The sequence below is a fragment of the Sceloporus occidentalis genome, unplaced genomic scaffold (assembly GCF_023333645.1).
Source record: "Sceloporus occidentalis isolate IW3139 unplaced genomic scaffold, rSceOcc1.0.p SCAF_15, whole genome shotgun sequence".
Taxonomy (NCBI): Eukaryota; Metazoa; Chordata; class Lepidosauria; order Squamata; family Phrynosomatidae; genus Sceloporus; species Sceloporus occidentalis.
The window spans coordinates 16,459,076-16,530,586 of record NW_028316995.1 but is presented as its reverse complement, the minus strand read 5'-3'; the positions used below and the strand labels follow the sequence as shown (position 1 = coordinate 16,530,586).

At 40.7% G+C, this 71,511-nt stretch overlaps 5 protein-coding genes across 11 annotated transcripts in view; 2 read left to right on the top strand and 3 right to left on the bottom strand.

The window, feature by feature from the left end:
• Positions 1-12,612: 12,612 nt before the first annotated feature.
• On the bottom strand, positions 12,613-21,014 carry LOC149303326 (protein transport protein Sec23A-like). Of its 3 annotated transcripts, none has more exons than XM_089481470.1 (19): positions 20,794-21,014; positions 20,179-20,236; positions 19,936-20,044; positions 19,312-19,493; positions 18,937-19,022; positions 18,668-18,812; positions 18,162-18,320; positions 17,235-17,350; positions 17,017-17,140; positions 16,751-16,831; positions 16,270-16,359; positions 15,998-16,104; positions 15,762-15,915; positions 14,882-14,959; positions 14,366-14,527; positions 14,174-14,260; positions 13,651-13,806; positions 13,464-13,529; positions 12,613-12,702 (listed from the first exon to the last, which is right to left on the bottom strand). In XM_089481470.1, exons 1-19 carry the CDS (start codon positions 21,012-21,014, stop codon positions 12,613-12,615), a joined length of 2,271 nt encoding a protein of 756 aa, XP_089337596.1. The 3 variants fall into 3 exon arrangements, with proteins under 3 accessions (XP_089337596.1, XP_089337594.1, XP_089337595.1); XM_089481468.1 differs by having other exon boundaries at positions 14,366-14,582; positions 14,874-14,959; positions 19,312-19,548; positions 19,958-20,044; XM_089481469.1 differs by having other exon boundaries at positions 19,312-19,548; positions 19,958-20,044.
• A 2,102-nt stretch (positions 21,015-23,116) lies between these two features.
• RBBP9 (RB binding protein 9, serine hydrolase) lies at positions 23,117-29,818 on the top strand. Its single transcript, XM_089481438.1, has 5 exons — positions 23,117-23,318; positions 24,683-24,796; positions 25,167-25,272; positions 29,111-29,196; positions 29,592-29,818. The coding sequence occupies exons 1-5, from the start codon at positions 23,117-23,119 to the stop codon at positions 29,816-29,818; spliced, it is 735 nt and encodes a 244-aa protein (XP_089337564.1).
• Positions 29,819-30,720: 902 nt separating this feature from the next.
• LOC149303324 (DNA-directed RNA polymerase III subunit RPC6-like) lies at positions 30,721-39,876 on the bottom strand. Of its 2 annotated transcripts, XM_089481550.1 has the most exons (9): positions 39,821-39,876; positions 35,182-35,299; positions 34,078-34,145; positions 33,468-33,535; positions 33,258-33,370; positions 32,635-32,778; positions 31,657-31,764; positions 31,178-31,369; positions 30,721-30,798 (listed from the first exon to the last, which is right to left on the bottom strand). In XM_089481550.1, exons 1-9 carry the CDS (start codon positions 39,874-39,876, stop codon positions 30,721-30,723), a joined length of 945 nt encoding a protein of 314 aa, XP_089337676.1. The 2 variants fall into 2 exon arrangements, with proteins under 2 accessions (XP_089337676.1, XP_089337677.1); XM_089481551.1 differs by lacking the exon at positions 32,635-32,778.
• A 6,364-nt stretch (positions 39,877-46,240) lies between these two features.
• Positions 46,241-66,038, top strand: DZANK1 (double zinc ribbon and ankyrin repeat domains 1). The gene is made up of 20 exons (XM_089481437.1): positions 46,241-46,349; positions 46,430-46,583; positions 47,347-47,464; positions 48,085-48,181; positions 48,868-48,992; positions 49,629-49,714; positions 49,953-50,070; positions 50,434-50,547; positions 51,106-51,198; positions 51,423-51,545; positions 51,633-51,800; positions 52,425-52,644; positions 53,038-53,141; positions 59,862-59,936; positions 60,529-60,628; positions 63,269-63,366; positions 63,815-63,895; positions 64,180-64,307; positions 64,715-64,789; positions 65,873-66,038. Exons 1-20 carry the CDS (start codon positions 46,241-46,243, stop codon positions 66,036-66,038), a joined length of 2,352 nt encoding a protein of 783 aa, XP_089337563.1.
• Positions 66,039-71,479: 5,441 nt separating this feature from the next.
• LOC149303322 (cysteine-rich protein 2-binding protein-like) overlaps positions 71,480-71,511 on the bottom strand; it is a 7,705-nt gene continuing 7,673 nt past the window's right edge. For all 4 annotated transcript variants that reach the window (XM_089481583.1, XM_089481584.1, XM_089481586.1 and 1 more), the window contains exon 10: positions 71,480-71,511. This exon is cut by the window's right edge and continues 142 nt beyond it. In XM_089481583.1, the coding sequence (XP_089337709.1) occupies positions 71,480-71,511 (32 nt within the window).

Below are 71,511 nucleotides of genomic sequence, written 5' to 3'. Positions count from 1 at the left end.
AAATAAAGAACTGTATTAGACGTCTTTTCAATAAATATAACACAAAAGGTTGATCGTTGAGGAAAGCCACCAAACTCTGTTTGGAATCAGCCTAAGATACTAAATATAAAGTAGTAGAAGGTGGAAAAGAATCAGAAAACCTCAGACAAGGTTCCTCACTAAAATGTCAGATTCCTTGTTCAGTTTAAGCCCAAGGGCTGAAGTGGCCTCCAAGCCTTCTGAGGAATTACGCGGTTGCAGGTGGCCACACACAATATTACATCACCCACGTTAATAGCCATTCGTGTGTGGTTTGTAGGATGGTCCTCTGAGCAGGTAGCTTGTTTAATTTATTGGGCTTTTTTCATTTTTGGGTGCTTTTACTTTTGATGTGCACTCCGGTTCTCCATTTTTTTCATGATTCAGGAAAAATCTGTGGTAGTGTGTACTAGGATGGCACTTACTTGACATAGACATACATCGGTGGGATGTTTTCAAGGTAAACATCTGCCCTCAACGGTTGGGGTGGAGTAGACAGTGTTGACGGCACAAAGAAAGACATGGTGGCATTTTTATCCGATGGGTTAAGCAATGGAACATATATCCGCACAGGGACGGCCATCTTAATTGTTATGCCTTAAAGAGAAACAGAGCTGGTTAAAAAAACTGGTTATGTTTTCTGCTATACAATCATTTTTTATACATAACCCAATTTTAAAGGCTTCATCATTTATTCTAAAGGTCCCTTTTACTTAACCTAGACACTTTTAAAGTATTCCTTCATATTAGATCACCCACACCTGCTTGGAATAGTACATTTATATTTACGTTCTTCTTTTCCCATCTGACCCATCTACATATTCTGAGATATTCTGTGAGTCAAAATGAAGAGTTTGGCCCTAGAAAGGAAAGTTTTGCATTTCTTCCAAATAAATGTCTGCGTTGTGACTTAGATTTTTACACCCTAGAACTATGTCAGTTAAAACCATCCTGTTTGATGCGGAAGAATGCCTTATGGTACATAAAATTCACTTTAAGTAAAAATGACTATTATTAGAAAAGGTCTGATACCGAACCTTCTGAGTTCTGTCCATTGATATAATCAAACAATCGTCGGAAACTTTTATAGATTCCAAGGCCAAAGAAATCCAGCTCTAGTTGAGTTGTCACCCATCTGGATTGTTCATATAACCGTTTTTCAAAAGTCTAAAGAATTGCACAAAGACATTGTGTTTAGGATTAGAGGTAAAGCAAGGTCAAGCAAGGTCAAATGTGTCATCTCCGGGGGCTGTATCAAAGTTGTGGTCAGTGTACAGTGATCTGCCCTAAATGTTAATGGGAATACGTCTATAACGAATGCACCCTGCGGTGTTCCATCAATTTTAATCTAATCTTGGATTCATTTTTATTGCATACAGTATTATAGATATGTTTATGCGTATAGACTTTGGAGGTTATAGAATATCTTTACATTTCCTTTTGCAATAATTAGCACCCTTTGAAATTCTTTATGGAAGTTTATGGACGCTCAATAGATATTATGTATGTGGTAATTCTTAACTGAACAAGTAGAACATAAGTTAATCAGTAAAAGGAGTGCCCTAGTCTAAGAGGTTTAATTTGCAAGTTCCCATATTTAAGTGAAGATGAGTGTATGGAAAATGTAAATGCCTCTTCTCTAACTTGTTTCATTTTGATGTAGGTTGTGTGCTTCAGCGGGACAGTCTAGCATCCTATTTAGCCCCGCCAATAAAAAAAACATATAGAGTATATGTTTTTTTTATTGGCGGGGCTAAATGTGATGCTAGACTGTCCCGCTGAAGCACACAACCTACATGGGGGGCGTAACTAGAAACCACAGGGCCAACTTCACAAGCAACATGTCCCACAGTGCCATCTTAGCCCCCAAACAGTTGTGAGTGCTACATTGCCCCCAAAACAGCTTCTCTGTGCCATCTTCACCCCAAAACAGCATGTCCCCAAACAGTCTGCTGTGCCATCTTTGACCCTGAAACACCTATACATCCATGCTAACAAACACTTACACATTCATGCTCACATACGCATTCATGTTAATACACAATTATACATACATTCTCATTCTAACATACATTCTAACATGCATTCACAATACTCCATCCTAACTCTGCCACACACTAGCTTGCTCGCTCCCTCACCCTACCTGCACCCGTTTACCTCAGCTTTCTCTTTGGCGCTTGCCCGCTTGTTTTTACAGTGGATTCTGCTGAATCCCTCCATATGTTTGCAAGGGGAGCAAATGGTAATCCAAAGGGGACACAGCTACCATATGCATTAAAGTGTGGAGTGTCAATTTAATCAATGCTTTATATGTTGTGCCTAGTCCACAAACCGTATATGTATGGCATTATTCTAGGGCGTACATCTACGACAGATGGCTTCCTGCATCAACCAAGGGAATAATTCTATTCTATTCTAGTGTCTATAACGATAGGAACATTTTGCACACTTTCTAAACTGACACTAGGCAATAATGTCTATTTTTTCCGCTGCATATACTGATTATCAATTCAAATATTTGTCAAACAATTGCACAACTACCAGCTATCTATAAGCCAGGGCTCAAAGGTCAAAGAAAAGCGTGATTGTGCTTAATCACATCATAGATCAGAGCACTCTGTAGCCCTTGGTGTTTAAGCATTTAAAATGAGTTTACATGTATAATTAGTACAGATCATTTGTTATATAGCGCAAATTTGATAACTATTAAACCCCACTCACTGGCATATATTGTGGTTTTTACTCCAGTCTAAGGTTCTAAGATGAAGAGCCAGATTCTTGGATTCATAGTCATAAAGTGAAGCCAGTAACTGCAACTATTTAGTGATTAAATCCTTTTATAAAAAAAAAAAGAAGAAACAGGGACTAAGGCCTGATGAAGCTGATATAGATTGTGATATGCATCCTATAACAAATGGGGTATCTGTAAGGGAGTTCACAATACAGCGTGTCCTGCATGAAGCACATGGTGGGCTCTGTATAATGCAATGTTACAGGGACAGTTTAGTGCCCCACCAATGATAAATGCATAACAAAATTATATAAAAGCATTATTTACCTGTAAAAACCAACAATAAAAAATGGTGAATACACTGAAGCTCTAGAGCTAAAGCATACTTTGGCTACTTGAAGCAGCCAATCATTAGCAGGAAAGCACTCCAATAGCAGTGATTGTACATATGCACGTGTAAGGGTTTTTTTAGAACCCCAGAATGTCATGCGCCAGAAATTGCTAGAGCATCCCACGATAAAATGCAATCCTGGAAGGCAAGAACCCTATCTCCTAATTATCTAAACGCAGCGATCAGTACGTAATGTTACTTTCTAAAAAAAATAAAGTTAAAAAGAGGTCTTGCGTTTAACAGTAAATACGCGGTTTTAATGGATGTCTCAAGCGTGCTGTTAAATGTGCAATGTGTCTCTGGGACCCGGTGAGATATCTGCCGGTCAGCAACAGAAATCTTTTCTTTCACTGAAAGGGGACAGTACGTGGCTCCTGGTGTCCACTTTGCCGCATGTATCACACATGTATTGACACTCAATATCAAATGAACTATGCATTATCCAGGGCCAGCTTCTTTTTACAGGGGTTGACCCTTCATAATGCACAACTAATTTAGTGAAATGAAACTGCAACTAACCTTCAAACTGTGGCTTCAAACATATCCGCCCTTCCTATTACTGGACATAAGCGGGCGAGGACAACATTTAGGAACAGTAAAAGAAATACAAATGAAACCAGTATCTTATATTTGCTATTTCTAAGGAATGTTACAGAAATATTGAAGGCTACTTGTTATTTTCGGGAGAGAGGTACGTGTTCACCCCAGGTATTTGGACTGTATACATTACATATACGGTAAAGCTCAGATTTAGAATTCATCAGACTGGACTTCATACATTGGGTTCAAATTATTATACGCACATACATACATCATCATCATCTGGTTGTTATTCAATCCCATTCATTTATCCCATAGTGATATCTGTTTTTTGTTGTGGAATTGCATTGTTGTTTATAGAGCAAAGTAGCAACTTTTTAACAGTGTTTTAAGTGAAATATATTTAGATCGTGGATTGTAACGTCATCATGTAACTTCAAAGATTACATATTGCTACACCGATTGATAAAATGTATTAAAAAAAACTTCTATGCCCCCAAATCTTACCTCATACTGCTTCACCATTTTATACTTGGGACATTCATAATGTCGACAAAACGCAGGCGTTGCGTACGCCTCAGACGCGTCTTCCTCAGCAGTCACCGCGCTGCTGCACAGGCAGACAAAACCCAGCAGCAGCAGAGCCCCGGCGCCCATCATCACTGTCAGGGTAAAGCAAGCCCACTGGAAGAAATGGGCACTGGGTTTGTTGTTACATACAGACTGGCGGGGAGTGGCAGACGGGTGTTAACCTATCACGTGCCGGAGTCGGTGGCGAGGAACTGCAACACTTAATACCACTAAGCAGACCTTCCACTGTTAAGGGTTAAGTTGCATGGATGTCTCCTGACTCGCGTCTTCTCCTCCCCTTTATATTGTGCTGACTGAGAGTTTTCTCTACTTCACATGGCAATAGAATAACTTGCACTTTCACCCACAATCAAGCATTGCGTTACTGTATTCTGGGGCTGCGGCTGGGTCTGCTGTCTGCTGAAGGACTACCCCCTCTGGACAGTCTAAAGGAGGAGGACTAGTCTTATTTTATCCCTCTCCTAAAACCCCTTATTAACCCCCACAACCACCCCAGTCGCATCACCACCCCATTTCCCCAGGTCTGTTTCCAATGTGTCAAACCATACTTTGATATGGAAATATACTCCTCTATTACTGGAATCTTGTCGTTAACAACTACAAATTTGGAGTTCGTACTTTATGTAAAATACCCTTCTGCGGGATTTACTAATTTATGTAAAAATGTAAATGATTAATCAAAAAAATTCATTACAACAAAAACAAAAAAAACCCCACTGTATTTGGGATCTCAAATTAGGAAGTACCTGTTCTGATAACTAAAATAGGGTATATAACAGATTTAATGTTATATTGTTTGAGCAGCGTGTAGAAGGAGGAGTGAGAATGCCTGTTTATTTTGTATCATACATAACATAAAAATAGATTTTTGCTATTTATTAAACTTTTTAGGTTTTAGGTGTTTTTGCTGCGATCAATATTGATCTAATTATTTTTTTTCTAATGTATAAAATCGGTAAGCTGATATTTAAGAGGTAGATTGTACACTGTGTGGAACAATAATCCTTGTTACTGCCTGAAAATGTGTTTTTTGTTTCGTTTTTGGCCCATTCATTTTTGGACAATGAATTACACTCCCGCCCATTTGGTTCAGATGATAATTCTGGAGCATTTTTAATTCAATCTCACTCTCACTGCCTTTTGGCAGAAGTTCATGCCAGGTTATATCCACGGAGATGCGGATGAAGATAGAAGATAAAAAAGACACAATCAAAGAGAGAAAATGCCGAAGTAGAAGCAGAAGGGAAAGTGTTCGGCGGGGAAGTTAGGGAAACATTTGGAAAGTATGAGAGAGAGAGTGGATAGGAATGAGAGTGTGAGAGAATGAAATTGTGAGAGTCTGTGAGTGAAAAGGCTCATGAGTTTTGGATGAAAATTCTGAGCATTTTGCTTTATTTTGTCCTATTCATGGAGGCCCAGGTATGGTAATGGTGAGCAAAGAAGGCTAAAAAGAGCGTCCTCTCACTATGCTTAAAGTAGCTGAATGATAAGCAATTACAGCTATGATGGAATTGGATACATGGAAGGAATAGAATTCACGTTTGACCATTTGAAAGTATACTTTTACCTTTTAGGTGAATGATTCTCAACGTTTATTTTTTATTTTATTCTATTTTTTTTATTTTTTTTTAACTAAATGACTTTTGTAAGCAGAAATGATTACATTGAATGTTTCATGGAGAAATCGGGAGTTTCTAGGTGCCCACGTGGCTTTGTCTAGGGGTACACACTTACATTTAGAATGAACAGAAGTATAGTAACAAGGACGTAACTGGAATGTCGCAAAGTAGATGGGGGGCATTTATAGCTAGAATGACCTCATATGTTTACAAAGATCAAAAGACTAGTGTTTTTCCTACATTTTTATCTAATTGTCACACTAACACCCCCTTTGATGGAGGCTTTGAAAGACCATTACCATTTGCTAGTTGTGTGAGTCTTATAGTATTGTTTAAGTGGTCATCACTTGTATGCCTTGTGAGCATGATATATCTTATTAAATCAATAGGCCAGACGGTCCTTAGCAAGGTCAGTTCACTTTAACCCCTTCTACACCTATGATGTATGTAATGCTGTTTTACATGAAGATTTTGTAGTGCTCCCTGAGATGTCTTACATTGTCTATGTGCTACATCCACACATGCCTGCCATGCTAAATTTGCAGTCAAACATTTAAATATATACTGTATATTTCTTTACTATAGATATATATGCAGGCGGTGCATGGTAATACATCCCTTATAGATTACTACATGAAGCACGGGATTTTACGGGGATTACTCCCCTACCTCTGAATAAGCTCTATAGCCTGCCATCCCACAATTACATGTTAAGTAGGTTGCACTTGGTTGACAGATGGCTGTCTGGACATTATGCTCAGGCTCTGTGAACCGAGATGGGACCGATTATTGATCTGTCTGCGATTTGCTGAGCAAACAGATGTGCCGTAAAATGAACAGACAAGGCAGGGGGCTTCTGCCTATCTATAAACAAGAGATTTATGAGATTTTCCGTTATGTATAAACAAGATTTCAGCTAGAGAACCCTATGTAATCTTCACAAAGATCCAAGAGAATGTACCGAATTTCTTCTTTAATTAATACATTTTTTTTTCCAATATAGTGGAGCGGGTAGTGGTGATCCAGTAATGACTGGTCTGGTACAATCATGGGAGTATCCAGAGCATCCAAGGCCACGCACATGTTCTATCTTTCTGCTCCTTAACTTGCTATTAAGATTGTTCAGTATTTAAAACAGATGAAAAGTTTGTCTGAAACACAATCAGCATTATGTCTTTTAAAAGAGCAGCTGCAACCGATTTTTTTGAGTGTTTTTTGCTTCAATTACCCAGATCTGAGCATTGGTTCCATGGGATCGCTTAGCTCCAAGGAGCGTCTTGATGATAGCACTTTTACACTTTTTTTTTCCATTACAAAAGTAATATATTAGTAAATGAAGTAAATAGTTTAATGCATAAGCAAACAATGACAACGGACTTTGTATATAGACTGAGACGTCACAATCGCTAGATTCTAAAACAAACTTGACAGGGTTCAAATATCTCCTGGGTCGCCTTGAGTTAAAGATTTGGGACAACAGAAGCCATTTTTTTTACATGCATTTGCACACAATGGCCACTGATATTTCTATAATGATGAGGATTTTAGGCATAGCCCACACAATGCTTGGATCCAATTCTGTGCTATTTTAACAGGTTTTCTATGCATGCCCTTTGGTGAAAGTGTAATATTTGGGTTGATATATTACTGGACAACTGAGTTGAGTATCTATAGGTGGTGTAGTGGGATTCTCTCTTACTGCTAATGGAGTTTTTGTGTAGTTAGAATGTACACAGGAATTCTGTAATACATGGAACAATGTATCTTCAAACATAAGGCTTAAGACCAAGAAACCAATTCCTGCAGAGACCAACCAGCAGCATCTCTATATAGTGACATTAAACTCCAATCTCTGTGATCAGCGTGCACAAGTTGGACATCAAGGTTTTCATTGTGGCTCGATAAATGATCTGTGTTCTAGCACCGGATCTATTGTCAGCATCCAGTGACACCTGTCTGATCCCTGCTTACGTGCACATCTCAGGTACTGCCACATCCCTCTGCATAACAATAAAAACACAGTATTACCAAAATACACCAACAACGTTAGCATAAGTGCAGAAACTGCCTTTTTTTACCCCAGAATAAACATGGCATAAAACCCAGTTTACCTATGTCTATACCCAGCAACTGTAGATGGACTTTCCCCAGCATGGGCTTTGTGCACAATCTATGTATAACCATGTTTACTTGATAAATGAATTATTTTGGGGGGGGGGGGGTTTCATAAAAACATATTTCGTTTTCATTACTTATATCAAACTTACTAAACTTATTTGGTCAGGTATATATGACTAAAAATATGCATCATCATGTGATGTGTTGCACGGTTTGCCGGTGAAATATTGGCGGAAGAGACATGGGTTTCTTTATTTTATTTTTTTTGCATTGGAACCCATGAAATATTGTGATGTATGGTTTAAACGAGGCACTTATGATTTGCTTAACTTGTCCTGAAAAAAACAAAACATGGTTTTACCTACCTAAAATGTAATCTGTTAATAAGCCGGTTACCAAAATCTACCTATAACAAACTATGGCAATTAGAAGGTAATCCAAGAAGGTAAAATGAGTTTATAACCTCATTAAACAAGTAATACAAATTATCGAGACTCTTTAATAGAGATTTATGCTTTACAAAAACGATCAAACGTCTTTATTATCATTGGAAAAGTAAGGCACTACACAACACATACATTTGCGTCATTACTGAGAACAAAGATTGACAAATAAAATAATTACATTATATGTGGTGTCTTATTGATTGAAGGCTGCAATCAAACCCTTTTTCATTATAAACATGTCTAATTTACGTCACATGCTTTATTAAGCAATGTTAGCGCACCCTTTAAGATATATACATATATTTTATTTAGGACCCAAAATAAACAATGACGTGTCCTCTAGCTGCTGAGTTGGGAGGACATCACAGCCAATGAAGCATTGAATAGTGAATTACGAAATATTTCCATATATGTCCCCTTGAACATATTTATTTTTCGACACGACTCTGTTCTGTTATCGGGCCCGGTGTCGTTCCAGATATTCCCGTCGCAAAATTGTAAACCCTTGTTGAATATGGCACAAAGTCTTTCTTGTACTCAACACTGTTTGAAACTTTAAAGCCAGTTTTCTTCTTCTTTTCTCCCATGTCGTCAAATGAAGAATCTATTAACTCCTTGTCCATTTGTGCTTCTGAAAAGAAAAAAAGGAAAATCAAAATGGTTTAACGTTGAATTTTAATAGCTCAGAAGTTTGTATTTTCATAATAATTGGTAAATTAATTAGTTCATGAATAATAATATAATATATATATATATATATATATATATATATATATATATAACTAAAACACTAACACATGTTAACAAGTATGGTTCAAAAGGAGAAGAGGACCTGGTCTTGGGAGCTTACAATCTATTAAAATAAATGTATAACGAAGGTACAAACCCTCACTTTAGTTTACCCAACTTTCATAATGAGAGAAAAAAAATTCTGGAATTGAACATTAATGCTTTAAAGTTTTTTCAATGTATTTAAAACTTTCAGCTTTTCGGTAATATCAATATATATATATATATATATATATATATATATTATAGTTTTTTTATATTTATATAAAAGCTTCAAACTCCTACTTTATTGACAAAATAGAACCACTGATAAAAGAAAATAACATTTAAAAGTATATATTATATATATATATATATATATATATATATATATATATATATATATATATATATAATTTTTTCCTGTCGGAGATAATTTCAGTATTGGAAATAATCCATTAAAACATATGTTGTCAAATCAATTAACAATCAGATTGCATTTGAATATAAGCAACACACCAGTGATATATAATACATTGTTACAATATATCATAATACATAGCTCCAGATCAGGCTCCCAGATCACATTTGCCTTGTGCTGCACAAGGGTTTTAGGTCCTCCATCCGCTTGGTGGCGCTGCCAAACCTGTCAATGAACTTGGTCACTTACTGGGCTTCTTCAGAGACATGCGTTTTACGTTTTTTTCTGCTAAACTTAAATAGTCTTTTATCATTACAATAAATAGTAAGTATAAGACGGCAATGTATTTTACAGACAGGCAATCACCTGGCACAACCATCTTAACATCTTCGTTTCTCTTCGTAGTGTAATAATAAAATCCGTAACTGCCAACCATAGTCCACACGCCGACCGCGTACACCGCGGCTAGGCGTTTATTCCATAAAACAAAATCCTTCGGTTTCATTATCTCGCTATCCGGGGAGATTACAGAGATGGTCTCCTAAATGAACAAAACGGCGCTCGATTGATAGTGTCTGCGAACGCTGCCAAGGACAAGCTTAAGGGATTGGCTCTTAACTTCGTCCAATGCAGCCGTCTGTATAAATCACATGACTAAATATTCATTGTGTCATCTAAAGCGCCGTGGTTGTGTAACCCGCCTTATCATTATTTTGTGTTAAGATTTGGTGCTAATGTAAGAATGAGACGAGTTGCAGGATCTTGTCTTATTATTAGCCGTGGGTTTAAGAAAGAAGAACCCTGTCCCCAATTCCTGTCATGGTGTCCATATGTGACAGGGATAAACTGATAAAATTGTGCCTGTGCAATCTGAGATTTCTAATCAAACAATAGACCATAAAGTTAACCTAAACACTGTCCTACAACCCCCCTTTCTGCATACAAAAACCCATAACATAAGAAAATGCTTCTTATAAAAGAAAATAATGCACATTTGCTGTATGTCCGTGTTTTCTATGAGCTCAATGTTACCAACATATGTATAAAAACTAGAAAAAATGTGTTTAGGACTCTTAACTAGCCTATGTTTATTCCCAATGCCTTAATCCTTACGTAAGTAGTTATAGATTGGTTAGATAGCAATTCCCGGGAAAGTTAAGCTTCGTAAGCACACCCGCTACAACGTAAAGGACCCTCTTTACCCTTTTGGAATGTTCAGTGTCACCGATTGTAACTCAATGTTCTGCTTGCTAGGTCATTCCCATAGGGGATCAGTTGGAAATTGCAATAGGGACACTCGTACTCCTCGAGGGCAACTGAAAAGCAGCGGCAAACAAACCGGTTTTGTCAAACTTCTGGATTAGGAGCATCTAGGATTGTACATAAAAATAAGACAGGCTAGAAAACAGACCTAACTTTGTTTATTGCAAGCCCCAAAGTCATGAAACATTCCTCCCGTCTCATTTTCTGCACAAACGTCCTCATTTTCAGGCTCTGTCTTACTTTGTGGACAGTAGGATGGGGTCCAATCATCTCCCCTCCCTGGCTCGCGGAGCTGTCAAAGTGTATTGTGGTGTTACAGCTCCGACATGGCCTCATCTTGGTGTAGTCAAGCTGTGCACTGTGACGTTTTATTCCAACATTTATCTTTGCTACCTTGCGAAGGATTAATTGGGGCCCCTGGCCCTGCCTGTAACCTCACCCCCACCCACCCATGTGTACCGTTTGGACACTTAAAATGTTGGGAGGGTATGGTGAAAGAATGTAAGGGTCTCGTTGACCCCATTTAATACCAAGCTATTTTTGGTGTTCCGAACAGATTGGTTGGAGACTACCTTAGATAAGAAATCCAGAACGGGGAAGTTTTTTTTTGTTTTTTTAATACCTGGTCCCCTTACATGAATCAATTAGATCCCCACCTAAAACCTGCCCGCTTTGCCACTTTCCAGCAGACGGGCTGGTTCTGTAAGCGAGCCCTTGCAGATGAGTGCCCACTCCAACTTTAGTGCTCCTCCTCCACCGCTTCCTCCTACGAAACACTTTACCAAATCCATAATTACACACCTGGCAATGACCTCACATTTGCTTTCATTTTGTTTACTTGTTTTCTGTTTATTTGAAGGAAAATATAGAAAACGGTGGTTGAGGTTCGCAATGACTGTTACTCATACTGCTTTGTACGTTTGTTTTGTGACGTACTTCTATGCTGTTATAACTCATTATTGATCTGTTCTGTGCCGACATCGCCTGCTTTTGTCATTTACCGATTTGATATTTCTCATGTGCCTGTTTTATTTGCGAACCAATAGAGAATTAAAAAAAAAAAAAACAAACAAACAAACAAAAAAAAAAACGCATGGATGTAGTTATTTGGGCTAATGAAGGAACACCCAAACCTGCATTGTTTCAGGACTTTATAAGAAGGAAGGTGGGGTACACATGCCCTACGGGATACCACATAGCGACCCTGCCTACATAACATTAATAAAAATAGTACACGCTTCAGTTTCACGCTTCCGGCTGGCATTTTTATTACAATAAAAAACAGAACCGTCAGTGGATCTCTCTGAATGATCCCCTGCTGGAGTATACTTTAATCCGGTCCCATTCACATTATTATGGCTCCAGCTCTTAATATTGCATTTCCCCTACTTAACAAGACACAATGGATGTTTTAGTAGAGGATTTTACTATGAATTTTGGGTGAATCCTTTACATTGACCATGGAAAATACAGGACTAACAAAGCATTGTGAATATATACATTCATTGTTAATTTCCATACACTATAATCATATCTGTAAAACAAAAATAATAAATTAGAACCTAAGAGATGTTACACAGAATAATGTGACTTCATATCTCTTATTTAGCTTTAAACTAAAATCTTGATTCATTCTTTTTAACTACATCAGGGAATGTCTTCTAAAACTCTTTTTTAAGACTCAGTTGTCAGCAGCTGAAATGCTTTTAGGATGCGGTAGAAACTGCCAGCTTTTTCAAATGATCCATGAAAACTTGTAAGCTGACATCGTCGGTAAGGATGGGAGCTCCAGCCTCCTAGAGAGTAAAGCATGTTACAATTAATTCAACTCAGCATCAGTTACATTAAGGTTTCAGATTTTTGGTTCAATGTATATAAACAGTAATAAAAAGTGCATAACACAGCTTAAGTTTTTAAGCAGATGGACAGTTGCCGCTGTCCAGGAGAACCAACGTCATAACGTTGGATACAAAGCAGGTTCCTATCATGGAACATACTTAGAGTGGTTGTATGTATAGGGTAAACGTATGTTACAAAGTATGTTTTATGTTACATAGAACAAGAGTTTAGGTAAACATTTCTCCAGCACAATCGATTAAAATATCCTCAGTCAGTCCCTGTTCTCCAACGGTTTCAAAAGGGCAGTCACAAACCAGAAGGTCAATACTAACAATAAAGCCAGCAGTATAGCAAACGCATTTTTCAGCATTTGTTGTTTTACTTTACTGTAAAAGTCTGACAGCACCACTGCTTCTAATTCGCGCATGCTCAATCTCAAAACATTTTCCCCCAACATCATTGTTCAGGATTGAACCATGTCATAAACCGTTCATTCCACAGTACGATTGGCTACTAACGTGTCAAGCGAAAAGTGCAAAGGAGAACCAAGCTCTATGCAATGAAACACTTTGCAGAGTATTGTGAGACTGAAAGGGACTTCTATACTTAACAAGAACAAGATATTAAACATTGACAAAAAAAGGTCACAATCCCTTTCAAAAAAATAAACATTTTAGGAAATCATAGCCTGTAAGGGTGTAGTAATGATTTAACGTACCTGTCCCCAGTTGTACAAGTTGTTGTGCGTCTGTGATGGATTTACTTTAGACAGAAGGAATCGAGCCTACAAAATTGCGAGAGAATCACAGAAAGGTTTGGGGGTTTTGTTTTTTTTTGCTTTCAAATGTTTGATATGCAAAAGGACATAGATCAGGTTTCTATATTTTAGTATTTCCATTACTCACCTGGCTGCTTCCATGCTCTGTATTAATATAACGCGGCATTGGGAATCTGCTTTGTAAGATTTCCTGGGCATCATCTAAAGGCGCCTGCAGAAGATGCTTGAAGTTTTCATACTCGGGCATGTCCTGGTAGCCTGCGGTACGCCACTGTGCAATAGTCTGCAAATAGAACAAAAAAAATTGTATTCTTCAATATAATATTTACACAATTATTCTATTGCTCGGACTTGGTTTCAAGCTTCATTTTTTATGGTTCTAAGGTGTAGGACTACTAGTATGACAGCCTATTAGACACTATCATAATAGAACTACAACTATAGCAAAATAAATACATGGATGACTAAATATCCTGTTAACCCCTTCATGTTGAGCTTGTTTTGTGGGCACAACAAACTACGTTTCCTGTCCTCAAGGGGTTATCAATGCATTATGCTGAGCCAGCTTGTAGAGGGAATTCTGTGCATTTGGCTCTTAAGTGCCATATTTCAGCTCATACGATGTACCTGTCCAAATATAACCCACTTACTTCTCCGAGGTAGATGACAATCTGGAAAAAGGTGTCCATCAGGAGAATCCTGTCAGGTAAAATGCTACTGCTGTCTAGTAGGACAGGCTAAAGAAAAATATATCAGTGATTAATGAAGGCAGGCATTTCAGAAAAGGCACAGTGCCAAGTTCTATTTTTACAAATGACTTATTTCTAATTCGGTTTCCATACCTCTGGGGGCCCGTAGAATGAGTACGAGTAGAGAATAGGCTGGATCATGATGAGAGATTGGGTCAAATCCTGTCTAGCAAAGTGATGACGATAGTAAGAGGACTCATCAGGGCTGTTATTAAACACTTGCAGGAATGGAGATCTTCTTAAATGGAACATGAACTGTGCATATTCAGGAGACAATACAAAAACATTAGTCAAGGACATACCTATAATGCTATTATTTACAATAGTTTAACTGTGCACCAAGAAAACAGAGTGACAGGTGCGTGCTACACCCTCTTAACTTTGCTTAGAAAAAAGAAAAGCACCCCTAAATATGCTTTCTACGCAAAATAATTTTATTATTTTCTTTAAACAAGGCCACGTCAGAGCCCTAAACTATTTTTGAATGCTGGCTTGAAGTCTTGTGCCCTATGGCATACAAGATTACGTTCTGACGAAGGTTACACATTCTTTCACGTAAGCGTTCGTTTCTAAGTTATGCTATAAACATCCATCACAGCACCATCTTACCTGAGGATACAGAGAGAAAGAGTCTGAAAGCCGGAAGGAAGTTGGGTCATCTTTGTTGTACTGGCCAAACTTCTGGCACTGCGTAAAAGAAAGTTAAATTAATAACAATGCAAACATAGACAACATGGTAGATTAGCCTTTCATATGAATAACAGGATACCTGGTTCAATAATACATTATACAATAGGTTTGTCAATAATAGTTTATACAGTGTGTTTAACAAACACCAAAGTCAGTATATTGAAAACACACACACACACACACATATATATATATATATATATATATATATATATATATATATATATATATACACACACACGCACACATATATATATATTATATATATATATTGTAGAATGAGATGCCCTTTTACGAGCCCTTACTTCTTAATACTCCTAACAGTTTCCATGGACTCTGGGCTACAAAATATCACGTGAATTATTTAGTAGAGAATGGGTTATGGTATATATTATACTGGTTGGCACATATATCAGATTAAGAAAGGGATGAATACATTCAACATATAACACATCAGATAAAAGCTTTTCAGCCCTATTTGTTGATAGTTACATTAATTGTAATATTCGGCTACACCCTTATGAGTCAAGGCAAAAAAAATGGAAATTAACTTTCCACATTATTTGCTTTTAATCGTAAGTAAACCAATACTCTTCAAACAGCTTTATTCAGGTAATGCGTTTGCAATATAATACATACCAGTTTAAGGGGCTAGTAATACTTCAGAGGGTTTGTAAAAAGGTATGCAAAACAAGCATTTCCAATTCTTTTGCTATAATTGTCATAAGTCCCAACTGGATACATCAAGTTATGATACTCATGCATTGCAGTAATATCCTAATAACAGCGTTCTACTTACAAGTCTGATGAGTTGCCTGTCCAACCATCTGAGTACATCAGGTCCCTCCTCAGTCTCCACTCTGTAAACTCCCAGACGAGCCATTAGTACAGCAGCAGCTTCCTGGTCAAAGGCTGCTTCAATGTGCTGAAGCTGGGTCTGTGCGTCTGCCCAACTAATAACAGAAATCATTTTAGGCAATTCTATAAAGCTTTCCTAGAATCCCCCTTGTATGTCACGTTAACATAAGTACATACTTCCTGGCGATGGTGGTCACTCTGATCCGTTTCTGAGTGCTGGAGTGCTGGTACTGGGTCACAAACTGAACAGCTCCCCGGCCACCCTGAGGAATGGGGGCATTGTGCTTAAAAGGAAAAAACAAAATGATTATACAAAGAATAAGCCAAGTCAACTTTAACTTAATCAATAACTGTAATAATTGGTATCTCCAGAACCACTTCATCTAAACCTGTGTGCAAAATACTTTACTATAAACCACGCTCCCCTCTAAGAGAGTAAAATGTCTTACCTGGTTAACCACTTCAAAATAAAAGGCCAAGGTTGTGCTAGGATCCAGGCTGCATATTTTCCACTGGCATGTCCCACCAACACCCAATTCCTGAAGAGAGAAGAAGGTGTTGTATTACATGGCTGCTATTTTAACGCCATTATATTATTAATTCAAAAACAGCAAAAGGTTTAGGGCAAGAATTTAAGAGGCAAGCACACATGCACCACTAGATATTAGTAATCCAAGTCCAGAGCAGAGTCTTCCTCTCCTTCTGTACCAGTATGTTTTAGCGTGTTAAGGTTGTTATGTACTTGTAACAGTGCTACAGAACCCGATGGCTCTATGTAAATTTTGGAGACATTTAGTTATAAAGAGGTTGGGTGGTAGCACACAAAGATACCCCCCCATCTCTGACTCTATATCATGCATTACATCATATCCAACACAGCCAAAAATAATTTACAATGGAAAGATAATCGCTGCAAATCATCATACTTACATTTTCAGAGATGCAAGGTCCTTTCACATTCAAGGAAACACAGGGTCCAATAGCTCCTGAAATTTTCAGCTCCCTTGAAGTCTGTTAGGAAGAACCAAAAACTTAAGTGTATGGCCTTATATTAAAAAGATCTATTTGTTGCCCACGTTAAAGATGGCAAAAGTTGAGGTATGTATCAGACAGGTAAGCGAGAGCACAGCTGCTCACAACTTCACATCCATAGTGAACAGTGGCTGTTTGTTATGTATGATAACTATTTAACTCACCTTCACTTCAAGGTTTGCTCCAAAGGCCATTTTGAATTCCTGATTTAAATCTTTGCTAAAAACTCTCTGGAAGGTTTGTTTAAACAGCGAGGTATTAAAAGAGTCTCCAATAACAATCTGGCCACTGCAAAAGCAGACATATAGTGTTTTAGGGTGCTATAACACACAGGCAGAGTACTGTAACACAACCTTGTATCATATTAAATCATAGAACATACCCGGTGAGGTTTGAACAACACTTCATCTCCAAAAGACCAGTCTGATCCAGGGCGCAAGCATAAATATCAATGCAGTGTCCGTTGGCTGCTGTGCGATTTGCCAGTGCTTCATAGTGCTGCGGAGAACATACAGGTTTGTGCCATACTTCACAGGGATGAGAAATGCAGACATACAGGACATATGCCTACACACATTGATTTATATGCACATATATATTATGTGGTAAAGTGTATGGGAGAGTGGTTGATGGGATATATGTCTCACCTGGTTTCCTCAGCCAGGCACGGTAGCAAACCCAGGAGCCCTCAGGTGAGGCTTCCTAAGCTCATTACTGGGGAGGAAGCCTTACAAGAGAGGGCTGTTGGGTTTGCAGGGTGGAGGAGGGACTGAGGCAGGGAGCAGCTACAGCCAGCGCTGCAGCCCACCAGGTATGAGGTTTTACCCATGGACAACCTGTTACTTTGACCGTAGGCTTGTAGAGAGGTATCCGGATGTTTAGTTAGAGCCGGACAGGCTTAGAGTTTGTTTTATTTGCAAGGGGCTCTGTGCCTACATCGTCTAAATAAACACGCTTGACTTTTGAAACCTGTGTGAATACTGTCATTGCCGCCCCAGGCGTGAGCTGTCCCCTACAATATATATATACACATATTTAAATAAAACAAACCAGCACAACACAGGCTTCAAAAAACACAAGAGGTAAAAAAAATAAAAAATGTACAAAGTGAATTGACACTTGAACCGCTAGAAGACTCTTCAAGTTTCTTGCAACAATTGAACAATTGTACTTAAGTGAAAGCAGATCTCTCTGGTTTGATGAAAAAGATATTTGCAAATGCAAAGCCACAAAGGGCTTTATTGTATAACAGTCACGTAGTCTATTCTAAAGCTTCCCCCACCATGCAGGAATCCCAACAGCCATTTACCTTAATGGCTTTCTTCATGAGACGTGCATTGTCCTTTTCAATATCGTGCCAGGAGCGGATTGGTGTTTTGAGTTCATCACCAACCACCATGCCGGGGCCTTGAGTAGGAGGACCTCCAGTAAACAGCATTATTCTGGCCCCTGTATTTGGAAGTGTCCCCTGAATAGAAGCACAATAACATCATTTGTAAGGGAACAAAAGAACAACTAAAACACAGTATACAGCTACTATTAAAGTAAGGAATGGCTGTTAATTGTCCTGTAATTTGAACGTGCTCACAACTCCTTGAGCTATACAGGGTTATAGCCATCAGACTACTTTTCTTATATCTGAATTTGTGCTAAAAGACAAATTAACAGTGTCAACTTGACTTATAAAGTTCCAGCGCGCCTACTGATGCTGTATTAAAGGTGACCCACAACGCCAAATTAAGGCTGCACAAATTGACAGGTTACTTCCATGTTATTAGTCATCAGGGAAAAAAGAAAACTGGTGACAGCAATTACCTCCAGTAGTCCAACAGCAATAGACAAAGCCACTCCAGTGGATCTCAGAGGTCGTTTACCCTGAGGGACTGGCCACGGATCACGCTGTAACTCCCCAAGCAGGTCAGTTAAGTTCATGTCAATTTTGTGAACTGGCTGTAAAAACCTAAAAACGGGAGCAAATAGGATGGTTCATTAAAATGCCAAAAAGGGGGAATAAACCAGCACTACACAAAAGAGCATTTTGTAACAATAAACTATTATCACTAATTTTCACGCAGATATCTTACCGGCTTGACAAGGAGGGTTGCTCGTGGGGTTGTACAGGTCTCCCTTGCTGTGCTGGAGCTGCAGGCTTTGAAAGGCCTAACATATCCTAAAAATATATACACGGCATTCAGGTTAGACAAATGCGTAGAATACTACTTTATTTGCTGCAAGGAAATACGCTAAAGGTGTCTTTTTTCCTAAACGGAAACCAATAATTTTACATGGAGTTTTGAATGTAAAAATTCTTCAGTATTTACGTTCAGCGGAAAAGTGCATCTGTTCTGTATTTGTCATGAAAACAGTCAGAGGGATCAAAGGGTAATTTTACAATACCCATGGGGCTCCGCTAATGACTTAACACTTGGCTTGTGTGCAACAAAAACTCTAGCAGTTACCTGTATCTGCTTAGCAGTCAAATCCTTGGTCCCCCTGAAGACGTAGCTTTTAGAGATCCCATCACAGCTTAGTTCGTGCACTTGCACCATTCTGCCAAAGGTGATCAGACCAACCAGAGCATCTGGGGGCAACAAGCTTAGTGACATTTGCAGAGATTCTTTCAGAGCCTGTAGGTCTTCTTCTTCCAGACATGTGTCCACTACATATAAAAAGATCAGAGGAGTCGGAGGGCCTCTCTGCAAATTAGAGAACAAAATTTAAGATAATTCCTATGGTGTCAGCGGATTCTGCAGTGATGTACGATGGGTTCGATAAAAAAAAAATCTAATAAAAACTATTACAGCAAAAACTTTACATGCTGAGAACTGACAGTGAGGCAACATTCTTTACATTTTATAGATTATATTTAATAATATATTTAATAATGCTGAAAAAACTTTAGCCAATAGGAAACTGATACAGAGAAATCATTACTTTCAGCTGTATTATGCCAGGGTAAATAATATTACCGATCCTTAAAAAAACAAAAACAAAAAAACCCCCTAAATATTGCCGTATTTGTGACAATCCTACAAGACCAGACACTGTAAAAAAAAAAAAGAAAGCGCTTCAAACACTAATACCGAGAACACGTGCACACCGTACCTGAACTATGTATTCGATGGTGGAAAACTGTGGCATTAGCTCTGCAGGCTGATTTACTTCTGATATTCCTGCATATGTTGGTGGGAACTGCAAAATAAAGAAAATAGCTTAATCTATTAATGCCAACAAAAAGAGGAGTTGAAATTAGCTTATATTAAACCATATGAAAATAACGCTTTTCATCCAATACACAGAATATTAAGCAGGCAGGTTACACTCACTTGATTTCGCTGGAAGCAGAAATTACATGCCCACAGCTTGGCTCTGTAGTCAACTTGGCTGCGGAAGGAACACAGGTATAAGCCTACGATCTGTAGATGGTATCTTAGATAAAGGTATTATTACAATATTTAAATGTATGTGAAAATATGCAGCTAAACAAAGGTCGGCAAACCATCTCAACTCTTTCAGACAGCACATTGGTGGGACCCAATTTGACGGTTACTACTTTTCAGTGAGGTCTCAAGATTCTAATTATCAGCCTTTTAAAACGAATCTTGGATTATCCAACAAAGAGCCATTGGAAGACTCGAACGATGGCTGAAGATAAAGGGCCTATGAAGATATTCCATTAAAAAACAGCAGCAATAATAATTTACTAAATTAATGTCTACACTGTATCTCTGATCCATTTGATGTTATTTTAATGGACAAACTTTGCTTTTCTTCAAAAAACACAAGGACATTCCTAAGTGACCCCAAAATTTTGAATGGTAGTGTATATGTGTTTTGTATATAGAGACACAAGCGTAACTTACACGGTGTAAATAAAATAATGTTAACAAAGACCTCAAACGTCTTTAGGCTCTCACAGTAGCCCAACAAGGCCATCTTACCATAGTGGATTAAGAACAGCTTTGCAGGTCGGTCGTGTGCACAGCACTGGCTCGTACTGCACGGGCGGCAGGTCAGGACGTTCCTTCAGAGGGGTAAAAAGGCAGCCCAGAGGCACAACCAGCCGGGTGGCTTCCAGACGACTGGAAGGCCAAACGTTCCAACTGAATCGCACCCCGTCACGCTCTTCATTCTGCTGAATAAACTCCTGGTAGGTTGCCATGGAAACGCAGGAAAGCTGGAAGGTGTCAGAACAAGAAATTCAGGTGACTTACTGTAAATGCAAGAAAGACATTTCTACTTAGGGGGGCTTCTAGGTTTAGTAGGACAAAGATATCAAAGGTCTACATTTCCTTACTACTTACGATGCAAACCAACCCCGTGTGCCCTGTACAGTATGTGAGAATATAGATGCAAGCTGGCAGATCGGGTGAGGGCTCTGCAAACACATTTGTTTGTTCTTCAATCTAGTTAATCAGAAGGGAAGCACTGCTACGTGAATATGCCCATTTTCATTGAGACCAGCACTAATTTAGAAAGAAACAACAACTACGATCACCAGATAAAGATACGCTGACATACTGCATGCCTTACACGTTCAATCCTAAAATGATCGCATTGCTACGCAGAGACACATTTCATTTGCACTTTGATACGTTACTAATGAATGTATCTGATGAACCTGCATCAATACGACTGATAATACGCAAACCTTTCAAGAACACAGGCGGTTATGTCAAGGTCCAAGTACATTCCACTGCACAAAAAGCCAGCACCAAGAAAAAAGCTCATTAAAGCCAAGATCCGGCTTGTAACGTTTGCTTGCATGTTTGCTTTTAGAGCAGATGAGAAGCAGTTTGGAGAAACTAATCCTGGACACATTCTGAACAAAAGGCTGTTTTGCAAAAATCAAAACATACTTATAAAACTTACTAAATGCAACAAATATACACTCAGGCCATATAGCGCTCTTGGAAGCATTGTATGCGAAGCCGAGACAATGCAGTGTTGTGTATTAAAAGTGACTCTTGTCAAGGCTTTAAAGAGGCTTCAAATGTTGCAGCCAAATCACGGTTTAATTGAATCCTCAGAGTATCGGTCCGATACGTGGAACTTGTACCATGTTCATAGGAAAAGACAAACGTCTATTCTAATGCGCATTATCTGCTATTTTAATATTAAACAGGATGTGCCGGTTATGGAAAGAAGAGCGAGGGACTGTCTAATAGAAACGTTTAAATACTTCAAGTGCAGGAGGGTCGGCTTTAGACATAATGCTAGGGAATTTTACTTTACTAAGAGGGTGGTAGATAAAACAGCCTCCCATAAGAAGTGGTATTGGCTAATACAATAATTTCATTTAAACATGTGATAAAGCTATCCCGAATCTAAGATGACACCAAAGACTCATTAAGGTCTGAGACTTTATATCAGGAAAGATGGGCTCGACGGTTCTTATCTGCCGTCAAATTCTATGTTTCCATGATCTGTATGGCGGCAGCTGTCACCATGTATAAGCGTCCTACATACCCTAAAGGCATGTCAACTATTCAAAGTGTTCAGTTATATGCGATGGATGTTCTCACAACAATATTTACATCCCGCTATATTATTATATATATATATATATATACACACAAAATCTATCAACAGACATCACAGATTATATTGTTTCAGGATTATAAACAAATTAGACAGAGATTGACAGAAAACACATTTAATGTTAAATTATGCATCTGTAACCTAAACAGCACTGACAGATGCAAACGGTAAATCAATCCCATATATCTTAAAACACATACACATTGTGAAAAGGCAACTGCCACCTACTGGGGGATGGGCAGAGGCATCTATACAGTGCATGACCCCTATATGCCTGCCACCGACCTAAACATACAGCTGTATCTGCCCACCACTCCGTGTACTAACTGGAGGCTATTGGGAAATCAGTGAGATCTACACTTATTATTATTATTATTTACACTTACTGTTTTTAAGCACAAAGATCATGTAAACATCCATACAACATATACACACATATATATATATATATATTACACACACATTAATATATATATATATATATATATATATATATATATATATATAGCTTTCTATATAAGCAAAGCACCACAATGAATATTCTCTAAGATTGTCTCACAATAATATTTAACCCTTCAGCAGCTAATAGAATTATTTACCACCACTAATGTACAGTATATCAGTCATAATGAATGTGAATTTTGTTTTGTATATGTCGGCACAGGAATACCCCCTCCCATCCCCTCTCCATTTAAATGTAATAGAAACTATATGTAGCCGGTTATGTATCACACCGAGCAATACAAGCCCCTCTCCGATAGGATATTACAAACGTATCGTTTTAAATCAAGCTTCACACCTCACCTTTATCGCATTCACAGTTCGGGTGGTCGCTATGTAACTCCGGAGGCCGCAGAGCTCAGTATCCGGGTGCGAACTTCTTCCGGTCCGGCGAAGTACAGCTCAGCAATAGGCCAAAGAGCTGGTATGACGTCTAAAGAAGGGCGGAACCATCCTTCTAGCCACGTCAGTTTCCCGGAACCAATCGGACGTCGCTTCATCCGCCTCGGAATGGAACTTTACGCGGCGCACGTCATCATAGGGAGGAACCAGCCCGCCCTTTTTGTATTGACGTCATCATCAAGCTGCAAGTATGCGCCTGTGGCGAAAAATAAAGATCAAAATACCGTAAAGATTTTGTGTGAATGCGTTGGCGTGCACGCGAGCAAATACACACGAATACACATTTTAAGGCGGGCGATAATTGAAGCTCGTCTAACGCGTTCACACTTTCGGGTAATTCGTGTAGACCGGGAGTGGTTAATGAAAACACTCTGTATCCTATCAACAGATGTGCAGACCTAGGAGAGGATTAAGCTGAGTTAATGGTGTATTAGCATTATAAACAATACTATGTTTTTAATGTCCATAATCATATCTAGATACTAAAAGTACTGTGTCGTTTTTGTGCCTAAATATATTTATATACATTTGGGTGCGACCGTGCGAGGTGTTTGCAGATATGTGATATGCATGGAACCCATGTGCTGCTTCCATTAGAGAAAAGAAATGCTGGGCATAACGTTCTCCCAATCTCTCATTATATCTCCCCTCCTCTCCCCTCCCCTCCTCTCCCCTCCTCTCCCCTCCCCTCCTCTCCTCTCCCCTCCCCTCCTCTCCTCTCCCCTCCTCTCCTCTCCCCTCCTCTCCTCTCCCCTCCCCTCCTCTCCTCTCCCCTCCCCTCCTCTCCCCTCCCCTCCTCTCCCCTCCCCTCCTCTCCCCTCCCCTCCTCTCCTCCCCTCCTCCCCCCTCCCCTCCCCTCCCCTCCTCTCCCCTCCCCTCCTCTCCTCTCCCCTCCCCTCCTCTCCTCTCCCCTCCCCTCCCCTCCTCTCCTCTCCCCTCCCCTCCCCTCCTTCCTCTCCTCCCCTTAGGTTAGAGACTTTCAGCCTAATAATTCCCTCATTAAACCAAATATTCTGATATCACAGATATCTTATCGCTGTGATAATAGGCATAATCGGAGAGTTTACAGGAAAGTTGTTTCATTCTTTAAGGGCCAAAGCTGGTGAGAAGGGCTGAGCTCACACTGTATAATTCATAACTCTATCGATTAGGCAGTTTAAGAACTTTCTACAGGACCAGTCAAGTTCTTCCCGCGGCAGAAGCTCACTGGGGTTCCCCCTTTCATTAAGTGCAGTGAAGGCGCTGGAATTACTAGGTATTACAGAGCTCACCGTATTTGCTTTAGCGAGACTCAGTGCCGCTGATAATTCTTTTGGGTCCACTGATGATGCAATACAGAGGTGCAGTTTGCAATTGGAAGTCATCATATCCAGGTTAATTCTTTAGGTCATGACCAGAATACTGATTATGAAGTTGCCTATTCCTGCCCCGTTTACATATGTGCACTATATCTACAGATCGCAGAGTTCCAGTGTCTGCTCCGAAACATGCCTGATCCATGTAAGTTAGTTCTCTTATTCTTAACGTAGAGTTAATTTATTCTGTGAGATAAATTCCACGTTTGAGTTCAGGAATGATTGGGGGAAATCGAACCAGGTGCTCTCTCTCCAGAAAGCAAAAAGCTCTTTATGGTTCGCTTTCCCCCGATTCGTCTCAGGAAATACATTTTTTTTTCAGTATCATTTTATACTTTTAGAATTTTATTCATTTAATCACTTATTTTGTGTTTGCACTACAAATATTTAATTATCTTTATTCTATCTAGATATCTAAAACGTCATGTTGTTACATTTTGGATAGCGAATTATATTGAAACAAGGTTTCAAGATATATTGCGTTCCAATGAAAATCCCAATTTCCCATAATGCAGATACGGCAAGAGAAACAATATGGCTGCCATTCATGAAGTCAGAGCTGCAGTGCGATGCTCGTACCGTGATCATAGGACATAGCTCTGGAGCTGCTGCCGCCATGAGGTAAACCGTACATTGTTGTTGTTGTTTTTTTATTCGTTTTTTATTTTAATCATTCAATACTCTGGCACTGGCATAATGGTCTGTGTGTTTGGGTAAATTAGTGGGTGCATGTGTCTGGATATGCTAGTATGTGTCTGGGTGCATGCGCGTTACAGTCGATATTAGACTTGTGTATTCATATTTGTACGAATTGCAAAGGTAACCCAATTTGCCCATTTCCTCAATTCGTATGAATCTCCAAGGGCAGATCCCCACAAAACAGATGAAAACGAGCAAAAAAGCTACAAATTTCCATCTGAAGTTTGTGGGTTCTTTTGCTCTGCCCGCCATGTCTGCGTCTTGCAGCACTCCGTTCTTGTTGCTGCGCTCCGCTTCCATGTCTTGCAGCTTCTTGTACTTCGTTTTCTTGTTCTTCTCCTTTCTTTCTTTTCGTGGCCTTAACCTGCAGGCGAACGTCCGCCAAAATGGCGGAGCCTCTGGTGCCGTTTTCTCCCTCGCATGGAGAATGTGAGATGTGCTGAAGATAAAGGCAAAACGGGAGGGAAGGATAAATGTTGTAGGGCGAGAGGAAAAGCTGTGAGAGCGGCCAATCTGGAGAAAGACTTCTGTGAGGAGCTGGAGAGTTGTGAAAGAGAGCAATACGAGGGAGAGCTGCGATGGAGTGGGAGAGTGTGTATATATGTATATGGCATTAGTGTTTGTGAGTGCAGTATGTGTTTGGTGTTAGAATGTGTGTTAAAGTATGACGAGTGTCTGTCAGCTTAGTGTAGTGTATGATGTTAGCATCAGTAAGTGGTGTTAGCGTGTCCTAGTGTGAGTGTGTATATGTTAGTGTGTGATGGAGTGACTATGGCGTTGTTGGATATTACAGTATTGGAGTGAGTGTGCTAATGATTGGTGTTATATTGGGTGCAAGCTTACTAAACTGTCAGTGGCATGTAGTCAGAGAACACCGCTCATGGTGTTTAACCCCTTAACGACAATTGCCGGTCCTGGCACGACACGGAAAAGCATGTGCTTTACGACAATTGACGTGCCAGGACCGGCACGTCTTTAAACGGGTGCAGAAAGCGATCTGTTTTCGCTTTCTGCACCCAAAAAAACGTTGCTGAATGCCTCGACCTCGAGGCATTCAGCAACGCCGCGATCGGAACGAAGGGGCCATCTCTGGCCCCTCCACGGGGCGTCAACATCCGCCATACTTTGTATGGCGGCGGACGCCCGTTTTAAAAGCGTTTAGGAGGCGATCGACGATCGCCTCCTAAACTTAAATGGTGTCGCTGGAATGCCTCGATCAGGAGGCATCCAGCGACACCAAACACTTACCTTTCGATGGGCTGTGACCGCTCCGGAGAGCGGTCACAGCCGCAGCTGCCGATGATCTTCGCCATCAAGCAAGATGGCCGCTGCCCTGTAACAGGAACCAACAAATTTTAAAAGTTCGCTAGATGGTCCAGACCATCTAGAGAACTTTGGCTCCACTTGCAGGTTGAATACAGGTACTGCATTCACCATGCAAGTCAATGGAACCCAACTTTCTAATCACAGTGTGATTAGTAAAAATAAATTTAAAAATAAAATAAAATTAATAATAATTAGAAAAAAAATAGTAAAAAACTAGTAAAATGTAAAAATCATTTTCCACTGATGTCACTATCAGGGGAACCTCCAAGTTGAAAAAAAATGTTAAAATTTTTTTTTTTAAAAAGACAAAAAAAAAAATATATATATATAAAAAATATATTTTTGTGAGCAAGTCCTAAAATTAGCATATTAGCTTAAAACAATTCTCGCATGGAAAGAGTTAAAATACTGGCATATTAAATGCCCGTGGGGTGTCTACTTTTAAAAAAGGTATGATTTGATGAGGTAAATTGAATTGGCCAGGTTCAACAACGTCCCAATTAACACCGGGGGAAGGATGGCCACACACCTAATTTCCAATTAGAAAAATGCACACGTACCAAATGTGGCCTTTTAGTTCCCACAAAAATGACAAACCCATGCATGTGGGGTATCACTGCGCTCAGGAGATGTTGCTGAACACATTATGGGGTGTCGTGTGACAGCGGCATATACCAGGAGCTGTAAATTCATACATAAAGTAGGTGTGTGTGTGAAAAATACACACACAAAAATACTACTGCAAACTTTGAAAACATGCTGGTGGTAAAATGTGTGCATGCAAAGAGTTAAAATACCAGCATTTAAAATACCCTGTGGTGTCTAGTTTTGAAAAATATATGGTTTTGTTGGGCACACTGAAATGGCCCGGCTCAAAGATGTACCAAATAGGGCATGGGCAGTGGATCCCCAAATGCCAAAGTTCAACATTGAAAAATGCGCATGCCCCAAATGTGGCCCTTTTGCCCCCAAACGGCCAGGCAAAATCATTCATGTGGGGTATCACTGTACTCAGGAGATGTTGCTGAACACATATTGGGGTGTTTTGTGATAGTGACATATACAAGAACTTTTTTATTCATACCTGAAGTAAAATGTGTGTGGAAAACCAAATGCAAAAAAATGACTACCACAAAGTTTGACAAAGACTGGTGGTAGATATGGTGCATGGAAAGAGTTAAAATACTAGCATTTGAAATACCCTGGGGTGTCTAGTTTTCAAAAATATATGGGTTTATTGGGCACACTGAAATGGCCCGGCTCAAAGATGTACCAAATAGGGCATGGGCAGTGGATCCCCAAATGCCAAAGTTCAAAATTGAAAAATGCGCATGCCCCAAATGTGGCCCTTTTGCCCCCAAACAGCCAGGCAAAATCATTCATGTGAGGTATCGCTGTACTCAGGAGATGTTGCTGAACACATATTGGGGTGTTTTGTGATAGTGACATAAACGAGAACCTTTTAATTCATACCTGAAGTAAAATGTGTGTGACAAAACAAATGCAAAAAAATGACTACCACAAAGTTTGACAAAAACTGGTGGTAGATATGGTGCATGGAAATAGTTAAAATACTAGCATTTGGAATACCCTGGGCTGTCTAGTTTTCAAAAATATATGATTTGATGGGGTAAATTGCATTGGCCGGGTTCAAAGATACCCGAAATGGCACATGGGGGGAAGAATTACCAGATTTGGAAAAAATGGCTTTGAAATAGCAAAACGCTACCTGTACTTATTGCCCCATAATGGGTAGAAAAAAGCAAAAAAACATAAAAACATTGGGTATTTCTAAACTCAGGACAAATAGTAGAATCCATTTAGCAGGTTTTTTCATTACCTTTTATAAATGAGTAAAAGATTTTTCAACTAAAAGTTAGAAACAGTCATTTTTTTCTAAATTTTTCACCATATTTTATACTTTTTTTAGTAGTAAATAATATGATACAATCAAAACAATGTCATCTAAAGAAAGCCCTTCTTGTCCTGAAAAAAACAATATCTAATGTGTGTGGGTTCAGTAAACGGGACAGAAGAAAATTACAGCTAAACACGAGCAGCGCAGAAATGTTAAAACGGCCATTGTCACGAAGGGTACAAAAAGTAAAATCAGCCTGTCACGAAGGGGTTAATACACCAGCGTATATGTTTGTTTATTATTCAGACCATTCTCAGACACAATTGCTTGTAAATAAATACCATATTAGTTACTGAGAATGATAAACGAGCAGCAGGAAATTCGCAGCCGACACACAACCGGTTTTGGACACCGATGTAACGTTAAGTAGGGGCCCCAGGAACAATTGCGGCTTGGTCACGTCAGGTAGCATAATGTTACACGACCCCACGGTACACACACAGTGTGCAACGATAAATGCCTGGGGACAAATGCGCTCGTTACTAATCTGTAGTAATTTGTGTGGTTTTCATGCAGGTTTGCTGAAAAGCATAAAGTTTATGGAATCATTTTAGTCTCTGCATACACCTCCGACTTAGGGGATGAAAACGAGAAAGCAAGTGGTACGTATCTTTCTAAAACATATCTGCTCGGAAAGGCTGCTGTTGCTCCAGAAACAAATGAAAACGACGTCTTCTTAAGGGCTGGGCCTCCCACAGACATAAGTGTCCATTACCACAACACATCAGCTTTGTATGGAACACGATGCGTTCGTTTCTACACCAGCTTTAAGCCTTTGCTGGTAGGCAGATGATGAAGGTCGGTGGCTGGGAAAATAGCATACCACGGTTTATTTCCTTATTAAAGAATCATTACGTGTTGAAGGTCCTCACTGTGCCCATTCCTTAAGCTTACTGCATAAACCGCTTTATGAAAACGTGACACGCACGCTGACATGGGAGCCGGGCGGCATTGTGCTCATTTAAATCCACTCACAGAATCCCGTCTACAATCTTAGGATATTTCAACCGGCCGTGGCAATGGGAGAAGATAAAGTCAAACTGCCAGCACATCGTACAGTTTGCATCCACGGACGATCCGTTTTTGCCATGGAGCGAGCAGCAGGCAGTGGCCGATAATTTGGCGGCTGAGCTACACAAATACACGGACCGCGGACACTTCCAGAATACCGAGTTTAACGAGCTCGTGAGTGCGGTGAAGAACCTGATTACTGCGTCGCAGTAAACGCTTCATGGACTGTAAGAGGTGGTGGGGGGATAATTAGTCACATCAGTGGCTACACACGAAAGCTACTAAAAAACAATCTGTGCGGGATGCTGGATTTATCATTAAATGGAAAAAAAAACTATTTCATAAAAAGGTGCATCTCACCTAATTTATATAGAATTGCAACATTGAGATTTATGGTAATTAAAGGTTAAATATCTGCTGTAACTCCAAAAATATACCACCAAAAAAAGTTATATCTTGATACAGTTTTTTATTAACACTGCCTGATCTTAAACAACACAGAAGTTGTTTGATGGATGAACTTTTAACAGATACCCAATAGGGAAACACAGACAGCTGGGACTGGGAGTGAATGCAAACTTAAGATGATCAAAGTCGTTTTCATCATATCACTGTGATGAATAGAAAATAAGTTGCTCTGGAGCACAGCCGCTCGCCAGACTAAAGGTGCTGCACCCGATCACCAACCAATCATACCCTCAAACTAGTTGGTAAAAATAATAAAAACAGACCAAGCTTCTGTTTCACAATTTATAAAGGGGTGAACCTCAAAACAAAAAAAAAAACCCTAAAGAGGTTGAATTCAAAGAGTAAAACACTGAAATAACTAAAATAAATATTTTTTGCGTGATCTTCACAGTGAGTCATTCCGTGGTGGTCAATGCAGGTCTATGGAGGTTATACACGTCTTCTGGTTATGTCTCTTGACACCTGCCTAGATTCCAGTGACTTAGAAATAAAATGTTCCGTGGCAATCTTCCGAGTCAAAACAGTGCAGGTTTTCCGTCTTCCCCGCGCAGGCGGATCAAGTTGTTTCCTAGTCTTCCTGTGATCACATGAGGATGTCCTAAAACCAAAGTTAAACACCTCTGCTCTAGAGAATCAGTAATGGTGTATTAAAAGTCCATCCACTCTGTCATGTATATACAGTTGGACGGAGAGATATCACCTCCTTCGTGACAGTCGTCAAAGACCTGTCAAGGTAAAGATCAGAGTAAAAGAAAGTTTTCCCAGCAAGAATCCTTATGGAAAAATAAAAACTGCCTAGCATACAGCACACTGTCTATTTTGACTGTTAATGGTTATGTATCCATTGGAAATTATGAATTTGTGATATTTTATTCACAAGACTCAACCTGATCTTTTCTGGCTGAGGTTTTTGATTTATGAAAGCAACTAAGAAAGGAGTTCTTTCCAGAGGGGTCCATGGGAAATACTATTTATCTTTGTGCTGAACTGTTTAACTTGTTTTCAAGTAAATGCACGTGTTACCGTGTATTCAGTAATGGAAATGGTTTGGGGGCCTAATCTACTTCGAGTATTAAAGTGACTATTAAAGGAGAAACATCTTACCGGGCACAAGCCGCAAGGTGTACGCACCAAGCCTGCCGGCTGCAAAATGGGATTTACTCCCCTATAGAGCTTCATCTGTCCATCCACGCTGCCAACGGTCCCCTCCTTTGCAGCGATTATGGTCATTTCTACTTTCCCGTCATAAATTAATGTGTTTAGAATGGTTTCAATATCGTCCATTGATAATTCAACCTGTCCAAGAAGGGGGAAAAAAAAATATTTTTTTTTTATACAATATATATATATATTATTCTATATAATGTATCCAACAGAGAACACAACGTTATGAAAATGCAAATCAAGTCAATTTATTGAGAAAACTCTCACTGACCGTCAGTACAACTGTATGCATTAAACCGAATAGTGTTAGCAGAAGCTAAGAACTGTGAACAGACCAACATGTCAATGGAAAAGCCACAGAAATAAGAGCTTATTTCCCAGAACTGGGTTTCATGGTGATCGTTGGGACGCTCTCATACCTTGCTAATGCCCAGCTCACAGATGAATTTCCAAACTTCGTGGGATGAGGCAAATGAACTGTTTCTTTGGATCATTGGATTCTGTTTGCTGTCTCTGGCTGCTTCTGCCTGTTAAATCGAATAATTCAACATTAGTCTCTGCACGTAGCCATTTATTTCTCTCTAGCACTGTCAACCGGGACTTGGGTATAGAGCAGTGGTTCTCAACCCGTGTATCCTCAGGACCCACATTTGTCTTTGGTCATTAAGTCGCGACCCAAAAATAACCTCAGAAAAGATGAGGGAGTGGAAAGGCTGCCCGCGGGCTGCAGCAGGAAGAGGGGAGGAGCAATCAGAGAAAAACTTTATTCAGCTCCTACTAGGAGCAGACAGCGACCGGCAAACCAATCAAGCAACTTGCATTGTGGTCGTGGAGTAATACGAAAGTACATGAAGGACCAGAGGCTGCCTGATGGCTCTGATTGTTGCGGCCGCGGTCCTGACAGCCTGCTGCTAGAATGCGTAAGGCAGCCCCAAGAAAGTGAAATTTTCCCGGCATGCCTCCAGTCCGGCCCTGACCCTCCGCGACCCACTGAAGACAGGGACATGAGTTGAGAACCACTGGTATAAAGGATCTTCCTTGTACCGTCATCAACATGCAGAGAGTTATACTGAAGATAAAAAGGCATGTAAACATATGACTGGAGACACTATTACCCTGAAAATAGCACTTGGAACAATAAACGCTTCATATGTAAAATTACAGGTAGCTGTTAACTGAATGCTAACAGCAGAACACCATATAAAAAAACATTAAAAGCCATATGAACAATAGATTATAAAATGATTGCAACTATTATCAACAGTAAAAGTCTGGGAGTTTTGAGGTTTGCATTCAATTGTTTGTAAAAATATTAATCTAAAGAAGAATCTGTTGTAAACGAAAGCATGGCAAACATATGCGCCATTTAAATAGATATTTGATGAGGATGCTTTCACCTTGCTTTGCAGGAATTTAAAACATTGCTGGTTTAAGACTTCCACAAATTCAGATTCAAAATCCTGGTCGCTGTACCAAGCGCCTCCTGTCACCGAGCGATCAGGTTGTACGTTGTACAGCATGTAAACTTTCTTTTTTGAGGCCTAGAACAAGAAACACAATGCTAGAAGAGCTGGAAGTGTTGAAGCAGTGCATTTGCATAAATTATTCGGTTATTTACCCAGAAACCACAACCAAGCTATAGATTATAGCGCTTGTATTGGCTCAGCCCAGATCACCAGAGATTGGAAACACTGGTCTAGCAAAACCTGCCAAATCTTTATTTTGGTCCTTCTGAGAATCCATAGGCAAGCCAACCTCTGGTTTTTGTATGGATTTTGCTGTAAGTAGAGGGGGATCAAGTAGCAGTTATGGTGGAAGATCCTTCTTACATATCAATCACTCATAAGGTGAAGGGCAGACAAACTCAACTTTGCTTTAAAGCTTATTCTTGTAGCTGAGATATCAGGAGACAAGTACCAATACTGGCCATTCTTTACCAAGGCTAAAAGGAAGCAATGTATAGTTTCATTTGCTCAGCTATAACCGTGTGATGCAGACACGCTATAATCATCCCCCTTACCGCTACTGACTTGACTGCTTTAATGAGTTTTTTGCTCTCCATGTTCTTCAGAATTTTGTTGATCTCAGTCAAAGGAAGATTGCTTTTGTATCTTATTTCTCGGCTCCAAATACCTAAAAAAATATATATTATGTTAACCAATGTGTCTTCCAAAATAAGTTATAGAAATAAATAAAAAGTTAAATCTACAAATATTTTTTTCAGACATACCTTTATTGCCAGCATCTTCTATAATCTGATAAACTAGTTTCTCTTGGTTGTCTGAACCTTTTATTTTACTGTAAAAAATGAACAAGTAATTTTTTTGACATCCATCCAAGATCCTTAAAATATGATAAGTGACCTTCTTTGCCTTTGGTATAAAAGCTTATATATCAAAAAGAAACTGGACACGCAAAACAAAAAAAAAAAAATGCGTCCAAGGTCCATAAAGACATGGTTGGATGAACTGGACTGTCCCACACAGAGTCCTGACCTCAACCCCATCGAACCCCTTTGGGATGAACTGGAACAGAGATTGCAAGACCAGACCTTCTTGTCCAACATCAGTGCCTGACCTCTCTCAAATTCTCTACTGGTTGAATGGGTAAACATTTCCACAGAAACACCCCAAAATTTTGCAAAAAAGCCTTCCCAGAAGAGTTAAAGCTGTTACAGCTGCAAAGACGACCAACAGGTGCCCCAATACACATATATATGCTTTACGTAACTAGTGTAAATTCAGTAAGTGGAGCTACAGGTTAATGACCATTAAACAAATCATATTAAAAGTTGTGCCTACTACACTCTCCATACTGCACGCTTTTAGAAAAATACGTACCTGGTGCTCTGTGCATCCTTAATTCTGTACAAAAGACCCGTGCCACTTCTGAGAAGGTCCAGTTGGCCCTGAAATGGTTGAGAAATATAAAAAAAATGCACAATACAAAAATATACATAACTAATATTATCATTGCTGTATATCAGTTACAGTGGCAAGAAAAAAATAAATGAACCCTTTGGAATAACCCTTTTTTGTATTAATTGTTCATAAAATGTTATCTGATCAAGTCACAAGTATAGACAAACACATTGTGGTTAAGCTAATAACATACAACAAAAAGAACCTTTCATGTCTTTATTGAACACACTATTTAAGCACTTGCAGCACTGAAGGGGAAAATAAGTGAACCCTTGGATTTAATTACTGGTTGAACCTCCTTTGGCAGCAATAGCCTCAAACAAGCTACCAGTAACTGCAGTTGAGATCCACACAACATTTAGGACAATTCTTCCTTACAGAACTGCTTACCTCCTTCAGCAGTCTGCATTGTGCCCTTGGAGTCATCATGGCTGGGTGCCCACTTCTAGGTCTCCATTTGTTTAACTGTGCACTGATGAATATGTAAATTCTTTGAGATTACTTTGTAACCCTTTCCAGCTTCATGCAAATCTGCGAGGCGTGATTCACATCAGTGGATGCTTCTTGAGAATAGCAAACTCAAAATGCTTTTTTTATTTATGCCAAAGTAGCTCTAAAACACACCTCCAATCCCATTCCAACATGGACTCCATGTTTGCTAACTCCTGACTCCAATTAGCTTTTGTTGAAGTGATTTGCATAGGGGTTCACATACTTTGAATATATGTTTGAATGATGTTTTCAATACAGTCAAGAACAATATATAAAATTGTTATAGTGTATATGTTAATTTGTATGTTATTAGTTAAAACAGATTGTGTTTGTAATTACCACTATTTATGTATAAATTTGTGTTAATAGTTACAAACATTAACAAAGGGTTTACGTACTTTTTCGTGCCACTGTACATGATCACATTGTCCCCACCCAGTTCCACATTTTGTGAAGAATGAGTGAGTATGATCTGTCAGAAAAGCACTGTAACAAATGGTGATTCCTTATAGTTTTAACCCCATCACATACCACTGATAGAAGTCTGTTGATAACCATTGCCCTCTGTTTGGCTTCAATATGAGGCATCTCATTCTGAATAACTTGATCTGTGATTCCATGAGGAAACTGTTGGCACAGCTCTATAATCCTAGGAGAAGGAAAATAACGTGTTAAAATAAATTATCCAAAAGTCACAAATAAAAAATGCCTACCAGTATGACAATAACTATGTTGGTCCTACAGAAATAACCAATAGCACCACAAAGTCCATATTGTGCCAGTAGTAAATCAGGCATTCCTGCGCTGTTTAAGCTTGCACCCTCAAACAAAGCAATTTACTAGTATAGAAGTAGCTTCTACACCCTTTACCAATTCAGACAATGTATATTTATTCAAATGAATCTTTAGGAGAACATATTTTTGAACATATATGTTGATCCTTTATGTTGCCATATGGCTGTTTTTGCTCTGTCAACCCTAACACAGCAGTGATATAGTAATGCAGGTACAGTTGTAAATATTGGACGTGAATAGAATGATACTCAAGACTGACTGGTTTGCGGATACACAGCCCCATACTCAGTATTAACCTCTTCAGCAATTTTAGCTACAGTAGCTTGTCTGTTGCATTTGACCACACGGGCCAGCCTTCGCCCCCACATGCATCAATGAGCCTTGGCTGCCCATGACCCGGATGACCGTTCACTGCTTTTCCTTCCATGGACCACTCTTCATAGGTACTGACCACTGCAGACTGGGAACATCCCAAAAAGAGCTGCAGTTTTGGAGATGCTCTGACCCAGTCTTCTAGCCATCACAATATTTTGGTGGACTTGCTGCCTAATATATCCCCCCACTGACAGGTGCAGTGATAACATGCTTATCAGTGTTATTCACCTTCACCCGTCAGTGGTCATAATGTTATGGCTGCACACACTATCCAACATACACACATCCACTGACTAAACACTATCAGTGGCGTCGCTACAGGGGGGGCAAGGGGGGGCAATTGCCCCCCCTAGGTTATTCCTTGCCCCCCCCTGCTGCCCCCCCGCCGAATTTGGAACCATCCAGCGGATTGCCCAGGACAGCCCGGCAAGTGATAAGGGAGGGAGAAGGGGTAGAATGTGATAAGGGAGGGAGAAGGGGTAGAAAGAGATAAGGGAGGCAGAAGGGGTAGAATGTGATAAGGGAGGCAGAAGGGGTAGAAAGTGATAAGGGAGGGAGAGGGGGTACATGTTAATGAGTGAGTATGAATTAATGTGTGGATGCATTGTGTGAATGCGTGAGAGTATGCATGTGTGAATGAATTGTCTGAATGAGGGAGAGCATGAGTTAATATGTGGATGAATAGTCTGAATGAGGGAGAGCATGAGTTAATGAGTATATGTGTATCATAGATGTGTAATTCTGGAAGGGCAAAGATGGCACTCACCGGGGAATTCTCTCTGACAGTGGGGGAAGGTCTGCGCGATGGACGAAGACAACCCCCCTGCTAGCCGCACCTCCTTTCGGCTGCAGCGTAAGTCCGGGCAGCGTGTAGACAACACACCGGAAGTCAGAAGCACCGGTAAGTTTTTTTTTGGGGGGGGGTGTTAAATGGGGGGCATAAGGCATTTCTGTAGGCAGAGTGCTCTATGAAATGCCTTTTAACCCCCTTAATGCCACTCTGCCTCCAGAAATGCCTTTTAACCCCCTTAATGCCACTCTGCCTCCTGAAATGCCTAATACCTCCCTATATGCCACTCTGCCCCATAATATGCCTTTTAACCCCCTAAATGCCAGTGGCATATAGGGGTATAAGGCATGTCTGGAAGCAGAGTGGCACATAGTGGGTCAAAAGGCATATAATGAGGCACAATGGCATATAGAGGGTTAAAAGGCATTTCATGGGGCCCAGTGGCATTTAGAGGGTAGAGTGACAAGCCTGGGGGCAGATTGGAAAATAATTTAAAAACAAAATATTTTTCTCAATCATAGCTTTTATTAAAAAAAATAGTTTACATGAATTAACATTTACTATAGGAGACTTTTTTCCTATAGGGTCGTCTTATATTCAGGCTTTTTCTTTTTTTCCTAAATTAATATTCAGATTTTGGGGGGGTCGTCTTATAATCAGGGTTGTCTTATAATCGAGCAAATACGGTAATAACTGCAATGCTGTTTTCATGTATTTATTTGATCTATACCTGCAATGCTACGTTTTATATATTGTTATTGTATACCTGCAAATACAGGATTTGTATGTCTGATTCTGTTGATTTCATATATACCTTCAGTGCTGAGATCACAAGTGAATTTCAATTGATCTATGCATGCAAAGCTGGGTTTGTGTGTTAATGTGTTCTATACCTGCTATCGGCAGCAGGGTCTAATATATATATATATATATATATATAGGCAGCAGGGAATAATATTAATATATATCGGCAACTGGGGCCAATATTTATATATCAGCAGCAGGAACTAATATTAACGAAACTGCCAGTTCAGCTGTAATTTTGAAATCATGTTTCAATCATAGTCTTTACTTCAAAGAGATAAGTACTCATTATGTAGATAAAAATGCATGTCTAATGCGTATATGTGATGGGCCATCACATAAATCAATAATAAAAGGAGGGGCTTGCTGGGGGCATTAATACAAATAGTGGTGGCTGGAGGCGATTATACAAGGGTGTGGGGGCACCACATTAATCTATACTAAAAGGGTGCTGGCTGGGGCATCAATACACAAGGGTCAAAAACACTAAGGGGGTATAAACAACAATGCAGTGTGAAAAATCCATCCTGATGTAGATGTCAGTGACGTAGATTGTGTCCTGCTGTTTGTGTGTTTTTGGTTATCGGTGTACCAGAGCCTGTCCTGGGGTGTGTGTGCGTATAGGTGTTGGTGCGGCACAGCCTGTCCTGGTGTGTGTGTTTTGGTGTCCGTATGGCATAGCCTGTCCTGTGTGTGTGTTTGGGTGTTGGTGTGGCAGAGCCTGTCCTGGTGTGTGTGTCTGGGTGTCAGTGTGACAGAGCCTGTCCTGGTGTGTGTGTTTGGTTATCTGTTTCCTGGCAGTTGGAATTATTTAATTTATACTTATCCAGAGATAAAATGCCCTCCTTAAGTTGTAGTGACCTCAGGGGACAAAACATTCAAGGCCCTGAAATCATTTAGTGGAAAATTGTTTTATTTATGCTTTAATATTTATTTCAAGGATTAGTCGCACTAAATTGTGGCTTCAGGCTTCCCATGTTGAATGACCGAGTATTATGTTAGTCCAATAACAAAAGTATCATTCCATAGCACATTACTTTTGGCAATATATATATATATATATATATATATATTCTCAGTGGTATGATTTAATGGTGGAAATTATGAATGCCCCCCAGTTTGACTGTGGTATCTTGTGTGCCCCCCCTATATATTGTTTCTAGAGTCGCCACTGAACACTATATATGTGTTAGTGTGTGTGTGTATATATGTAGCGTAGTAGAGTTAGCGTGTGTATGTATAAATACATATTTTCAAAAAAATGAGCCACTCACAGGCCATTTGTGATAACAATTTATTTGGACATTTCAGTCCACACAGTGGACTTTTATAAAGACGTCTTGATAAAAGTCCACTGTGTGGACTGAAACTATAATCTGTACATGTAACATACTGACTAACCTACACACATGTACAGTAACAGACTTACACACTAACATACTTATTTAACCTTATACACATAACCTGCCTTAGGAAAGGAGGAAATGTGGTGCCAGCTCCCTCAAGCTCCTCACATGCAATGTCTGGGTGCTAGGAAATGATGTCATATCCTGGCATGCAGACTTTGCGTTGGGCTTCAGGAAACACGGCCCACAGCACCGGCCTAGAGTTATGCCCAAGGAGGGGGAGATGGATCTGGTGTTGAGGGCTTCCTTCAGATCAGTGTCAGCACTACCGCAGGGTCACGTAATTCATGTTACATGACGCTGCTAGGCGCTTCAGCGTAAGCCCTCCCAATGTAGCCCCCCCTTAACAGCGGACCTGTGGAGGCGTGTTGGGCTGAACACCTCTCCTACACAGCAACCAGCTTTGTGGGGGCAAATGCTTATCCACAGAATCCCCCCTGCTTTTGCAAGGAAGACACCATCTCTGCTATTATATGCATTAAAGTACATCTGAGGGCTGGAGCGTCCCTTTAATGTAAAAGAAAATCCATAATTTCTTACTGCTTTTGGTGGAATGAAAAAGTATCCATAACGAGGAAAGTGTCAGCCCACTGACAAGCAGGCGAGACGTCGCAGGAAGGTGATTTATGGAAAGGACCCTAACTTAATTATAGGGAGGAGACTGAATGAATCACGGGTGGCTGAAGGGAGATTCATGGGGTGATTATATAGAGAGAGCTGTCAAAACGGAAGGTAACATGCAATGGGAGAGCTGTGAGCAGGGAGCTGCAGGGGATGGGGTGCTATAAGGGCTAGTGGGGCCACTAACATGGTCACTGGGCCTCAAGATTTTAGGTGGCAGCCCTGGCCTAAATGACCTGCGTGTGAAACATCAACATGCCCCGGGGTAGAAAATGCTAGCCACACATTATAAATCTCACTCGAAGGTATACATATAACGAATGGTTAATACATGGCTTCATGTCAAACGAATACCAGAGCGCTGTAATTTAGCACTCACCTAGCCTCTATCTCCGCTGCGTCTCCGCTCTCTTGCTTCACTTTCACCTCTGCCATCTCGCCTCAGTTACTCTCCGTGACGATACACGCGCTGTGAAACTCTCAGGCAGTCCAGCTACTCTTACGCGTCATCACGCAGCGATCACTCGCGGCCATTTTACGTAAGGGCAACTTCGTTCATGTTCGTCGGTACAGAAAATCTTTATGTAACGATGTGACAGGAATAGCATATTATCTGAAGGAAGATTACGATTACCGTGTGCCTATGTTAATTTTATTCTTTTTCATTTTTTGTCGATTTAATCCTGATCTTTAGAGATTGTGCCCAAAGCTCAAATGACGGCTCTGTCCCAGACCTCCGCGACAGTTTAGTACGTCATCATGCAGGAACGAATCCAGCTTTGGCAGGCGAGAGTAGAAACTGGGCGGACCCTTCTAGGCATCTTTGGTTGCCAGGCAACGGTCTTCGGGCCATCCAAGGGTTTTGTTGCTTCCAGGCTTCTGGGTTTTAGCAGGAAAGCGTCTGTAGTAACGAAACGTAGCAAGAACCGGTCCGCGATCCGCTGGCTATTTTCCGCGTTCAAGTTCGCTTTCCAAGCAGGTAATAAAGATCAGCGTGTCTTCCATTTCCAGCTTTTTGTATGGGGTGGGGTGGCGGGGTTGGCTTGTGTAGCTGGCTGGGTGGCATTTGCCCTTTGGGCTGTTGTGATTTGAAGATTTTTGGGTCACTACTTTGAGAAATGTTTCCATGTAATTGCTTAAACAGAGTAGAGCAATTGTGGGATTATCTCGGGGGCGCCTTTTTAATATGTTTAATAAGGGAACCCCTATTGATGAATGTATATTGGACAGGAGTGGATAGTGCGCATGGGGGTTATGTATAAAAGTGTCGCAATAGGAACGGAACACATTAGTTATGAAGAAAGTTGAGTTTGTTTGCATTCGAAAAAAAGATGTCACACGATACTATATCAGTATACAAAGATATATATATATATATATATATATATATATATATATATATATATATATAGTAATACCCGGGGCCGGACTGGGACTGAAAAGCAGCCCTGGAAACATTTGGAGACCAGCCCCATATAGTTTATCTCACGGTCAAGCTCTTATACCCACACGCACCCCTTATACATACCCGAGTCACACTATTCACCATTCTTTTTATCTCATTATTTGTATTAAAATGCCAGAAAGCAAAAGTGTTAAAAGGCCCTAATAAATGAAATACATTACACATAATGGGATCAAAACATTTGCTACTGCGAACATTTTTAGATGAAAAAGTTCCATTTTATTCAGTGGAACAAAACACTGATCACATTATTCTTCACGATATTCTGGTAAGAAACGTTTATTTCTTTATTAATTCATGTAGACTATTTTTTTCCATATTTAATAAAAGCTATGATTGAGACATGTTTGGTTTTTATTTCCTTTCATTTGACAACCTACCCCCGAGTTATGCACCTCTGCCCCCAGGCTTGCCACTTGCCTTTTAACCCCCTATTTGGCAGAGTGGCATATAGGGGGTTAAAAGGCATATCATGGGACAGAGTGGCATATAGGGGGTATAAGGCATTTCTGGAGGCAGAGTGGCATATAGGGGGACACACTTACATACACACACATGCCGATTTTTTTTGTTTTTAACAAATACAAAAAATATTATACAGTACAAAAAATACATTGGTTTACTGACCTTCTACATCTCTTGACTTCCGTCCTCTGGTAGCTGCACACTGTTCTCCTCTATGCTGACAGGAAGTCACTGACCTGACATCCGGTGCTGCAGCAGTCTGAGTGCGAGGGGGCGGAGCTTTCACCCCTCACGCTGCTCCCATCACTATGCAGCCATCAGACTGCTGGGAATGTAATCTAAACGGCCGGTGCGTGCTGATGCCGCCGGCCGGAGCTACTTTAACACTTTTTTTTTTTATTTATATGGTAAGCTGGATCGGCTTGCCATATAAAGTAAAAAAAAAAGTATTAAAGCAGAGCCGGCCGGCGGCATCAGCACGCATCGGCCGTTTAGATTACATTCCCAGCAGTCTGATGGCCGCATACTGATGGGAGCAGCGTGAGGGGTGAAAGGTCAGTGCGAGGGGGCGGAGCTTTCACCCCTCACGCTGCTCCCATCAGCACCCAGCGGCCGCTTTGATTAGATTTCGGGCAGCCTGGGGGGCAATTGCCCAGCCCGCCCCTGGCGCCCAGGGAGGCCTTCAATGCCATTTGCAGCCGCTCAGCGGCTGTCTTCAGGGTTAGTCTGCCGGCCGCCCAGCCCACGGACCTGCCGGCCCACCGGGAAATTTCCCGGTATCCCGGTGGGCCAGTCCGGCCCTGGTAATACCAGCCACTCTCTGATGACCTGTACAAAGAACAAGAGGTCATCCATTCAAACTCAAAAGGAATTTTCACTTAAAGCAGCGAAAAGTTGTCTCTACAGTAAGAACAGTAAAGGTGTGGAATTCACAATCCACAGACATTCTGCTGTCAAATTTGATAGATGCCTTTAATAATGGACTTTTTAGCAAAAGAATATACAGGGATGTAATTCGTTTATAAGAGCAGGATTAGGTATTGATTATGGATCCTGCGAGATATCATTTGGAGTGAAGAAGCCATGCTTACCCTTTTGAGGCACAATTGGAAATCACTTCAATGGAGGGTTTTTCCCCCCTTCTTTTCGATCAACAGCAAGCTTGAACTTGATGGATCAGAACTTGATAGCATCTTGATATGTAGAAAAGATTAAATTCCAAATTGCTAGCCATCATGCACACCTCTGTGGATGTGATACCCTACTGCAGATATGGTGTTTAGTTAATATTTATACATGGGATGCTCCACATTATGGTGGGATTGTGCGTCCTGCTGATCTAAGTGGGCGGCCACACCGACGTCAGTGGGCGTTCGGGCTGACATCACTTGGAACACCCCCATTTAAAGGGGAAATGGGTGGGGAGTGGGGCATGTCAGGACCCCGCTTCCGCGACCCCTAGGATCTGGGTGTTGGAACGGGGAAGCGGCACTTCTCCCAGGGAACTCCAAGCCAAGCCCGGAGAGTTTCCAAGTATGGTGAGCGGTAAGCAGTGTCCCTGCTGGACCTGGTAGAGGAGCCCTGCTAACTCATTCCTCAGGGCTCTCCTACCCAATGGACCACATCAAGTAATACAGGCCTGGGGTAATACTGAGAAATTAGCAAGAGCATCCTACTGGTTTCCATGGAGATTGCTTCACATTTAGAACTTTGTCTTGCAATTGCTGTTTAAAAAAAGGATACATTGAGTACATTGCCTGTCAGTTGTATTCTGGACCACTGTATTACTGCACTATTGCTTATTTATCATGATCGTCTTGTTATTCTGCAACGTTTTTCCATTGTAACGCCTAATTAAATACGTCAGCCATTTGGGTCGAGTGGCAACCCCTCAAACAAGTAATTGTTTCCCTATACTGATCAAGGGTATCAATAAAGTATGCTCTAGTAATGGTATAATAGGGCAGGGTTAGGGTCTAAACATGAACATATATATATATATATATATATATATATATATAATGCATACACCACTGTTCAAAGGTTAGGGGTCACTTAGAAATGTCCTTGTTTTAAAAAGAAATTAAATTGTGTCCATTAAAACAACATCAAATGGATCAGAAATACAGCGCAGACGTTGTTAATGTCTACTGCTGTAGCTGGAAATGGCTTATTTTTAATGGAGTATCTTCATAGATGTACAGAGGCCCTTTATCACTCCCATCACTCCTGTGTTCCAATGACACGTTATGTTCACTATTCCAAGTTCAAAAGGCTAATTGATTGTTAGAAAACCCTTTTGCAATTACGTTACACCTAGAAGTGCCCTTGTGCTCTATTTGTTCACGGTTGTTCTTAATGCCAGGGAAGTCGGGCAGCTGTCTGCGGTGCCTGGACCAGGGGGGAGCCAACAGTCACCCCAGTGTGTAGAAGTCAGTCTGGTACTTGAAGGGGGTGCAACCGAATGCCTGATAATTTGTGGGGGCACACAGAGAGATCTCTGCCTACATTGGCATCCTTAAAGAAAAAAAAAGGGGAGTATACTGGTTTGGGGGCGAAAAAGGGGTGCTCTTTGGTCCAGGACTGGCTCTGTCCACAGGAAGCAATAGGGCCATGTTATAATTAGATAATTTAAAGCCCTCTCTAAACATTAATGAGATACCTATGTGTTAGGTGGGGTGCTTAATCCTATGGTGGAAGATGGGGAAGAACATGGGGAAATCTAAATCTATGCAGCGCTTTCGAGGGGGAAACAGACCAAGGAATGACCTCTTGGTCTCTGGGTTGCTGGTTCTGGACACATTCACAAGAAACTATAACAGGATTAATTATTGATCGTAATAATACGTTTAATGTAATTAAGGCATGTAATAATTAAGTGTGAAAAACACTTTACAAAAAGATCAGGTGTTTTATTCAAATTTAATGGTGCAGGAAGTAAAACACTAATACGTATAAAACCACTTTATTATTATTTATTATTAAGAACGCAATCAATGCAGTGTACATACATAAATAAAAACTTCTGTATAAATGTATAATTATTTATTATTTTGCTGCTCAATGAGCTGAATGTAAGGGAGATCTCTTCTCCCAGCCAGCCCGTTTACACTATAGAGGACTCCATAGTATGCGCCGCATATCTTCATAGGATATAATCCGGCATATCCGGACGCAGTAAGGATGGTGGCTGAGAAAATATATCATAGTATTCATGGGTACGGATTATCATTTTAATTAAACTTTGTCTAGATTAATACATTTGAGGATGACTTACACCTTATAACCATACCTGGGAACTTCTGGGCTCCAGCTACCCTTGCGGGACGCGGCCGGGACTGCACACTGGCATCATTGGGTGGTCGTGTGACGTCGGTGGGAGTCCCCACTGACATCAGGGGGAGTTCCCGACGGCAGCGGGAAACACCCCCATTTAAAGGGAAAATGGGCAGGGAGCGGGGCGTGTCAAGACCCCACTCCCGCGACCCGGAGGATTCGGGTCCTGACCCAGTGGAGCGGTGCTTCACCCGGCAATCTCCGGGCAAACCCAGAGGGTTCCCAGGTATACTTATAACCAAAAGTATGTTGGCTTTACATGTTTGCTGCAGCCCCTGAATGCGAGTCTCCAGGCAGGCTATTTGTGTCTTGTAGTCAAGGACAGGCTTGGATCCTCAAGCTCTGTTAATAAGGCTTACTCATAGAAAACATCCTATTGTTAAGTACATAACATTTCATATCCTTCCATATTTGTGTTTCTCGCTGACACAATTCTCCAAGGAGATAGTTTGTGGCTTTCTTTGCTTTGCAGCTTGCCGAGCTCAGTATTTTATCAATGTAAGTGTGCCATCTGGTCACTAACGTAGAGTGCACATTGTATTCTGTATACAGCGTGACCGCGGCATTCTTTTTAACAACGATTAAAAAAAAATGTACCCTGCAGGACTGCAATGATTTTAGTGCATTATCACAATACTGTATACAAGTCCCATAAATATTACCACCCTATTATTTAATGGGGCATTACTGAGTACGCCATTGATTTATTACGACCATCTAATTGTCCGCTGTTTGCCCTTACAAATATCTTTGTAGTCTTACTTCAGTCCCCTAGCAAGAAAATGGAAAGTGCAACTCTCTGTAGCACCTGAACCACAAATCAACCTACTGAGTATTTTGTACAACTCTTTCTCCAATGTGAATACAGTACCCATCGATGTGATATGCCAAAAGATCTTACCTGGCTTTGCCTTGAATCCAGACGTCCTCTATGTGTTTAAGTTTACTGTACAACCACTTGTCTGGGAAAGTACCACCATATCTAAGCAGCATGGTCCCTCTAGTTCTCCATACCTCCTACAATCTCCATATTCATGGTTCCACGTTGCATGGAGGAAGCAGGTTGAGCCACCTTCTCCTACAGAGCTTCTCAAGTATGGAATAACCTTCGAGAAACCACCAAATCTTTCTCCAGTTTAGTATCCCTGAAAATGTCTGCTTCGTGGTATCTAGCATCAAAATACTAATATATTAACCATTAATATTATTTTCATTTTACACCACTTGTGTTCTTCATGGTTAAGCATTTTCTAAAGGTATTCTAGGCTACCATACTTTACAACATTCAGGATATGTGATGCAGGCTGTCCGGGTCTTTGGCTTGCAAAGTGTTAGTGCTGTCCACCGATGTTAAAGGGTAAAACATGGACTTTTTTCTCACTTCAGTCTAATCCATAGAGATTCACATGATTTTTTCCATTAACATGGTCTGGGCTGTTCTGATAAACCTCATTTCATCTAAAAAGTGATGAAGCTTTAATGAACTACCATTTTTTGGTCTTTTTTTTTTCCCCACAGGGCACACTGAGTAGAATGACGGCTGGTTCGATATCAGTACCACAGATTATACCACTCCGTGTTCCACCCCCTGGAAGAAGCAAATATGAGGTAGACACAACTACAGCAATTGAAATTAAATCAGGTATGAAAGAGAAAACATAGTTCAAATTTCAGGTATAACTATTAGGTATGTTTGGTGGTCGCTGACAGTTGTATTCACAGATTCTCCAGATGTGACCATATACTATACATTGGATGGGAGCAAACCAGATGTATTAAGGAAGGTTGGATTTAGAGAAAATACTACATTGAAATATAGAGGCTCATTTACATTGCCTGATGGAAAAATTACCTTAAAGGCTTTGGCAGTCAGCAAGTAAGTCACTCTTTATTTTTACTTTTTTTATTTCATTATAATTTGTTTATTTTCAACACGTAGAATACATTAATGTATTGACCCAATGTCATTTCTTCCAAACATCCCTTTTCTGTGGGACATCCCACATTTGTGGGCTGATTACCTCAACAGCACAGGCCTATATCACAGCTCCCAAATGGCCACCTCATCATGCATTGAAGCCAGCTAGCCCTAGAGGACCTTGGGGGGGGGGGGCAAAACAGGCAGCCAATCATCCTGTTGGGTGATTAGGCTCCCTATAGCGTCACTGGTCAATGGGATGGTTTAAATGTGGAGCACCAAGATATGACATCATATTCTGAATGACTTGTTAGTCTGTAATTATGAAGGCCAACAAAGTGCAGTTTTTTGATAATGTTGCATTTGAAGCTGTGTGTTTCTGGTGAAGGTACCAGGGCTGGTACCATTCAGACATGGACATGGCCGGCCGATAGCACAAAGTAAATTCGACAGGCAACATCTTAAGTTGGTAGAATCTTGTTCAAGTAAGGAACATGTGATCAAAAATTGCTTTTTTGAGAAAGAAATGTATCACCCTGAAAATCCTTCGAGAAGGATTTTAGGCTAATGGGGGCTCTAAGCAGCTGTTTAATCTTCTTATTTGGCAGCACCACCTCTTGTAAGAAGGCTTACATATAGTCACAAACCATGATTAACTGTCAGAGATATACAAAGCGTGATGTGTAATACCGAGTATCTCCCATGTCTTGCTATTCTTCAGAGACGGCAGAGAGAGCGGAACTGTGACAAAAGTGTTCATTGTGGAATATGTGCCGCCAATTATAGATTCATCAGATGAAGACAATGATGAGAACTTCCTCAAGGAGCTGTCCAAGAAGGTAGCGCATACACACCAAGATTCTTCACTGCACTTTAACTTGTCATACATAAATAGATAATACCAGCACTGTATGTTCAAGGAGCAGCATGCCTACAGAAATAAGAAATCCAGTGAAAGGGCAGCTGTGAGGACATTGTTCACGTTACCAAAGAGCTGGCAGATTATTGTGTTGACTCTCCTTCTATACGATACTTCCTATGGTAGAACCTAGATTGTCAACATTGAGAGGAGGACCTGTGTACAGAGTAGAGCAACCTATTTAAGTAGTCTTAAAGAAAGGAAAAGACAAAGAACTTGGACATTGGGAGAGCTGCTCCTGTTCTGGATGAAGCTGGGGGTAGACAGGTCATCCTTATTCCAATGGCAACCTGAATCTGTTTATTAAAAAATGGTGATCCATTACACAAATGTCACAAGGTTTCATGCTATTATCAGTTTTATTACTTTAAGGCGTGTTTTATTCCTTAGATATTTATGTGCAAACTCTAGGAATTGAGCCCTTGTGGGACTGGTTTGGTCACTCTCTGCCTATACTTATATATACTATATCTTTTTCCACTTCAAACATCAGCTAAAACGCATTTTTTTACCAACTCATGGTTGTTTGTTTGTCCCTAGGATTTGGGAACAAGCATATCACCTGCAAAACCAAAAAGGCAAACTAGACCATCCCAAAGGACGACAGCCTGGGATGAGATGGCAGAAACCTTTAAAGGTAGAGTCTATTGCTCAGAGGTGAACTGCAAACTAACTCATACTCCTATGTTACTTTATGAAGCATCGTTTTCAAGTTTTTCATAGAATAACATGGACAAGTCCATCCTCTGAAGATTTTTATGTTAAGTTGTTATAGGTTACAGGTGATATTAAAGTTACAGGACCCTTACGTAGAGCACTATCATTGCCTTACATTGCCTATTCACTGTGACAGGTTGGTTGAGTTGAAACTTTCAGATTAAACACTTAGACCTCCAGATAAGATTCTTTTGGGGTCTTTTATGATATACAAGGTTCTGTATCTTTTAATCAGGGTTTCCACAAATAAACTAAAGAAAAATCATGTCCTATTCCAGTTTGGAGACTAACTTAACACAGATCATTCTCTCTAGCACACCGGCCAGCTACACAGTTTCCCGGTTACAAAAATACAGTACAAATCTTAAACACATTTTTCACCCAGTACCTTCTTGAGGGTCTCTGAGGCTATCTTGTACAGATTACTTGGAATGGGCTGGATCCCACCTATTAACCCTATTATGCTGGGAATAAAGTGCGCTCTAACCTGCTACTGACATAGAAAGCCTCACTAACTCAGCCACATCACATTAGAACATACACTTTACGCCGGTGGTGTCTGCTCTTAGTAGTATGTTTGGTTTAATATTTTGTGGAAATTTTCAGATCCCGACATAGATGGAAGAACCAGTAATAGGTCTTTTAAGGGCCCACGATTTCTGAACAGCCGCTTGGGAAAGCCCAGTACTGGTGAAGAACCAGCGTCGGCACCACAGACACAGAGGTCTCAGGTATTTTGTGGGAAAGCTTCTGTGTGTTGGCAATCTGATTCTGTCTCATTCAATTTATTCTAGGTGCATTCAGTGGTTTAAACCCTCCTAAAAAAGATTTTCCTTGAGGCTTACATACTGAATTTGCTTCATTATAAGACGACCCCGAAACTTTGGATCTTAATGTAGGGGAAAAAAAAGATCTGATTATAAGGCGACTATTATAAAAAAAAAAATCAAAACCACTGTCTTTGCTTTTGTGGTTCTCTCACTCTCTTTCACACACTTATTCTCCCTAACACTCTCTTACGCTCTCTGTCAATCTCTCACTTCTCCACTTTACTAAAAAAACTGCAATAGAGGTGCAACGTTTATATCTTATTTCTTATTGTTTGAATTAACTTTGCAGATAATCATATGCTATTTGGATCGTGGCATCTATTTACAAACTCTACTCCCATAGGCAAACTCTATTAGTTAAGTTGTCTTCCTAGAGATTATAACATAGGCATCTATTTAACAAAATGTGGTAGTAAATGAAATTAGATGAAAATTTTGTCCACTGTAACATTGCTATAGAAACTATAGTTAAAAGCATCTTTAAATGGGACAATAAAGTTCCTTGTCGGTTCACAAATGGTGATCTTGTTATTATAGGTGAATGGATTTACAGAAGCCGCTGTTACAAAGAGTCTAACAAGCACCCAGACCATGAGAATTCAGAGAGAGACGGATTTCCTCAAGTAGGTGTCTTCTGATCATACGTCACAAACAAAGTTCTGGCTGATAGCGATACAAATCATTACTTTAAGGCAGCTGTCCAAGGGAATGAATTCACCAACTGGTTTACGGTTTGGCGTCATCAATAATGTTTGATAACATAATAAATGCATTATTTCCCTTATTTAAGTATTTGAACCCTTAATTGTGCTTCCAAAAAAAGTAAGGGAAAAATATTAAAACTGACTTTTTTAATTTTAGGTGTGCTCACTGTTTAGCCCCTCGCCCATCAGACCCATTTGCTCACTTCTGTCAGGACTGTGGTGCCCCTGTCCCACCGATACCCGGACGCCGCCTGCCTCCCCCTGAAGGTGCTCAGGTAAGGACACTTATTTCTGTCTTTATTATTATTAAATAAAGCAATATGTATTAAAAACCAACCTAGGGTGTATACTGTTGGGAAAGGTATCTTAACTTTCTGTTTCTATGAACCGAACAATTATTCATCCCCAATAAGTTATCACTGATCTATTGTTGTTAATTTTTGGGGTGGGCAAGGAGAAGGGAGAGAACTTCAGGCCAGGAAATGGATTGGATCATCCTGGCTTTGCTACTGTATAGATATGCCTATGAGTTTGGGAGAACAAAACTATTTTGTTTGAATGTCTGTTTCTTGCTATATTGTTGTATATAACTGTAGAATAAGTGTGTGGTGACTGCTGTTTCTGTGTCCGCTGCCCAGATGGGTTTGTGTGTGGAGTGCAAGACCATGGTCCCAATGAACACGCCATCTTGCATTGTGTGTGAAGCTCCATTGATCAACCAGATGCAGCCCCAAGCCAGCATACACTTAAAGGTAAATTATCACTTATAAGAGAATGTTCTGTCCCATCAAAGAGGCCAAAATTATTGGTTATGTTGTATGTGTGTTTGTATATTTTTATTTGTTTACTGCTTGCAAATGTATTCAGCGCGTAACCATTTCCAGCATACGTACGGCACAGTTATAGCCTGAAATTCAGCCCCGGACATTCAAACGTGACATCACTTTAAGACAATTAACCCAATAGTAGCTGGCAAAATGTAATGTAGCATTTCTATATAAAGAAGTCCAAGGGATCATTGGCTCTTGAGATATCCAGGTATCGGTAACAAGATCTGAGATGATCCAGGCTTCTCCTAGACAGTGTTTATTCACTTTGCAGGGCTAAGAACCGTTTGCATTTACATTTAACTTTACCTGGAAAATGGGGTAATGGTTGTGCTCTTGGGATGCTCTTGACGTTGGGACTCTTGGCAAGAGCAATGATTCTTTTTTGTATATGAAGTCCATCTAAACAGATACTGAGTGTTTGTGCTGATTCTATTCTTTCCTTTAGTAACAACATTTTCTATCATTTATTTTTCTTTAAAGGACAAAGCGATCTGTCGATTTTGTGGAACTGGGAATCCAATTAACCTTAAGCACTGCGTGACGTGTGAAGCCAAGCTGCCAACCACTCAAACGGTACGCATTGGTCTACATATTTTAAATGGTGCTGTTGTTCTAAAATTAAGACCATCTCTGTTTTATCAAAAAGAAAAACTAAGATCTGGAGTGCATAAAGAAAGAAAAACTATATAGTGTAGTATAACTTTAATAATAAAATATTTGTATAATAAAAGTATATGCCCTCTTTTCAAATGAGCTGTACATTGGAGTATTTATTACAAGTCATTTTCTTACCGCAGCCCGTTTTTAGTGGCGAGTCTTCACCTCCCTTACCCAACCAGCACGGGAAGATGCAGTCCTGCTCCAAATGTGGCCGAGTCAATCTTGCTGATGCCAGGTTTTGTGACTGGTGTGGGGCAAAGGTACGGCTACCCTTCATAATGCCAGGAGGTCTCCAGTACATGGTCATGTTGTTTTGTTCCAACCATAATATGTTTTCTATTTTGCAGCCTGGTCCATCTTTGCATTATCTCACATGCACTAAGTGTAGTGCGAGCAATCATCCTAACGCCCGCTTCTGTATCTCCTGCGGGGTCTATCTAGAGCCTCCGCCGAGATATTCCACCATGAACAGCAAGATGTTAAGCAGCAGAGAGCATCCGGCGTCATTTTCTGGAGTAAGCTGGCTTGCGTAATAATTTATTATAAGTTAGATGATTGTCTTTTAGCTGCATGATGTTGTATAAAGATATACACTTGCTGTGAAATTTACTAGCTAAACAGTGATGATCGATAAACCTTGGAGGAGCAGTAAGTTAGAGTTTATTCTGATGAAGGCGCCACCATGGGATGCAGCCATTTGGGACACGCGTGTCCTCGTGAAACCTTTTTTTCTTACATTACTTATGATTCCAGAGAGTCTGCATTAAGTCAGTGTTCTGCTTTACCCAATAATCAAGTTATCTTTCCATGTGCCAAAGTATTGTTGGTCATATAGGGGCTTCCATCTGTTACTAAACTTCAACATCCACAAATCATTGCTAGAAACAGCCACTGGCTGCTGGATGCGATAAGTATTTCTTCATCTGTAAATGCCTCTCCGAAACAGGTAGAGGTCCCTATTTGGTTCACCGGGCTGCCAAAAGGTCTTGTGGCTTTTTAAACATCAGCGTTTGTGCATAGTCCTCATCCGTGAACCCCTAACACTGGAGAAGTACATCTTAATTTTGGCATAATACCAAATCAGCCTCTTGTGATTTGTTTCGTTGTTACACATTTTGTAATACAATATGTATCACCAGGATGTTGAGAAGCATGCCTCCTGGCAACCTGTAACACTCACGTTGCCTAAAGCTAGACTTGACTCCGAGAAAATGGACAGGGGAACCCAGACCGTTGGATTATTTTACCCTTCTAGCAAGCTGATGGAAAAGAAAGAAATGGAGCTGCTGTCAGAGAGGGACAAGAAAGAGAAGATGAGCGACCGTAAGCCGCTTGTAACAGCCATCAGTCCAGGCAGAGGTGAGGTCAAAGGTCAAATTGGTTAATACCAGAGGCAGTTAGGCCAATACCTGGGAGCGTCCATGTCTGGGCTACCTGGAGCTCTCTTTCTTCTGGGTGGCTTTTGTAAAGGGACATGATTAGTCAGGCCAGAGAGTTCCTAAGTATGCCATAGAGGCTGATACAGACCCGCAAGTTAACAAAATGATATGCAAGATTAGATTGCTTCTAGTTTTTATAAAGGGAACATTCTATGCGGTGCTAAAAAAAACAAAGATTGAAGTTTTACATTCACATTTTACATTTCCATCAAGGTCCTGGATGTTTTAAGGCAATGCACGGTTGGGTTCTACGGCAGATGAGATGTTAATAACTGCAGATTAAATGAATGGCTGTCAATGCCTTTTTTGCCAGGTTTTTGGAGACAGCAGCTGGATCATATCTGTGCTCACCTTCGCTGCTATACGCAGAGCAATTCTGATTTCAAGGCTTTAATTGGACAACCGCGGATGGGTAGGGTAAGGAAAATAACGTAGCATAAAACCAAAGCCACAAATAAGAGAACTTTTTAAGTTGCCTGGGCCTGTTGTCCCTATCCGATGGAGCCGTTAATACCCACAAGACCTTATATACAGCATGATTCACCTTGATGGACACTGAGTAGTTTTTCATTGCATTTAAGAAACCAAAATAGGTGTGATAAGTGGTCTCATAAATTCAGTTGGATCCCCTAAAGTAAATGTTCTACCATCCCATCAATAAAACTCCTTTCCATTCACCCCGTAGCACTGTATACTATCTACATATAATAATAATAAAATGTCCTTTTCACTTCTGTTTGTTTCTTTCTTTTTCTTCACACGTTGTCCTGAAGCACAGTTAGGCAATAAGATTGGCCCCTAGTTTTGTTTGTCTGGTTTATGTGAAAGTAAGTCAAAGACATTTTTACGGCAGCTTCATTGTATATGTTACAGAGTGTGGAAATGCTGTCACGTTTAGTTCAGTAATAACCGGGGAAATATGCTATTTTTTGCTAAAATATATTGATAAATCTGTGCCTTCACACCCATGACTATCAATCTGTGCTTTTTGATGTTTTCCGAAGTGCTTTGCTAGATTCATTCATAAATCCTATTGTGTGTGTGATAAATGTTAAGGCTAATGTAAATTAGCCTGTAGTTGTGGGAGGGGCTATGGGTACTTAACCAACGCCTCTCCTGCTCTAAATTACGTTTCAGCGTCTGACGTTGTGGACGCTGTACGGAAGGTGATTCTTACGTGGATCTCGGCACTTCGGCGGTATCCCGGCGGCGGTTTTTGTCCCGGCGGCGGTTTTTGTCCCGGCGGCGGTTTTGTCCCGGCGGCGGTTTTTGTCCCGGCGGCGTGTCGTTCCCGGCGGCGCTTCAGTCCCGGCGGCGTTTCGGTCCCGGCGGCGGTTCCTCTCAGCAATCCGGCGGTAATTCTGCCAGACGGTTAGGAAGCTGTCCGTCCTAGCAGGTTCCGTCGTTCCTGTTAACGTCAGAAGCCCTCCTTCGCTTCAGGTCGTATGTTTCTATCGTTTCTTCTCTTCGTTACTGCCCTCTGCTGACCGATTGTCAGACTAATTATTGCTATCTTTCTATTACCAACTTACACTACGAGTCTGGTCTATTGCATATTTCGGTCACACACCGCCATCTACTGGTGGTTTTTCAATTTAATTGGTGCTGTTTGTTAGGTATAATCAGTTCTCTCTACAAATTTAAGCAGTACCTTTTACTGGGAGTTCCTTTTGTTGTATTCAGTTTCGGTTGTGATTTTACATCTCTTCAATCGCAGTATCATTACACTCACCTTCTTAATATAATTTTGGGGATGTGGAATACTCTTTTGGATGTCGTTCTTTCCTGCATACTTATAACTGGGTTATGTACCAGCTATCGATATCGCATTCACATTTTAGGGGCTTACTACTCGGTTTACGCGATCTGCATACATAACTACGTGTTAACCCCCTCTTTTCTTCCTAACAACAGGGAGGGATTTAAACCTCCTACTCGTCATACGGTACTTACCTCACCTACGAATACGTGTTCCTTTCGGTTCTCCTATCTGGACCCTCACTTCGGCGTTTTGTTGTGAGTCCAATTCTATTGTGGTAGCTCCCTCTTGTTGCTTTTATTCAGTCTGATTCATGGTCTCACGGCATGGAGCGCTTTTTTGGTGGTTTTAGGGTTAATTCATTGTATCACTGTCCGGAGGGTTCTTGGGCTTAGGCAGGCGAGTGGGCTACTTCAGATGATCCTGCGGGGGTTTTTGTACTGCTCTCAATGTCCCAGCTTGTCATTGTGTTATCGGGTGTGTTCTCACTATGTTCGTTTCTGTATACAGTAGGTTATGTTTCTGGAGGGTTCAGGCCAGGGTAACGTGTGGTTATACGCTGGTAACATGTTATATTTGGACCGTGTTCACGCAGTCATGTGGTCATGTTTGTGCATTTGACCTGCTGTAGGTACTCAAGTTCGTTCAGCGTTAAGTTCGGTGGCCTAGACATTTACCAATCTCAGGCCAGTTTTCGGTTGTCGAAGCTTGGACCCCCCGGCGAATTCATAGGTTAAGGTAACTGGTTTGAGGCCCCTATCCGGGGTAGTATGTTTCAGCAAGGTAGTTAGGAGGCATTAGAGAGTTTCGTTTCGACATCGGTTAGGCAGCCTGCCTCGTGTACGTTAGCTATTGGCCCACCCCTCCCACCCCGAGGCAATTTCCCCTCCTCGCTTGGAGGTTACGTCACTCGAGCTAGTAATCCGTGCCTCACTGGTAGTTAGCTAGGCCGCCCCCTACGTTTCATCCCGCTCTAGCGCAGAGCTCGTTTAGCTAGTGGTTAGTTAGTTAGGTGCTTTGGTATAGGGGTTCTAATAAGGCTCCTTCTCCTTCTCTTAGTATGTCGTTCCAATCCGACCAAGAGGACAGGCCCTCCATGCCTTGCTCACCTGCGCCAGGGTCTGACGTCGCCACCCCCCCCTTCGCTCCGGGCATGGACAATTCCAAGATTAACGGCCGAATTAACTAGGAGAGGCATTCCGTTTTCGGCCTCAGCTAGGAAAGCGGAACTTTTCCGCTTACTATTTCCATCTCCCCAGTCTCCTGCTACTAGGTCCAGTCCGCGACAGTCCACTTCCGGGGACCTGGCCCAAATGAGAGATATGCTTACCTCGCTGGTAGCATCGGTCTCGTCATTACATGAGAGACTATCCAGTTTAGAAACCCAGCCGGCGGCTACCATCCCGCACCTCCTTCCCCCCCGTTCAGGTCCTGCCTAGCTCGGGACCACCCCTTGCGGCGCCCGCAGGGTCAGGTATGTCATCGGGCATTTCTCCTACAATTTCCCCTGCGCACTTTATCCAGGGTAATCTGAGGAAGGATATCCTGGAAGGGAAAGACGTTAACCTGGTCTCCCTTCTCCTAAGTTCCCATGACCTGGCGGAAAATAAAGCCTTCTCCTGTGGCGACATTTCTGTGGTGCTAAAAGCAAAAGACCCCAGGCTAGCCAAAAAGTTATCTATCCCAGAATTTGTCCTGGCCTTTAGCATGTATAGGGATGTCCTGTGTTCAGCCTTCCCGTCCAGAAGGGAGGAGCTGGATCAATATTTATATAAAGTGGTAGAATTGGGCTATAAGTATGGGGGTAGTGCGTTTTACGATTACCACAGGTCTTTTTCCGCCAAAGCAGCTGCAGCTCTTGCCCAATTTAACTATGCGACTGACTGGAGTAGAGTAGACACGGAATTATTTTGTAGGCATTTCGCAGGCCTCAAAACCCCGGCGTGTCAGCATTGCCAGTCCACAGCACATGCAGCTAACCTTTGTCCGGTTATTGACAACCCCCCTTCCACCAGCTCGGCTGCTTTGTCCGCCCCCTTTCGTCCTAGTCAACTACTTTCCAAACCCCATGATAAGTTTGGTAGACCGATCTCATTTCTAGGCAGATCACAGATCTGCAACAATTTCAATGCTAACGGTTGCCATTTTAGTCAGTGCAAGCTTCTCCACATATGCATTAAATGTCATAGGGCCCACCCCCAGACCATGTGTCCGGGGACCTTGTTCCCTAAGCAATGACTATCCCCGATTAATGTAGAGGGCCTTTTGGGTAAGTTACAGGTCCACCCCTCACCAGATTTGGTAAACTTTCTGGTCCAAGGTTTGGCTTTTGGTTTCCATACGGGTGTAGTAGCCATGCCCCAGGAGTCTTGGGAATGCCCGAACCTCAGGTCAGCCTTATCGGACCCGGAGGCGGTGGATTTACTACTATCCCAAGAACTGGCAAAAGGTTTCATCATAGGCCCCCTTCATTCCCCTCCCTTTCCGGTTTGGAGGGTTAGCCCTCTGGGTATTGCAATTAGCAAGTTCTCCAATAAAAAGAGACTTATTATGGATTTGTCTGCCCCTTATTCCTCGGCGTGCCCTAGCATTAATTCCCTCATTCCGGCTGAGGAGTTCTCGTTAAAATACGCCTCCGTCGACAACGCCATTCAGGCTATAGTCAACGCAGGGAAGGGCGCTTGGTTATCCAAGGCGGATATTACGGATGCTTTCAAACTTTTACCGATTCATCCTGATTTGTGGCATCTTCATGGGATTAAATGGAGGGGGGTTTACTATTTTGCTACCAGGTTAGTTTTTGGTTCCAGAAGTAGCCCTAAGCTTTTTGACACCTTAGCTGAGACGTTGACTTGGCTCCTCCTGAATGTTTCCCGGTGCCCGGTAGTGATCCACTACTTGGATGATTTCTTGTTGGTGGAGGCCCCCAACGCTTCCCCGTGCAGTCTACGGAAGCTATTAGAATTGTTTGATGAACTCCACGTCCCGGTAGCCCAACATAAATCGGCAGGTCCGGTTACCACGTTGGAATTCCTGGGGATAGTGCTAGATTCCAATAAGATGGAGGCCAGTCTGCCTATCATAAAACTTCAGAGAATTCAGGATATAATCCAGAGTTTCATGAGATCTGAAACCTGTTCCAAACTGCAATTGCAATCCCTTCTAGGCCATCTTAATTTTGCAATGCGAATTATTCCCCAAGGCAGGTCTTTCATCTCCCATCTCCTGTCTCTGCTGTCGGAGTCCCATGCGTCCGAGGAGGCAGTGGTCATAGATCAGTCCGCTAGGTCTGACTTGCGTATGTGGGCCAGGTTTCTGAAGACATGGAACGGACGTTCCATGTTTATTTCCCGACCCAGTCTGTCTTCCCCTAGGGTTTTTACGGATGCTACACCATCCCTTGGGTTTTCGGCTATTTTCCAGGATCTGTGGTTAGCCGAAAGGTGGCCGTCACAGATGCTGGAGATTCCCCGCTTCCACAATACCTCGGCCCTATTCGAAATTTATCCTATTGTGGTTGCAGCGACAGTATGGGGCAACAGGTGGACAGGTGATACAGTCACCTTTTTTACTGATAACATGGCCACGGTGGAGATCGTGAATAAGGGTAGGTCGTCCTCATCTCACATTATGGGATTGATGCGTAAACTCACGTGGCTATCATTATATCATAAATTTTTTATTAAATGTTCACATGTACCGGGAGACCAGAATATAGCAGCTGACGCATTATCTCGTTTCAATTTCCAGAGGTTTTTCGAGGTCCTACCCTCAGCGGCAGCAGCACCGACGTCTGCGCCGCTTTTCGACGAACTCGTTCTAGTTTAGAGATGCATCTGAACACAGCTCGCCAGATTATCTCAAGAGCATTGTCAAAAAATACCAGAAAGGCATACGATAGAGCTTGGTCCCTATTTTGCAGATTTGTGGCAGCATCGGCCCCCATGGACACGTATTCAGTTGCCACCCTCCTGGCCTTTGCAGCATACTGTCATTCGAACTTAAACCTCTCATATGGGTCAATTAAGCTTTATTTAACAGGAGTACAGCATCACATTTCTTTAATCTTTCCGAACAATCCCTCACTGATCGCTTCACACCCGGTCAAGTCATTACTGAGAGGTCTGCAAAAAACCAAGCCAGTTAAAACCCCCAGTCGTTTGCCGATTGATGGGGAAGTTTTCAAAGCTTTGATAAACTGTCTAGATTCACACCCATTTTCTCCAGCCGCTTGTGTTGTGCTTAAAGCCGCCATGTTTCTAGCTTTTTATGGTTTTATGCGCCCGGGGGAACTGGCCACAACACCTTATGCGACATCGTTTCTGAAGGTCTCGGATTTGCGTCCTGTTGCTGATTATTTTGTTCTATCCCTCGGGCATACAAAAACCAATCAGTCCGGGCCGAGTACTCAAATCACGTTCTTTCCAACAAATTCTGCTTGGTGCCCAGTTGCAGTCCTGGGTGCCCTTTTGGTGTTTTTGTCTGGGAAACCGGGTAACAGTCCTCTTTTGCCCTTTCCCAGGGAGCCATTGTCATCTGTTACATTTGTCAGATATGTGAGGTTACTACTGGCAAGGGTGGGCCTCAATTCGCTTGCATATTCGGGGCACTCTTTTCGAATCGGGGCGGCCTCAGCAGCATCTAAGAACAAGGTGCCAGCCCATGTGATTAAAAAGCTAGGCAGGTGGAACTCCTCCTGTTTCTCTCTGTATATTCCTCAACCTACGGCGGAGATGCGTAATGCCTTCGCGTCTCTAGTTCTATAAGCTTGTTATGGTTTCATGTTATGTTTTGTTTAGCAATAAAGTTATGGTTTTCTAACTTTGTGTCTTCTTTTGCCCTCTATAGGCCTACCTGGTACGTCGGTCATGGCACACCTCAGACCGAATAGACCCTCTCTTGGTCTTTGCGTCTCCAGTTCACTAATCATATTCGGTTGCCCCTAACACAAATGTTAAGGCTAATGTAAATTAGCCTGTAGTTGTGGGAGGGGCTATGGGTACTTAACCAACGCCTCTCCTGCTCTAAATTACGTTTCAGCGTCTGACGTTGCCCACCCTTACCCCCCCTCGCTATTCATTTCCTTCCTTTTATTTCCTCTTTTTCTCCTCTATCCTTTCTTTCATCTCTCTTACAGGGTGGCCCTCTATAGGCCTACCTGGTACGTCGGTCATGGCACACCTCAGACCGAATAGACCCTCTCTTGGTCTTTGCGTCTCCAGTTCACTAATCATATTCGGTTGCCCCTAACACAAATCACAATGCTGGCTGCGAATTACAGAGAAATACATGGTGCCAGTAATCCAAACTAAATCTAATTTTTGATACCCCTTCTGATTACAGTACGAATAAGGCTTCCCATGTTTGTTCATTTGCAGATTATATCAGCGACAGTTCATGAAGATGGCTATGAAGTCAGCCTGAGGTTAAATTATGTCTTGGTAACAGACAAGGTCAGTATCATCTACTGGCAAAAGCTCTCAAAGTTAATATTCCCTGATATATATTCTGTTATGTTGATGTAAAAATCATGACAAGTGGTTAGCATTATAATAACAATGAGAGTACTGCTACTAGCGACTCTATAATGACTGAAGAGCACTTCTAAAATGTACCACTAGGGGGTGTGGTGGTAACAGTACAGTCAGAGGGTCGCTGCGTTACCTATAACTACCTCTTTGTAACAGTTACGTCTCACGCTGCTCATTTCCAGAAGCTATAAAGCTACAGTTATGCATTCTTTCTACATTGTAAACTTGTTTCTAAGCTTGGGCACAGCCCGCCTAACTAGTCCTGTCTTGCCCATGATAAAGTCCAGCGGAATATGATTGTGATATATTGCTCTATACATGCGCTATATAAATCAGTATTTAGTAGACATTGTGCAATAGCGCATGGAAATTTAGACAGTGACTTATTATATTAATAGTTGGAGGTCACTTTCTGATGAATCTGTGTGATATTGGAAACGTTTATCGCTTGGTGCATACAATGTAGGTATGTCTAGTAATGGAGTAACCGAGTACCCATCTCTCATTTCTTCAGAATGTCCTCACTGGAAAGCCTATGAAGCTATCTAACAATCACTTCTTGAGCTCGGTGACAGAAGGCAGAGATGATCGCGAAGATACCCAGTCCAGCATAGGTGAGATTCACATGAGAGAACATATAATCCGATATAATCCAAAGAGAAAGCTCTGACACCGCAGTTGGATCAGGATTTTTACTTCTCAAATCTGGATGTTTCATATAGAATGACAAATTTCTAGTTCCGGAAACTCCGGCCGCATTATGCAAACTTTTGTCTCCATGGAGATCGGGGCTTTTTCTTGCCGAGGTTTTTTTTTTGTTTAATTAAAACTTTTACATGTATTTGTCAATAACATTACAATAAGCCTTCCCTAAAAATATCAGTGTTTAATAATATTGTACAACAGCAGCTGCCTGTTAATGCTCATCGATTACTCGTAGGCTTACTTCAAGCAGTAAAAAATGGGAGCTAGTCCTAAAATAGAATACGGCTTTAAGTAGGTACCGTTAGAATAATAATACTTCGCTAATAAAATCCGCACTAATCAAGATATAACAGGCATCAAAATAGACAATGAAGAATTTAAAATATCGCTTTATGCGGATGATGTGATTATCACGATAACTAATCCATTAATTTCAATGCAATACTTTTTAAGAGAAGTGGAAAACTATAGTTCCGTGTCGAATTATAAACTCAATCTCGATAAAACTATAGTACAAGCTAAGAACATTACTGCTCAAGATAAAGATATTTTATCTAAACAATTTTCTTTAAATTTAAAAATAAAGGACTTTGAGCATTTAGGGATTGTTATCCCCGAGAAGATTGACAATATAGTGGAAACAAACTTTCTCCGTCTCTTAAGAATATCAAATACTTTTATAAAAGAATGGAGACAAATTGAATTGTCTTGGTGGGGCCGAGTTAACGCTTGGAATTCTTATTTAATGCCAAGATGGAGCTATCTATTTCGTATGCTACCATTAAAATTTCCACAATGTTGGCTCGCCATAATACATACGTCCTTTCTAAATTTTGTTTGGAAGGGGAAGATCCCCAGGATTAATGTAAACCGGATGAGCGCACGGGCCAGGGATGGAGGTATGAGTTTTCCACAGATAAAAAAAATATTACGAAATCAGTACATTGTATCACATTGTTAAAACTTACCAAGAAACCTCCAGACAAGAAGTATGGTACAAGATAGAATGTAAGACGTGTGAGATAAACAGTCTAAATAGACTTATTTGGGCTTTGAAAGATAAAGATTTAGTGAATAAGGTTAAAAGTAAAAATATGATATTAGAGAATATCATACCGGAATGGTTAAAAATGAAAAAAAAATTGGGTATCAAAGATAAGTTAATTGATACATTAAAGTTTAATATTCTGGAAGAACTTATTGACAATATCTCATTAGAACATTGGCAACAAGTAGGAGTTAATATGATATCAGATATAATGGCATATGGAGAGATAATTCCCTTTCCCGCTATCTTAAATAAATTTAAATTAATAAAACCAACTATCTTTAGCTATCTACGTGTTAAGAACTGTATTAACAAACATGTTTTAATTTCACAAGATATACACATTAAGAAACTTGCTAAAATCTTCAGTCCAATAAAACAAACAAAACTTTTCTCGAAATGTGCAGAAGTAATAAGGCTAAAAGAAGGAAATACCCCTATTATGAGAATAATCTCAGATTGGGAGAAAGAACTTAATATCTCGATACCTGTTGGAGATTGGCTAAAAGAGATTAAGAACTGTCTATCTAGGGTACACGATCTCTCCCTCCTGGAGACACAGTATAAGGTCATAAATAAATGGTATTTAGTTCCAACTCGTATTTCAAGGATGTTTCCTTCGAATTCTAATATATGCTGGCGATGTGAACAATTTATTGGAATTTATATACATATTTGGTGGTCTTGCCCCAAAGTAAATATTCTTTGGAAGGAAATTCTTTCTTTTTTAAAGAAAATTGATAATATCATAATTCCAGATACTCCGGCATCTTTAATATTGCATTTAGGATGGCCCCCCTTATCTCAAACTCAGTTGAATATAACTATACATACTTGTATAGCTGTTAAGAGATTAATAGCTAAAGAGTGGAAACAAAACAAATATTTTAATCTGTCCCAAGTGATAAACCAAATTAAGTTTCAGTTTACAATGGAGAGGGAAAGGTCGTGTACAAACCATATGTCTTTTAAAAAAACTCAAATATGGGATATTTGTCTTCAAAAAGTCAATAGTATAAGTCTACTCAACATGCAATACTCAAGAGGTCTTGCCTCATAATACCCCTCTCCCCAGCTTCATCTCGGATGTTTGATGTTTTTTGTAGTATATGTTTTTTTTTGTTTTTTTTTTCTTTCTTTTTTTTTTTTGTTTGTCTATGAGGATAATAAGTAATATAAGCAACAGAGTATTCTTTGTATTGCACAATCCACTTTCGTTGTTTTACCTATTTATCCTTTGATGTGTGTAATGTTTTTATGTAATTTAAATGTTTGTATTATGAAACGCAAATAAAGAATAATAAAAAAAAAAAAAAAAAAGAATAATAATACTTGAAGTTATGTGTGTTGTTAATATTCATGATGTATTTAGAGGTTGATGTCAGTTTGTCGTATGGATAAACAATGGAGTCTCCAAGCCTATTGATAAGGTGCCGATAAGGACCTTTATAATGTCAAATTATGCAAAAAATCATCTACAATGATTCCTTCCCTGTTATAGCAAGCGAGGATGGCCAAAGTGCCAGGAGCAATAATACCAGGGTAAGACGGGCCAAGAAGAAGAACCGGAAGCCGCTGCAGAAAGAAGACCGACTTTCTGTATGTAAAACAAGGACCTGATGAAGGCTAAATTAAAATGAACATTATTAAGCTGTTATGGTTATGCCACTAAATATTCTGAATTTTATAATTGTTAACCATTATCTGTTACACTATACTCTATGTGTATACCTCGTAACCGGGACAGGGTATGTTTGGAGATGAGTTCATGTTTACCGATTTTTTTTTTTAAAGTTTGAGCCTATATAGAATAAGTGTTATTTAACCCACCTGCTATATTAACATCCTCCTCTCCTTACTTAAACGCATTTCCCAAGTTCCAGGTTATTAAATGGTTTAATATTTAAAAAAAAAACCCTGAATGACATAATGTCATCATGAACTGTATGCAGAAGTTTCCGTTTCGCCTTCTGCAAATGAGCATATTGTATGCAAAGGGTTAACTGAGGGAATGGGTTTCATTACATGACTGTGCTGCTAATCACAGCCTGAAGATCGAAAGCTCCTCAAGGAAGTTGGTCCAAAGGGAGAAGGAGACATTGCGGTTGTAGAAGAGCTCTTAGATGAGGTATGTCTGACCAGATCTACAGCAAACAGCAAGTGGGTACGGGCAAACGGTGGCCATGCCCAACTCTGCCCCAGTTACCATCACTGTCATTATGATATAATTATATTACTTCGTACACAGGAACATTTGAAATTAATCCCTATTCAAATTAATAAGTACACTCCATAAACGAAGACATTCTAAGATTTCTTTATTTTATATTATTATTATTATTATTTATTTAACATATTGTTAAAAGGCACATAAAAAGTGGTGATCTTTCTGTTAATTATCTGTGTTTGCAGGGAGCTGATCCTAATTGTACGAATAACGAAGAGCGTCCCGTCCTGACAGTGGCCGTTCTTAACAGGCATCACAAAGTAATCCCAGTCCTAGTACAGAAAGGGGCTGATATCGACCACCAGTCTGGGCCGTAAGTAATCTCAGCGGCACTGGAAGTTTTGTTTCGGCTACTACTTTTTACTGCAAATACACCTTTTCTACCTTTAAAGGGGCATCCATCGCTCCATCATGCTTTCTACCTTTCGGCGACTATTAGTGTATGTAGGACGGCCGAGGCAGTCAGTGAATCCAAAGCATGTTATTAAGTTTCCATGTTTCCGTTTATGATTAAAGTTTGGATTCCTAGATAATTAACTGGGTCAATATGTCTTCTTATCAGCTGTGGTCTATTCACTTTTCTTCTCAGCGAGGGTATATATTGTACAGCGCTACGGAATTTGATGGCGCTATATAAAACAATAAATATAAATGTTTTGGGGATTCTTTCTTAAGTGTGACAAGACGTGTGATTGTGTTTCTGATTTAATTGTCTGACAGGCACAATAACACTGCACTACACGAGGCCGTCACGCTTGGCTTGGAAGGCAAGAAATGTACCGAAGTGCTTCTGGGGTGAGGAGAACTATCTGTACGATCGTGTGTGTGTGATCATATAAAACACTTCCTTCCATGTATTAAAGCAGGGGTCCTCAAACTTTTTAAACAGGGGGCCAGTTCACGGTCCCTCAGACCGTTGGAGGGCCGGACTATAGGGGCTGGCAGTATGTTCCCCCACAGGCATACAGCCTCCAGCCATACAGTATGGCTGGAGGCTGTATGCCTGTGTACTGCCCCATTTCAGTGTTCCGGCCACCGCTCCGGCCATAGCAGGACCGGAGGATCGGTGGTCAGAACACCGAAGGGACGCGCCGCTGGTAAACACTTACCTCCAGCGCGCGTCCTTGCTTCTTTGCTTCTTCGCTTCTTCTCCGCTCCTCCGCGCTCAGTTGCCATGGGTGCACGCATGGGACGTCAGTGACGTCGCTGCGTGCGCCTGCTCCCGGCGGTCCCCGGTGTCGCAGGGACTTCACAGAGGCATCCTTGTGTTCCGAAAGCATCTTTCGGAACACATGGATGTCCTGAGGCAAAAACACCCGGCGGGCCGGGTAAATGCCCCCGGGCCGTAGTTTGAGGACCCCAGTATTAAAGCATACATAACAATTAATGTTGCTGATAATCAGAATAGTTTTTGTTTACCTTTGTGGTTTGGAATCTGATCTGATCCATGCTTTATTTTAATTTTATAATGAAATTTTAAAAAATATATAGATAAATAAATAAAAGGAATCTTGCACCGTTAGTCTTTGTACAAATGTATTATCTGTCAATGCAGCCGGTACTAACCACAATCCCTCGTTTAAGATAGTGTTTGTGATTGAGAAGCTACTATTCATGACCTTTCATAAACCGTCAAGGGCCCAAAGAAGTGTATTTACTAACGTGTGGCTATTCCAAATGGGCAATAAGGCATCCTTAAATGAATCGTAGCGATTAAGACCAGCAGCTCCAACCTTCGTCTATTAAAGGCTCCGTTGAGTTGTCGATGATACAAGTGCAGAGTGCGATTAACGATCCATGGCTTTACTACGATTCTGCCAAATTTAGTTAACAAGGTTAAAAATGTATTAATTATCTGTTGTTTTTTTTTCTGTTCAGATGCAATGCAAGTATAAAAAAGAAAAATGACAAAGGCATGACTGCGCATGATCTGGCCATGAAGAGCGGAAGCGATCAGATTGCTGCACTTTTCGCCTCTAGACTTGGACGAGGCATGTTGGACAAACTGACAAAGCCCAACAACATCAGCCTGGATGTCTTCTGATCGGAAATGGTTATTGTTTATTATATTTTTGTTTAGATCTGTCACATTTAATTGAAAAGCTGTAAACTTCTATAATATTGGTAGTTGATTTAAAAATATAATAAAATAAATTGATATAAAATTCATACACTTGGAAACAAGACATAAGCTGTTCTTAAAGTGGACCAGTTTATATAAAAAAAAGTTTTTTGTTTTTGTTTTTTGCCAATCGCACAAAGAGATTGATAGACGTAATGATTCACGCAGTGCTCTAAATACACGAGACGGGTAATAGAAGAAATGGTATGTAAAATCACATCCAATGCTGTGTTCTAAACACAAGAGACAAGCTGTTATGAAGAGCTTTGAGCTTTAGTGATACTCTGTTATAAACACAAGAGACCGATGTTAGTTCAAGTGTTTTATCATAACATATCTTAACGACTGCTGCTGTATCTAAAAGAAGTATCAACAAAACGTATAAACGGTTATTTATGCTCTGTTAACGGGTAATTGTGGGCATTTTTAAATAAAATGATTTTGATCTTGCATCCTCGAATTATTTGGGCCCCAGTCCTATCATCTCTATATTGGCCAAACTTATGATTATTCATTAGTATGTTTAAAAAAATAAAACATGCCAAATGTTTGTATGTACTTCATTAACCGTGTTGCATGATGTGACAGTGAAACATAATACCCTCACAATGAGAGCTGGGATCTCCTCATTTGCATATTGGGGTGTACATATTGCAGTGATGTTATAAAAAAAACAAAAAACCCACTCAAGTATGTTGAATAGACAAGGGCCCTTTTAACCCCTTCAAACCCCTATAGACGTACCGGGACGTCCAAAAAACGCCCACAAAGAAACCCCTATGGACGTCCCGGTACATCCAACCCTTCGTGCAGCGTCAGGGACACATCCCTGCCGTTGCACGGGAGACCAGGCTGTCGTTTGACAGCCTGGACTCCCCCCTGGCAGCAGAAGCCGGCTTTCTGCTGCCCGATATCCCGCGATCGCGCAGTTGCAAACGCGCGATCGGGCATTCTCTTCCGGGTTACGTCACTGCTGACGTAGCCCGGAAGGTCATCGGAGGACACAGATGAGGCACAGAGACGCTGCGATCTCTATGCAGGTCTGTGAGGACCTGCATAGAGATCACAGTGTGATCGGTGCAGGGGGATCGCGGGGAGGGGAGTGAGAAACCATCTCTCTAACTCCCCCTCCCGTCCTGAAAGAGAAAAGCAGAAAAAAAAAAAGTTAATTCATTAAAAAAAATATTAAATAAATCATTAAAATAATAATATATATAATACAAAAAAAAATTATAATGTGAGCTGTGATGTCATTGTGACATCACTGGCATGTTCAGGAGGTCCCTAGGAGGACCTCTAACCATTTCTGTGTAAAAATAATATATAAAAAATAAAAAAAAATGTAAAAAAATTAAAATTACAAAAAAAATAAAAAAAAGATATAAAAAAAGATAATAAAAAAATTATTAAAAAACCTTACTTCCCATTGCCCTAGCATAATATGTAGCCAGTATAACCCTTCTGCCCCAGTTCACAACCCCCAAACCCGTTAAGCCATAGGCACAAAAATTATACAAAATTGTACACCTTATAGTATGCTCCCTGGTGCTGGGAAAGTCTGGAAAATCTATATAAATTAGGTATTTCTGAAATCAGGACACCTGAATTGATAAACTTGGAGGGGATTTTCCATCACTTTACCTAATTTTGTGAGGATTCAGAGGGAAAATGTAAAAAAAAATTAGTTTAATTTTCTAATCTTCGCTAGTTTTTACTAAATTACTCATTCAAAATTTTCAGCTAATCATCCAACTATGGTATCAAACGAAAGCTCTATCTCTCCTTGAAAAAACAATATATAGTTTATATGGGTACACTATTCACAGGAAAAGAGAATCATCGCTAAACCGACATACCCCAAAAATGGCAAAATTGCTCTGGGCTTTGAGGTACCAAAAACCCCTGGGATTGAAGGGGTTAAGTGACAACTTTTGCAATTAAAAGGCAACAACAAAAAGTGCATTGATAAAAAAAGATGGATTAGCTGACCCTAAATTTCCAGTCAGTGACCCGTATCGGGTCACTTCCTAACGCTTGATGAAGGGAAACCAATAGATGCCTGGGAAAGCCCGTTAATTGATGTTTGGAGATAAAAGCTCAGGTCCTGATCAGGTTACCCACTGTAAAGGCATATATATATACATATATATATATATATTATTGCCCCCTAATTTGCTATATTGGTGCTACTTGTTGATTAAATGCTTTTTTAACTTTAGCTATATTTATAAAAATATATTTAATTCAATAGAATATAGCATTACAGTTTAAGAATATCATATAAACACTACAGAAGGTTCAGGCTGTGCCTTTGAGATTTATTTATTTCATTAAAACTACTACAATGTTGATGTTTTAAAGACACGAACATGCACCATAAACTATAGATCCAGGTCCTGTAGACAGCATATTCAAAATCCGTGATGATTTAGAGAGTGAGGTACTGCTGAGGCACATCATTTACCCGTATTTGCTTGATTATAAGACGACCCTGTTTATAAGATGACCCCCCAAAATCTGAATATTAATTAATAAAAAAAAAGAAAAAACCTGAATATAAGACGACCCTATAGGAAAAAAGTTTTACCAGTAAATGTTAATTCATGTAAACTATGTGAACAATTGTTTGTTAATAAAAGCTATGACTGAGAAAAATATGTTGTTTTTGTTTTTATTTCTTTTTTTTCAACCTGCCCCCCCATTTATGCACATCGGCCCCCAGGCTTGCCACTCTGCCCCAGAAATGCCTTATACCTCCCTATATGCCACTGTGCCCCATGATATGCCTTTTGACCCTCTAAATGCCACTGTGCCCCATGATATGCCTTTTGACCCCCTATGTGCCACTCTGCCTCCAGAATTGCCTTATACCCCTATATGCCACTCTGGCATTTAGGGGGTTAAAAGGCATATTATGGGGCAGAGTGGCATATAGGGAGGTATAAGGCATTTCAGGAGGCAGAGTGGCGCATAGAGGGTTAAAAGGCATTTCTGGAGGCAGAGTGGCATTAAGGGGGTTAAAAGGCATTTCACAGAGCACTCTGCCTCAAGAAATGCCTTATGCCCCCCATTTAACACTCCCCCACCCCCCCCAAACTTACCAGTGCTTCTGACTTCCCTGTCATGTAGCCGGGGCAGCATGTAGTGCTCTACGCGCTTGAGCGGAAGTTGTCTACGTGAATTGCGTAGAGCTCTACGCGCTGCCCAGACAAAGCACCGGGGACTCAGAAGCACCGGTAAAATTTTGGGGGGGGATAACACAGGAGGATCCAGGTCCCCTGCATCTGAGTCTCCGGTGCTTAGTCCGGGCAGCATGTAGAGCTCTACGCGATTCGCGTAGAGCTCTACACGCTGCCCGGACTATGCACCGGGGACTCAGAAGCACCGGTAAGTGGGGGGGGGGGGCATAACACAGGAGGAAGATCCAGGTCCCCTGCATTGCTGCGGGGGATCTGGATCTTAGTCTCATAGTCAGACCTATTTGAGGTCTGATTATAAGACGACCCCAATTATAAGACGAGGGGTATTTTTCAGAGCATTTGTCTTATAATCGGGCAAATACAGTACATAAAATCATGATATTTAATGTTTTACACAATCTAAAGCGTGCAACACTTGTTTTTCTTCAACTGCTTGCAATCATTATCTTCCAACAAATCTTTGAAATGCTGCTTGTTTTCCGTGCTGCTGCCTCGGGACATCAGTCAAGCAACACAGAATCCAAGACTGATTTTTGTAAATTTACAAAACAAATTAAAGAAATGGACCAACTTAAATTCATTTTGGATCATCACTTAATTATAATTGTGTTTCCCACCCAGGTCTGATATATGCTCTGGGCATACATGAATCTCTGCAGAATTTTAGGGAAAGACACTGAGGTTATTGAACTGCAACCTTTGCCAGGTGTATGAACTGGTGTAACTCTACTCCTCGAATGGGTCTCAGCACGTGCATCCAACACATTCGTGATTACAGACCGAGTTTACAACCCAGCGGCATCCTGCCCATGCCATTACCAGATTAAACTAGTAGGCAGGCTAATGTGAGACTGAGGAAAGGTCTACCAGGATACCCCTGAGACTCATATAAATCCTGTTGAGAGGGCAGATCCAGGCTGTTTGTTGGTGTTCAGCTGCCTGTTCTATACTCTTTTAGAGCTGAATCAAGTGCTGCTTGTATCCCTTGTACAATGTGACGTAGTTGCGCTTAGTCCCGATAACACAGGGTGCCCAGTGTCTCTCACATGAAGAATCAAATTGACCGTTATATATTTGATATGCAAGCGGTCTTTCTGCACTGCGTGTAAGCAGACTGCCTGATATCCCATTGAGTGACAAAGAGCATCAACCAGTTGGTGGTTCCTACTCGATCCTTACATCCTTCCCATGGGCTAAGGCTCTCCTCCTTACTTATCACCTCTTCCGTTTCCCGTCTACAAGATTTCACTCGAGCCGCCCCATATCTCTGGAATCTACTCCCTAGGAACCTTCAGCATTCTCCCTCCCTCCCAACATTCAAGAAACATCTCAAAACTCACTTCTACAGAGAAGCCGCACCGTCTTAGCTGCTAGAACTTCCTTGTCATTGATACGACCACCACACTACCTCTCACCTTTCTCTGTGCCTTATGTTTGTCACCCCATTCCCTCAAGATTGTAAGCTTGCGAGCCGAGCCTCTCCACCTAATGTATCGGTTTGTCTTAGTCTGTCAATTCTTGTCTTGTCATACCCCTTGAATATATGTATTGTATTAAGCGCTGCGTAGATTGTTGGCGCTATATAAATAAAAGGTAATAACCAGCTGCACATTGTATCTCTACCTGGCCGTATATTGTTCAGGCTGCTTTAACACATATACACCCATAGAGTATTTTGTGGGATGTTTCTGAGCCTCAAAGCATTAGCAAAACTACTACCGTCCTAATAAAGCAGAAATAGATTTCCCTTTCAGCCAATCTCCTCCACATCAAAAAAATGTCAATATACGGTATTTTGCACAATTACCTCGACACAACAGCTTGGTATAAACCACTTATCTATTATCTCTACAGCATCTGGATGCCGTTATTGAACTTCTGTACTTCCTCATATTTCTCTTGAAAGAAAGAAAAACTAATCCAAAAACAAATCACGGTCATTATTCAGGTTTATTTTTCAGCCAAAACTAAACGAAGAATTTTTATAACAAAGGTCATAAGTAAATATTTTTTTCGAGGGTTGGTCGAAGCCCATTGGGCAAAACACTTTTTTTGTACAAATGATGAGGACAAGCGATTGGGCTTTCAAGGCCAAATCCCTAAATTAGCTCCTTTGACGAAGTGTCCAAATGCGCAATAAGGAGTTGCAATGGTCTGCCCTGATCACCTCCGCAGCCTGAGGAAGAAGGCATGTT

Bases quoted from the DNA above. Each gene is read 5' to 3' on its own strand.
- RBBP9 (XM_089481438.1), top strand. From the start codon at position 23,117: ATGTATCACACCGAGCAATACAAGCCCCTCTCCGATAGGATATTACAA. The intron at 24,797-25,166 runs GTAAGTTAGTTC...CCCATAATGCAG, and splicing joins CCGAAACATGCCTGATCCAT to ATACGGCAAGAGAAACAATA. The intron at 25,273-29,110 runs GTAAACCGTACA...GTTTTCATGCAG, and splicing joins GGAGCTGCTGCCGCCATGAG to GTTTGCTGAAAAGCATAAAG.
- LOC149303324 (XM_089481550.1), bottom strand. From the start codon at position 39,876: ATGGCAGAGGTGAAAGTGAAGCAAGAGAGCGGAGACGCAGCGGAGATA. The intron at 34,146-35,181 runs GTATGTGATGGG...CAACCATTTCAG, and splicing joins TCAACAGACTTCTATCAGTG to GGCCAACTGGACCTTCTCAG. The intron at 33,371-33,467 runs GTATGTCTGAAA...ATATTTTTTTAG, and splicing joins AGAAGATGCTGGCAATAAAG to GTATTTGGAGCCGAGAAATA.
- DZANK1 (XM_089481437.1), top strand. From the start codon at position 46,241: ATGACGGCTGGTTCGATATCAGTACCACAGATTATACCACTCCGTGTT. The intron at 46,584-47,346 runs GTAAGTCACTCT...GCTATTCTTCAG, and splicing joins AAGGCTTTGGCAGTCAGCAA to AGACGGCAGAGAGAGCGGAA. The intron at 51,801-52,424 runs GTAAGCTGGCTT...ATGTATCACCAG, and splicing joins ATCCGGCGTCATTTTCTGGA to GATGTTGAGAAGCATGCCTC.
- LOC149303326 (XM_089481468.1), bottom strand. From the start codon at position 21,014: ATGGCAACCTACCAGGAGTTTATTCAGCAGAATGAAGAGCGTGACGGG. The intron at 17,351-18,161 runs GTAAATGGCTGT...TGTTCTCCGCAG, and splicing joins TCATGAAGAAAGCCATTAAG to CACTATGAAGCACTGGCAAA. The intron at 16,360-16,750 runs GTAAGTATGATG...TTCTCTCTTCAG, and splicing joins GACCTTGCATCTCTGAAAAT to GAATTGGGTGTTGGTGGGAC.